Source organism: Buteo buteo, chromosome 5, assembly GCF_964188355.1.
Source record: "Buteo buteo chromosome 5, bButBut1.hap1.1, whole genome shotgun sequence".
Lineage (NCBI taxonomy): Eukaryota > Metazoa > Chordata > Aves > Accipitriformes > Accipitridae > Buteo > Buteo buteo.
Window position 1 is genome coordinate 52,875,286 of NC_134175.1, and position 60,948 is coordinate 52,936,233.

Consider the following 60,948-nt stretch of genomic DNA (forward strand, 5'->3'; position numbering starts at 1 on the left):
ACTGAAGTCAAGGTTAAAACCTCGTAAATATGTATTCAGAGATCTGGTGAAGCTGAAGGGCAACTGCTTTTGAAGTTTCTTTTTCAGTAACGACTGTATTATTGTACTACCTAAATGTAAAGATTTTCTAAAAACTCATTTTATTTTTAAGGTAGTAGGGTTTTTTAATGCCACGTAAACAGATTGTTCTTGTTTGCTCTTCTTTCGATATTCTTCCAAGCACCTGTGTTTGGAGGCTAGCACTTGGTGGACCTGTGGTATCTCCACAGATAATAGCATTTGACTAAAGGGGTAGGACATCAGTTAGCCTTGGGTGTAAAATACTCATCCAGCTAAAGTCAGTGCCGTGGGTAGCGTTGGCATCAGTGGGGCATTGGTCGGTCCCGGTGCTTTTCTACTCTGCTCTCAGAGGTTTCAGATTATTTTTATGCCTGTGTGGTCTGTTTTGCAGAGGTTCATCTATATTCATACAGCTGTCTGTAAAATTGAGCTTCGTTCTGGAGTTTTCTGGTGCCTTCGTTTGCAGTGGAAGCTCCAGCCCCATGGCTGAGGAGGGCTGTTAGTCGTCTTGAGTAACGAGCAGAGCTGCCTCATGCTACCCCCTGCACAAAATCGGGGCTAGGATCCTGCCAAACTTATCTCTGCCTTTGCTATGGGTATAATTCCAGGGATGATTTTGGCACTCTTCCCATACATTTTCACCTGGCAGGGGGGAAAACACTTCTCTGTTCCAGCAACCATTTCTAATTTTAGTTTGCTAGAGGATAAGCATGATAAATAATTCTGTTTTCACACAAGAGTTTTTCTACACAACTGTTGAATTTTTTTTCCCCACAGTAAACACTCTGAGCAGGACATTTTTTAAAATTATTTTCGCTGAAATTCTTCATAGGAAAATCTAATGATGACTTGTCACAGCCTGATCTGTCTAGTGTCTTACATTCAACAAAGTCTAGAAGCAGCTATGCTTTTCTTGATTTATGTTGTTAAATTAATCAGCATTTAGATCCAATTTACCAAAGGAGGGTGTGACTTCACTAGGGTGTTGCAAGAAAATAAATGATAATTTTATCCGTTGAAGGTAAGGAGAGCTGCAGTATCTTCACATCTTTGCAGCAGGAATTTGAGCATGTGAAAAAGAGCAAATGCTAAAAAAGGGGTGAGGTGGGTGGATGACCCGGGACCTTGGCACTAAACTTTTTCAAACAAAAGTAACATTTTAATGGTTTTTGAGATAAACAGGGCAATACCTGGAGCCCAAATTCCTCAGTTTGGCTTTGCTTGAGGAGTGCCCCAGAAGTGGTTTAAATCAATGTGGTGGAATGTCCCATTTTGTTAATAGCCTCAACTGTGAGAGGAATGAACCTGTTGCATCTAGATTTTGGATACACAGATTTTCATGGGAAAGAACTACTACATGTAAGATAAAAACAATTTCACCTTATGGCTTCTCCAGACCATTCTTAAACAGCATTTTGAGGTTCTGGCCATGCAGCTGGAGCAGCAAAAGTCTGTTCTGCTTAAACCTTACACCCGCTCAAATGCAGATCCTTCCTGTGAATTTTCTCAGAAAATTTGACACTGGCTTACACAACTATGAGGATGAGATCGAGCACAGCAGTGTGGCTCTTTTTTTTTTTTTTTCTTCTTTTTTTGAGATGTCATTAAATAAATTATGTTCTTAGAAACTCAGCAAAACCCTTGTCTTTCTTATTGTTGGATTTCTATTGTCTTATGCCAATGCCACTTACTGCCTTTCTTGTGGACAAAGCGGGGGGTACCAGGGTGTTCCCCCATGCTCAGCTGTGGAGTCACCAGAGCTGGGAGCATCGCTCTGGAAGGACAAGCAAAGTGTGAAGCTCTACTGGGGCAAACCACCTAGGTAGAAATTTTTTTTCTCTTTTTTTTCTTTTTCTTGCTTAGATGTCGGCTAATTTTGTGAGAAAGTTTGGTGATCGCTTTGATCTATCCCAGCAACCTCTAGATCTACTTCTAGCAGGTGCCCAAGAGTCGCATGTGTCTAACCAAAAGCTGCAGTTAAAAACATGTGCTTGCTTTTCCATTTTTTTTTTCTCCCTGATTTCTGACTGCTGCTTCCCACCCAGCCCCCCGTCCCAAACCTGGTCCTGCTCATCGCTTTCCCCTTCCCTCCAGGCTTTCCCCGCTGCTGTGTGCACGCTCCCGTTTTGTTTTAGCAGAGACATCTGTTTGCTGCCTGCCGCTGTATAAACCAGATTTGTGCAAAATCTTAACCTCGTGCTTCGGGTGTAAATGCTTTTAGTTGACCCTGTCCTGGTGCCCTCTGGATCGGGGGCTCCCAGCAGGATTTTGCAGTATGTGGGGATGTAATTCCTCGTCACAGGCTTGAGCGCACCAGCGTCCCAGACCTGTTCTGTTCCAGCATCCCATCTCACCCAAGTGTTGGCTCAGTGCTGCTTTGAATCTTTAGGCAGTTTATTTTAAAAAGTGTTGCATAGATTTTTATTTTTATTTTATTTTTTTTAATTTTTAATTGTATATGAAGAGTGTTTAGCCTCACTTTAGAGCCAGGACAACACTGCTAAAGACTTTAGTCTCCCCAGCACCTGCAATCTGGGCATCAGCAGGCAAGTGCAGATCTGAAGCCCGACACCCATTGCCCGCAACAGGCTATAGTTAATCTGAAGCTTACCTTCATTTTCATCCTTGCAAACTTTTCTTGGAAGAAGCAAAGGAAACCAGGGCTCAACAGTAACGGTGCTTCCCATCACCAGAAATTAGCCATTACGGTGTATTGAGCCTCTTTCACGAAGGACGGGGCAGGTTAATGTGCAACCTGCTCGTCAGCCACCGCTGCCCATGGGATGGAGACGCTCAGCGCGTGCCTGGGCTCTTTGCTGTTGTGTTATGCTCCGTTGGCTGTTTTGTTCCAAATCCCACGGGCGAGCGGTAAACCTGTCGTATCTGCAGGATTTCAAGTTAATTTTGCAGCTCTAATGAGGCTAATATGATGCTCCTGTGCTCAACAGAAGATTGTTATCTGGATATTTTGTGTCGCCTTCTGATGGAAAATTAATTTCAATATTCAGCAGCTGACAGAGGTCTTGCTGTTTCTCCCTGGGATAAGGCCTGTATTCTTCCTGGCAGGATAAGCCCCTTTTTGGGTGTATTTAGATAATTTACATAAATATCTTTTCATTTGCCATGATGCTTTCTTCATGCTGTCCTTGAATAGTGCAGAAGTCAATGTGACTACTCATCATTCTGAGGTTTTTACTCTCTGGATATCTTTTGAGACCCATTTATGTGATAAGTGCTTATGCTTCTCATTTTGTGGCTGGGAAGAAAGGTTAGATTTTTCAAAACTAGCAAGGAATTGATCTTTTCTGCAGGCAAACCCTAGGCCAAATACATTTTGAAACTCACCTCCCAAAATGTGGGAAACAGTTTGCCAGATTGTCCATGTCTCTTGATCTAAGCTAAATTAAAATGTATTTTAATAAATTCTTAAAATTTGCAAGGCAAGAGGATAGAAATGACAAAAAAAATCACATCTGTTTTGCTCATTTTTATCAAATTAGATTCATTAAATCTGCATCACAACTTATATAGCTGTGAGAGGGGTTTTTTTTATGTATTTTATGCAGATGTCGTGTATTTAAAGCAAGATTATGAACGCAAATTTTGAAGTCAGATTAAACCTTGTTAGCAAACCATCTGCCTTGCATGCCTAAGTTGTGAGTCCCTCGGAGAAGCCTGGTTGCTCGTGGTTTATGTCTCTGCCGATGGCAAACCCTGTTGCGTTAGTGAGGGTTGCTCTCTGTACGTTCCTCTGACCCAGGACACAGCACCTCGGTCGGCGTGGGCAGGCCTTGGGTCTCCGTACCTTCATCTGCACCCCCTGTGCCTCTTGTGGTCCTGGTATATACATGAAAATAAATCGATATGAATTTAAACTTGTACCAAGTCGCCTCTGACGCTGGTTGCTGCTGTTCTTGTGCAACGCGAGGCCCTGATGTTTAACTAAAAGCGGAGAGAGTTGTCAAAGGCAGATACTGCAATAAGAGGGAACAGCGGACTGTAATATTAAAAGTGCAGATTGTGAGCTTGCTGTGGTTAGGTTTTATTTTTTTTTTTCCTTATTGTCTATCAGGTTGCCAAGACCTTGGGCGATGGGAGGCTGCCGGTGGCATTATGCATCCCTTTTAAAACAAACCTCTGGCAGTGACAATGAAATCTTTCTTGGGAATTGACTACTTTTTCTCTGGGAACATGAAGATTACTGAATTCAGAGTCTTTTTTTATTAAGCTATGGTCTTTTCAATATGCTGTGTTTGCTATTGATTTTATTTGCTGTTCTTTCTCAAAGAGGACTTTCAAATTTTAAGCCTGTCAAAACATGAATTCATCATGGAAAAAGCAGTCTGGGAGCATCAGATGACTAAACCCCACTGGTAATGCAAGGGGTGAATAATTGAAAAGATCAAAAAAAATGCTAGGTTGTTGATGGCTCTGTTTGTGCTTTTCACTGCAAGACTTGATGGCCTCTTTTAATGAAGTCTGTACATCCGAAATGCTACTAAAGGAAGTATCTTTAGCAGTAACAGAGCCAGGGGGATTTTTTTTTTTTTTTTTTTTTTTTTTTTAAAAAAAAAACTCTCAGGTATCCTCATGTGGCCTCTGATCCACTAGCTGGAATCTTGCTCCTGTGTGTGTCTTTAAAATGCTTCATCGGTTGGTTCAGGAGATGCATCTCAGGCCAGGAACGCTTTGCTTTCCCACGGCTGCCCCGTTCAGGGGTACAAGAAGCACCCAAATGTCCCTGCTGGCAGACGGTGTCGCAGCCCTGAAAGCTGATAATGGCCAAGAGGTAGGTCCTTGTTCAAGAACGACCCTTTCCCACCCAAACGCAGGTGACTTTCACATCCTCAGTTGTCTTTTGCAGAAGGAACATAGATTGGGCAGTAGCTGGAGACACACTGGCCGATGTGGGGATGTATCTAAGTTTTAACAGGGTCATCTTCTGGCTTTCCCATCAGGGTGCTGCAGTGGCTGTGGAATCCTTATTGAGCTTCAGTGTTTTCTTCAAATAATTAAGGAAAGAATGTCAGGGGTTGGAGAGCTGGACATGAGAAATGCAAGGTGGTGGCAGTCTGCTTCCAAAATCAAGCTGGACCCAGGCAGACTGTACCTGGGACCCAAACATCTTGCAATCAAGAGGTGAAGAACTTGGTTTTCCTCTTGCTGATCCCTGTCACTGTCATGTCTGGGGGTTGAAATGGGAGTGGGAAGGGGATGTGGTGCAGAGCAGAGACTGTACAGTAACCAGGTGGAAGTAGTTATTGGGTGGAGGAACCTGAAATGAGACTTCACATGAGAATGATAAAGGTAATTTAATCTGACTACTTAATTAAAAAAAAAAAATCAAGGGCTTATCAATAATGTTTAGAGTAATTTGCTTGCCAAATCCAAATTCTAAGAGCAGCTCAGGAAAGACCTAACGATTCCAGTCCTGATGGAGCTCAGAAGCTGCGGGTCTATGGAGGCATTTTTGTCTGCGGCCTCGGTGGTGCGGGGAGGTTTGGTGCCCAGACTGGGGGGGGAGTGTCAGTGGTTGGTAGCTTGGCTTTTTAAAATAGACAGCAGCAACTGTGCAAAATGTCCAAGTGAAGCAAGGATGTTCCACAGTGACAGGGCATCACCAAAGAGTGCCCTGGAAAAAATAATTGCCCTGCAGCAATATTGAAACCTAATGGATTTTTCTGTGCAACTCCAAGGCAGGCAAGAGAGAAAAATCAGCTTATTTCTCCGGGCACAAAGTCATGTCATATTTCTCCCATGCGGATCTGTTGTAGCGACTGTATGGTTATATAAAATGCCCCCACAATAAAGCAAGTTTTTAATTTCTTTTATGCTAAAACAGGTATGTAAAAGACCAGAGAAAAATCCGGGATATTTGAATAGTGTAGGAAACACCACTGTATCCTACTGTTACATAAATTTGGGTTCTCTCCCTCTCTAAAATCAATTGTCCTGGGAAGCAGCATTACATGCTGACACATGGAAGCACTTTGTCACAAGCAATTATACCATGCTACAGTAAATTGCCATACAATCTATTACGTCATGGGGCACTCGATCTGGGCAACATTCTTCCTCAAATCAGCCTGCTTAATTACATATTAGCAGAAACAGAATTTGCAAGATTTTCGGAAGACTTTTCCAAATAAACAATATTTTAAAAAGGAAATAAAATACTAAATAGGAAAGCTTAAAATCTGTTGAAAAACCTGTTCTGTCCTGAAACAGGAGAAATGGATCTTTCAATAATACCTGTTCACTGGACAGCCACCTTCTAACACAAGCCACTGACCTGAATTAATCTGGTATTCCCATATATTAGAATATATTGCTGTGTGGCTTGTGCAGAATGCTGGCCAGCCCTAGCACCAACTGGAGGGCAAAGCTGAAATATTCCCTTATCTAGTAAGGGGGAATTTGAAAAATAGGATTAAAATAAGATGCTTCAAAATGGCATTTTGGTGTTTTGTGGTAGGCAGAGTCCTGTGCTGAGCTGGGCTGTCGCAGTGGCCACCCTCGATGGCAAGTGTGGCCAAAAGCCCCCTCCTCTCCTTCGGGCACCCATCTCTCCTCGGCACAGCATAGCTCACAGCTGGGACCAGCACAGCAGGGAGATGACTTATTTTATCACAGCTTCCCTTGTGTTTGCCATGACCAGCAAGCTGGAGACCTTCCATTGCAGCGCAGGAGGACCACGAACAGAGGCAGGCTCTGTTTAAATCCATATTACCCATGTAACTTTGCTTCACGCATCGTAATCGCTTGCACCCAGACGTGGTTTAAAAATCTCATAAATACCATTTGTTTATTTTAAATGAGGAGATGTTGCTGGCTGCTATTTTAGATAGGAGGAAGAGCGTGAAAACCAAAGCTGGGGTTGAGGGGACATATGTAATAGATTTTGTCTTTTCATAATAGGTTTTGGAAAATGTAGTTGCTGGGGTAAGGATTGGTGGGTGGGATGTAGTGGGAGTGCTGGCAGGTATTGGGAATGGGATAAGGAGTGCTGTTGTCCGGGAGCTTACTCCCACGCGTCGCATCCCTGTGCGTGGTTCTCCTGCCCGCGTTGCCAACCGCTCTTCTCCGTGTTGTGCCTTTCTCCCGTGGGTCTCGGCTCTATTGACTCCCTGGGCTGTGTTTCATGAATTGAATAATACCATTAAATTGGTATTACAGTCCTGTGCAATAACATTTAATGATGCTGTCCAAAACCAAATAACTCTGTATTAAGGGCTTATTAATAGAACTACTTGGAAATCCTTTAGCTGAATCCACTGATCTGTGTGCATAAATGTGAAGTTTTTAGTACCCGTTTTGTACTTTGCTGGCATGCCTCCCACAGATTTTATGTAGGCTGTAATGACTATGCAAAGGTTATAGTTTTTAAGCAAGATATTTGTGTTCCTTTTATTACAACTGGACACTTTCAGTTGTAAAAAGTAAGCTGAGATAACAGTTGCCTTTGCAGAATGGAGAGTTTTGCTAGTAGTTTTGCCGCTCTCAAGGGAAAGCATTTTATGGCACTTTAACTCGATCACGTGCAATGTTTAACCCATTTTTTCTCAACTATAAGTCTTCTCCGTACGCCAGCATCTCCAAAACCAGTTGCGTTTTGCACACTTCAGTGGTGGGAGCAGCTGTTGGCCAGCGGTGGATGCAGGAGCGGAGCTGCACTCCCAGCAGTTCATTGCGGCTGTCCCCAGCCAACGAGAAAGTTATCCTTTAGCATATGTGCAGGGAACCCGCTGACTCTTTGCTCCGAGTAGCCGGGCATCGCAACGACAACTGTTCTCTGCGCTTGTTTGCAAATGCTTTGGCTGAGAGAAGTGGAGAATGATGGGGAGGCTTCAGCATTTTCCCCTCTGCTGTTTATAAATTACTTTTCCCAGATGAACCACTTTATCCGTTAAGTGCTGCCCTTGTAGCTAGTTTTGTCATCGCTTCTTGTAAACTGTTCTTTCCCTCTTGCCCTTTGCTTTCTCATTACATTTTTTGCATGTCAATAACTTTTTTGGGTGTAATCCATAAACTGAGGTTCCTTTTGTTCATTACAGCCCGTTCTGACCATATTGACGAGGACTTTAGAAAGCTTCTGGAAAGGCTTGCTCATTTTTGCAGCCTTTTTTGGTTTTTTTTTGATTTGGAGATCTTATTTTAATTCAGCTTCACCTTATGCATAACATCATAGTGACTTAATTTCTTTGTTCCTTCTGGGAAGCAGAGCCATGCGATTGAACTTAAGGTCCTCTAGCAGCTCCCATCTAGCACTTGGCAGAAAAGTGGGTTTGTGGCTCCTCTGCGGAGTGTGGGGGGAGCAGGCACTATATTTAATGAAGGGCACATCTTCCCCTTCGGTGCTCTCCCTCCCTCGCAGTCCCTTTGCCATAAGGACCTGCTAGCATGTCAGCACAGGCGCGGGCTCCCCGTAGTTTAGTCGTGGTGGTGGGAACCACCCAATATCCATCATCCCTAAGCTAAACTTCACAGCAGCAGAGCAAGCACCAGCAGAGATGTGGAGGGGACGTGGGGCTCCTGTTGCAAAATGCGGGAGCTGTTCCCAGCGTGGCTGCGGGCTGGGCAGGGGATGAGGTGATGGAGTTTGGGTGATGTCTTGGCATTGGTGTCCTCAGTCTTGGCTCAGAATGCAGACTGCTCCCAGATGCAAAACAAGGAGGAACCCAGCTTAGATGTTGGTTTTGAGCATTCTTATTTTGGGAAATAATTAATTTCTGGGCTATTGTTTCAAATCTACATATATACTTGGTTTTGGGAAACATGACAGCTTTACCTTGTTGTTATGGAGAGGTCCCTGAGGCAGTAACCATGTTTAATTTAGCAGTTAAATTAGATTGGTTCCAGCAGCTGCATTTATGATCTTTGGCAATGTGACCTCTGGAGATGATCTCCTCTCCCACTCATCTCCTCTGCATCACTGTGGCTTCTGCAGCATGCAGCTTCTCAAATGCTGCAAGAAGGCACGTCAAAAACTTGCTGACCCTTGTCGCTTCCTTGGGAGGGATGTCGGAATAGCATTCACCTTTTATTCCAACCTGTGCTTGCTTGCCTGTCACTAATTGCAAAGCCATGAACATGTATAACTTCAACTGATGTGGCTGAGGAGTAAGAGGGATGTGAAAAACTAATGTGGGAAGCCAACGACGTATGCTGCCGTCCAAGCCAGCTCCGCACTGTCATGAGCTTTGCTGCTCTGCTCAGTAGTGTCTGGAGATGGCATCTGAACCGTGGGATAACACATCATGGGCATTCACAAAACCTGAAACTCTATCTTTGTATGCAGCATAGGAACAGTCCGATCCTGGACCAGGAAAGTGTCTGAGATGCCAGCAGGCAGGGTTCCCGAGGAGTTTCTGGTGCTGAGGGCCCTTTGTCTCTCCTGGGAGGTATACAATGAGATTTTACATGCAGATTTTTTTCTCTTCTCCCACAGAATGACTTTATTCTTTTTCCCCTATTTCCCCGATTACAGCGTATGCACCACTGAGTGTTTGGCACCTCGCAGGTATTTTTCCACTGACTCTTTAGGGGAGTTATCTTGTGGATCCTGCTGGAATAGGTTAAGACAGCAGAAACCATCAGGTAGATACAATCCTTCCCAAAGGTACGACCGCAGCACTTATGCAAAGAAGTGGTTTTTTTCCTCCCCATTTTCCCAGGATACAAACCCCCAGATAAACCCACTTGTCTTGTCACGACTGACTGCGAGTACGTTGCCCCAACAAGAGGGTTGCTCAAGCTCTCCCTCGTGCCTGAGGACGGCTCAAGAAGCTTCCCCCGGAGGAAGCTGCTGCTCAGGTGGGGATGCTGCACAGCCACTGCCTGGTCCCTGTTTCTGGCGGTTCGTTCTGCAGCGTATAGCAGAATTGTACAAAAACATTTAAAAAGTGCAAATAGATAGTCTTGACAAAAGGTAAACATTGCCTGAGCAGTTACTGCTTGTATAACAGAAATGGGATATTTTTAAGCTAGAGGAAAAAATGATTTTTTTAAAAAAATTATGTTAATAAAAGTGGATTGGTTCCTAACTTAATTAGAGATGGGAACAGGGGAGCCTGAGCGACATCTGTTACTTTTGCCTTCCATAATGCTTTATTTTTTCCATGGACGTCACTCAAGGAGAAGCATATTTCTTATGGATTTATTTCCAGAGAAAGAGTGTTTCAATTGCTTAGCAATTAATAATAGAAATAGCTATTATGTGAAATGAAGCAAACATTGAAATATTTTGTACCGTACTGTTTTTTGTTCAGTCCACCTACTAAGCAATTTTATTTCCAACTGAGTGTTACAGGGTGTGAAATATAAACCCTTAAGTTTGATTTAATATTAATAGCTGTGTGCTGCTTCTCCTGCATGTGTATAAAATTTTCTAAACCAGGTTGATTGAACAGCATACGCTCACATTTTTCCAGGCGTGCTTCCCTGTTGTCTGGAGACAACAGCCTAATCCACAGCAGTGACTCCTCGGAATACCCTGAGATGCTTTTTTCCCTTCTGAGCAAAGACATGTTGCATGGCAAGATGGGTTTAAATCAGAGGGGGTAAACCTGGCCAGACCAGGGAGGAGACAAAAGCTTGGCTATTTTGGCTTTTGCAAGCTTATGAGCTGCTGGTCCTAATGTTAAATTTTCTTTTCCCTACGTATACTGGAAGAGCACAGCCTGAAGAGGAGGCTGATGTGCCCCATCCCAGAGGGGTTGCTGGGGGGGGGGCATTGCCCTGGGACCTGCCGGGGGGGAGCCAGGGAGGCATCCAAATAAGCCAAAGGGAATGAGAAGGCAAATCTCCAAGTGAGAGCTGGCTGAAAGGAGCCGGAGGGTGAGGTTACCTCCTCCTGCTCTGGAGCTCTGCGCATCATCAGGCAGCCAATGCTGGCCCCTAACGTGCCCTGCAAAGGAAAACAAGACAAAAACCCGAAACTATTGCTTATATAAACCCGTGATAATGCACAGGGGATGCATATGAGGTCAGTAATTACTGTTCTGTGCCTAAATTAACTGCTTAAAGAATATTCATGTAAAACAAACATAGCGTATTCCAGAAGCTACTTGGACGCTATCTTTACACTCCACCTTGTTGCCCAGTTTTATTCCAGAAACTGTCCTCCTCTCACTCCTCCGTCCTGTGTTTTACTTCATTTTCAGTACGAGCTCTCGCAGATGACCCTGATTTACCATAAATCAGCCGCAGCCGACAGCCGGGACCCAGGACGTACTCCAGAAACCGGAGCGTCATTGATCCGCGTTATCACCCGGAGGCACCGAACCTCCGTCTCCTCATGTCTGGTCGCGGTCTGCCAATCCTCTAATCGCTTCTGCAGCCTTAAAGCATCCCATTTATTACGTTGGGTCAGAGAGAAAAGCTGTTTATAACTCCCTGGCACTGTGCCTGGGATACTGGGTGGGACTGGGTGCTCGTAAGGATCAGGGCGAGAATTTTTTTTGGTGTTTTGCCCTCTCTGCTTCTGGTTCCTTGTCACAGGGAGCCCTGGTCCTGGGACACCTCTGCATCCTGTGCTTGGAGCTGGCTCCTGCTGCCCTATCGTGTTTTTCTCCGCCTAATCCCGGCGCAGCTTTTGTAGCTGGTGGGGGAAACCCGAAAGCCGCCGTCGGAGGTGGGAGATGTTTTTGATTTTGTTGCGTAGCTTTGTGCGGCCGGGCAGAGAAGGGCAGCTGAGGGGCAGCGGTTCTCTCGCCGTGGCCAGGTCGATTCGGCTGCCGCGGCAGGCAGGGCTCGCCGGCGAGGGGACCTGATGCCGGGTCGATAGCGACGTGCCAGAAATCCAGCGCTGACTCTATATTTCGCCATTTAACACCAGCCTCCCGCTCGTGCCCCTTCTATCCTGGCAGGAGGCACATGCCGCAGGACCCCCTCGGTCATCTTGTCCCTGCTAGCTCCAGGTAGCAGGCAGAAAATGTGTCTGAAGGCTGATATTTGCCTAAACCCAAGCCTTACCCTTAGGCTAGGCTCAGCGCCCAGCTGGTGCAGTGCCGTGATGGAGGGCAGGGCGGCAGCCGGGTCTCTCGGGAATGCGGTTTTCCCTGCTGCCACCGTCACTTTGGGGTTAGCCTACCCCCATGGGACTGGATTTTAAAAAAGCTAGATGGTACTGCGACATCTCAGGGTTGTTTTTCTGAAACGCTGGTGAATTACGATATCACCTGCAAGTTTATAAATTGCATTTAACTGCAGAGCCCAGGGAGCGCAGCACACGTTAAACTTGAATATGCTGTGGAAAGGACAAAAAACATTAGTGGTTGTAATATATAGCAAGTTGCCATTCCCAGTGACAGATATTTAGACTTCTGCCTTTAAATATACACAGGGAATATAAAACAATAAAACATCATAGGAAAGCTGTTACGTTTCAGATCAAAGTATAAATATTTAAACTTGAGGTGGCTTGAGTTTCATTGCTCACTGTCAAAGAAAGGTTGAGGAAACCCAGCCAGGTTGGCAGAGGTTCACCCCAGTGTAGCTGTGTTAGCTTTCAAACACAAACACGTCCTCCCTGAGTGGCAGGAGCCATGGTGAAAGGGGCTCTGGTTTTGGGTTAGCAGCACCAATGTCCCCTCTGCTGCAAGCTGCCTGGAATTTCAGCTGCCTGAATCCATTTCCAGGCTGTTCTCTAGCAAAAGGCGAAAATACCCTGCTGAGGTTTCATTGGAAATCTAAATTTTGGCATCTGTAAGATTTTCTTTTTATTTTTTTTGCAAGCTACGTCTAGTGAAATAATTCATCTGGGATTAGTGTGGGAGTAAATACTGTGAAGTTATTTTTCTATAAAAGCCAGACAAACCTGCTTGCTCAGCTGTGCCCTTGGTTCAGCTCGCCTGAGGATCCAGCACCCATCTTGCTGTGTGCCACTTCCTTTTACATTCCATCATATTTTTGCAATCGAGTGGAATATTAAGTTCCTTGTTTATGTTGAATACAATTTTGCTGTGCAATTAGTTTGAGTTATCTTCCTGAGTTTCTGAGAACAAAAAAATTGTACTGTGTATAAGCATATAAAAATAAGAGTACTATTTCAGCTTTTTAAGCCACTTTCTGCCAGAATTAAAATAGAGTTTAGGACCTAAGAAATAAGTAATAAATATCCTCGTTGAAGGGACTTGCGTGTTTGGGAGTGATGAAATTGCTGGGCTCCCCAGTGGGGCTGGCGTTTGTTAAAATGGCATTTGAGAAGAGAGCAGCTGGCATCAGTTAGAGGTAAATGGTTTGAAATGATATTTTTCCATTTCTCACTTCACACTATTTGGTTTGATCATGATATAAACAGATAGCTTAATAAAGCACTGAAGTAGAGCTTCTCAAATTAATGCCCAGCTGGCAAAATATGTGATCTGAAGCAAAATTTGTCACATTTTGAATGCATATATTAAAATCAAGGCTTGCTAGTATGTTTGCATGGTGATTAATATTTACAATGCGGTATTTACAACTCATTGCAAAATGAATATCTACTTACTGTTTCAACATACTTTTATGAAATACTTCCAGTTACAAAACCGGAATTTATAGCAGTGTGTAACTTCTGTACAGCTGGAACTCTACTGCGTACCCATAAATTCAAACAGTGTCTCCCCAAATCCCTGTTTCCTTCCAGCGCCTTTCAGCAAAGCCCAGCCTACACCATATGTGTTGAAGAGAAATCATTGTGTTTTAGTAAACCATCGCTTGGGGACGTAGTTTACTTTAATAAACCCATTACTTAAAACTAAGCCTTTGTCATCTGCCTGGCAGGTGACGTGTGCCAGCCAGCCTCGTCTCCTCCCAGCGCGCAGGGGACCGGCTCTGCGGATGCCGACCAGCCCCACAGCGGGGAACATTTCTGGTGCTTTATTTTGGCAGCGAGAGGAGCTCCGTGGTTAAAGTCAACCTCCACCTATTCAGGGGGATGGCTGAAAAACATGCATTTTGGGTAAAACCTAGTTTCACTAAAAGTTTTGAGGTCCCATGTTAGTTTTTGGACTTTTTCTCCACTTTACGGTGTGCAAGGTCGCCTGGCATTTTGGCTAGCGGGACTGTGGTGACTGTGTTTGTCCTGCCCACACCATGAGATTTTTTTTTTTTTTTAATGATTTGCATCAAAAGGAGCAGGTCACAGCAAGGGGCCACTTGAAACATAATTTTCATTGTAGCAGGCAGTTCAAGACCAGTAATTCACCCGATCCTAGCTAACAGTGGCATGAAAGAGAAAGGCTTGGGTTTGACAAGGGGACGAACCGTTCCTGAATAGCTGCTCCACTCCTCTCATCAACGTCTGTTCTCCTGTCGCTGTCACTTTGTATTTCTGGTTTCTGCAGTAAAATCACTGGGAAAGCGGAGCTTGGCGTGAGCCCAGACTTCCATTAGGTGAAAACCCCTGGGGAGCCCCGGGGCAGAGCGGCTCTCGCCTCCCAGCCGGCCACCCCAGGGGCTGCATTAGCCTGCCAACACCCAGGGCAGAATAACATCTTCCGAAGAGGGTAAATGCTGGCTTTTAAATGGATCTGTTGCAGTCGCCAGGTCTGGGCTCTTAAGTGCCTCCGAGGAGCTGAGCCAAGAGGTTTAGGGATGCACAGACTTTGCAGAAGTTAGCCCCGGCCAACCACACTTGCGCTCTGACCTGGGCTAGCAATGCTGTGGACACGTTTCTTTCTCTCTTGGTGTCAGGTAAAAATGCTGTTTAAATGCCTACAGCTCTGAATTGCAGCAGGATAGTTCTCAGGTACCCAAATGTCTTCTCAAAGAAAGGGTTATGCTTGAAGGTAACAGGGATGCTCCTGGAAATACCTCCTGACTTGGCTGATTCCTGGTGCTTCAGCTCTCCTGGGTCGATGGTTTGACAAATTTTAATGTTCAAGCTGGGAGAGCAAAGGAGTTCTTTAAAAAAAAAAAAAAAAAAAAAAAAAAAAAAAAAAAAAAGGAAAAAGAGGCCTGTTACAATGGCAATGGTACTGCTGGGCACTAACCACGAGCATCAGTGTCAGCTGCCTCTTCCACCACGCTGCACCGTAGAAAGAGTTATACGCCAGGGATCTATCAGGTGGGCTTGTCTGGATCTCGGTAGAAGAAGGGTCAGACTGTCCTTGTGTGGACGGTGGGACGGATCCAGCGCTGACTTTGTGCCGCTGACCTGGCAGGCACCGTGGCTGGAGCTGGCTGTTCTCTCTGCCTTGTGAACCGCTCCAAAATGGCACGGCTGTTTTGCTAGCTCTCACTATGTCACCCTAGCCGGTAGCATAAATTAAATAATACGTTATTTTCCCAGGAAGCTCAGCTTAACCCAGGTGGGGGAAAACACACGGGGAGTGATTTGTCCTATCCCCCCACTGTCCCAGAGCTGTTGGCCATTGCAGGCATCCCGGGTTTTCCAGCAACATCTTCAGGGCAACACAAAACCACTCACCAGGGAAGGCGCTGACTTCTTGGGTGATAATTTCCAGTAATTAATACCTCGGGAGAACTCAAGTCCCTAACAGCGTAATAGCCCAGAAAGCCTGCGGGAGAAGTGCCTTTCCACATAACGCATTTTTGATTTCGGTTGGTCATTTTTGTGACAAAAACCAGAAATATCACCTTGTAGCAGAGCAGGGCTCAGAACAACACCCTTCGCTCCCTCTTCCCTTTCAGTTTACACCTAGAAAAACCAATGAATGCTACAATAAAAAGCCGTGCCTCATTTTTTAGCTAACTGATCATTATAGCGCTCTTTGGTTTAAGAGATATAATTTTTATAGGTCAAATTCTGAAACTTGTAGTCATTTATAACTAAGGCTTGCAGGTAAACAGGAGGTTTTTTCTTAATTTGTTTATCAATCTAAAGAGCAGCTTTGCTTATGGGCCCTATCTGTGACTGTGAGTTGCTCTAAAGCCTGTCCTAGATTTTTCAAATGAGGGAGGAGTGAATAAGGGTAGCAGGCAGGTGGGTAACGGGTAATATCTGCTGTGTTTAGAGCCATTAACAACATGTGTTCAAAAAGCAGCAAGAGCCTAATATCCCCACAAACTAAAATGGCAGCTAATAGGAAAAAAAAATTTGGCTTGGTTTTGTTTTTTTGGAAGAAGCTCAGTAAAACAGAAGGTTCGAAAAGTGAAGTGCTCTAATACCAGGAATCCAATCCAAAATGCTTTCTGGAGAAGCTAATAAATTTAAACTATCTTGACAGCTATAGCGATCTTTTCACACTTTAATAAGATGAAGAGTCAGTCTTCTCCATTCATTGTGAAGATTAAATGAAACCTGTTTTCTTTTACGCTTACTGTAGCTAAGCATTTCCTTTCCTTTGTCTGCTTGTTCACTTTCTTTTCCAGCTCACGTTAAGTTTATTTTTCACGGGGAAATAATAGTTTTGAAAAATCTCTCTGCTCTTTCAAAAGTGCAAACCGTGGGCTGGGTGTACGCTGGTTGTCTCGTCCCAGGAGGCAGGAAAACCAGCTCCCAGGGGCGACAGCAGGCAGAGCCCTGCGTCACCCGGAGAGCTGCTTGCTGCACGGTGCAGGATCGTTCTTGCAGTTCACTCGTTCTCAAGAGAGCATTTAGCATGCTTTCACAGAGCAGCATCGGTATTTCACCCTCTCTTTTTCTGGTTCTTTTGCCTTCCCCCCCCCCCAACACTCATCTCCCATCTTTGTTCTTTTTGCTAGCATTGATTTTAAGGACTGTAAGAGGATGGAAGTATTGTGTGTATTTGACTTTGGGCACAGCGTTAGGCACCCAGAGCGCTGGCTTTGTGGGAAACCGCCCTGGTGAACTCTCAGTCCGTGGACCTGGAGGCATCGGGGTGTTACAGTGAATATTGCACCTGGGGAAGAAAAGGGAGCTATAGCTGCCCGTTGCCTTCCTTCCCTCTGCCAGAAGGGCTTTTTCTGGGGGGGGGCCCATGAAGTGAAGTCGGAGATCAAAGCCAGAGGTACGGGAGTTGTGACCGACCGTGCACGACGGTGGTTTTCTTCTTCCCACCGCTCCTTGGCAGGGTTAAGCTGCTCCGTGCTGCGTTCGCCACCGCGACCATCATCACTTACAGCGACGCAAGGAGAAGACCGTCTTCTGGAAGGACGTGTAAGCTCCCTTGTCAACCCAGGGGGTGCCTGGATTTGGGGGAGCTTGTGCCAGGCGGGGGGGTCCAGCCGTGGCAGGACTGGGGGGCTGCACGCTGGCGAGGGGTGTCACTTTGGAATCCCCCCAGGGCAGCCGGCTGACCCTGCGCAGCTCAGCCACCGCGGGAGGGGGCCCTCACCATAACCCAACACTCAGCAAATAGAGAAATTCGGGGCAGAACACGCAGGCTCTGCTGTATTGTACTGCTGAGCCTCCATCTCGGCATAACGTCTGTCGAAATGCTTGCTCATAATTACACATTGAAGTACCTCGATTCTGAGAAGCTAATTAAAGCAGAGCGGTGTCGTACAGTCTCAGATGAGTACAAAAAGCAGCATCTTGCTTGGCCCCAGGGGAATTTTCCATTACGGCAGTGGAGACCTCACTTAGGCAGAGCCAGCTCACGGTTGGCAGGACTGTCTGTGGTAGCTGGACCGGCAGACTCTGGACATGCTCTGCAAGATCCTGGCATCCCCTCTAACCGCAGTGACAGCTAACAGGAAAAAATGGGTTGGTTTTTTGCTTGGGTGGGACAGGCGTGAGCAAAAGGAAGCGTCATGGGCAGGTACAGGCAGCAAGGGCAGGTTGGCAGCAGCCTGTTGGGTTGATCCCAATATTCCTCGTGTCCCTAAAACCAGCGTATCTTCACCCCAGCCCAGCACAAAGAGCCAATGGTAACGATTTCTGAGATTGAAAAGGAGGATAAACCACTCCTGATTTACTGAATCTGTGAATTCTCTTGTGTGTAGTGAGCAACCTATTTCATCTACAGAGACAGCATGGAAATCATATCTGGCCCAAACTTCTCTATATTAATAGTTTCTCACATAAAATGTCAAAATGAAACACACAGTAATTCATATTTATGGGTAGCATAAAATGTGTTTTATTTAATCTTATAAGCATGAGAAAGAAAATTAAATTAATTCCTGAATTCCAGAGATGAAAAAGTTTTGCTTTATGTATAGTAACTTGCCAGCTATTACTGTAGAAAGTTTCTTAAATTTCATCTCCACTTTATAGAAGGTTCAGCAAAATTTCCAGTAGAGCTGAGGAACTTGATATCCTATGATCAGACCATATATTCCTACAAGCAGGTTACAGGAGACTCCATCTCCAACACAAAATGCTAGAAGAATCCAACTTTGAAAAGCAGATGAAACTAGCTCCTGCTTCTCACTGCTATGTGTTATTTTGGCCAACTGGAAATTGAGTAGTAACGTGCATTTGTTAAAACTGAGAAAGCAGAGGCAGTTTTGAAATTATAAAGACTAAGGGGCTGTGGTATCTACCCTGCACCTCTCATTTATGATGAATTTCAGGTTTTTTGCGTGTATATGGTAATGCCCCAGCTGGGAGTGAACCACCTCACAGGTACGTCCTGTGTGCAAAGTTATTTTCTCTATTTATTGGAAAGCCAAGCAGAGACTTCTGCTGCACTTTGGTTTGCACACCTTTCTGCTAGGAGATTTAAATTTCCCATGTGAATCGAGTAAGCGGCACCCCTTCTCTGAACTGGAGGCTGCTGGAAGATAAATACTCTGAATAGCGGTATTCTTCCTTAAGGCTCAGGATTTCTATGCGTGTTAACGTAAAAAAATAATAAAAAGGTAAATGCTAAAGCCTGTGGAAATGCCAGTTGCTGCGGACTGTAATTCCCTGAGCTGCTGATGGGGAGGAAGGAGGAATGCGCCCCGGCAAGATGTTAATCCAGAGCAAATGGCAGCCCCCGCTGTGCTTGCTGGTACCGGTGTCGGTGCGGGTGGGGGGAGCGAGTTTGGGGCTGGTGGGGTGGCAGAGCCATCGCTCGCCTTTCACAGACACCCACCCGGGGGCTGATGGTGGGCGGCTGGGAGCGATGCGCTGAGCTGCATCCCAGCATCCCTGCTGCAGGATGCTCGGGGGAAAACTGGAAAGTTGAGGCTGGAGGCTGCTCGCCCACCAGCAGGCAGGAGAGAGACGTCCTTCGTCCTCTCAGGAGTTTTGGTGGTAAACCAGCCTGAAATTTTAGAAAGCTGCGGGGTTGGTTTGCAAGCGAGCGGGCTCCCCTCGTTTGCGCACAGCGGTACAAGTAACGTAACGGGAACATCCCGGCGGGAGATGCCAGAGATGAAATGGCTCCTGTTTTAGGCATCGCGTTTACCGGCTTCAGGAAAACAGTACAGATCTAGGTCAAGAAGTTTTCCTCTCCCGTGGGAATCTTCACGCCGAAGCACAGCGCTGCAGCTCGTGGTGGGCGAGGGCTGCAGCAGTGACAGGACCGCGGTACCAAAGGTGGCACCGGCTCCATGCCCTGACCTGTCCCCACCGCTCCCCAGGCGAGGAGCTCGGTGACTACCCCGGAGAAGGGCTGCGTCTTGCTCCCGGTCCTCCCTTGCTTCTCGTTGTTATTGGATGTTAATCTCGTTTTGTTTTCTAATTATGTTGTTTAGCACAGCTCCTTTATTTGACCTAATAGTTAGTTCATCTGAAGAAAATGTACTGATGTGTGAACTTTTTTAAAGCTTGGGGTTTTGTTTATGAAGTAGGTAGGTCATCTCTTGCTATCTTTGAGGATACTGCTTAATCTAAACTAGAAAAATGTCTTGGATACATGACAAAGAAGAATTTACCTGTTTGTTTTTTTTTTTTACATTAGATGTAGCTCAGATGCTCAGGGGTCTAGTTCTATACATGCAAACTCGGCGACCATAAGTTCATTTCTTTCGGTTTCCTGGACTAACGTTGAAGAAGGCTTTTCATGCACAGCATCGCAAGCGCAGGGCCCCCGCGGCCGTGCGGACCCCCTCAGCCTCTTGGGGCCGTTCCTCGGCTGCCCATGTCTGAAAGGAACGCTCGTCACAGCGACATGGAACAAGCGACCTAAAAACCCTAACTTACCTAGTCGTCTCTCTGTATAACTTTTCGACAAAATTATGCCAAATGTCTTCTATAAAAATATAATTAAAACCAGGGAAAAGGATATCCCAAGAAACTGGCCGGTCTTGGGCAGGAGAGCGCTCCTTGCCTCCTCCTCGGTTCTTGCACTGCTGCGAGCAGTGCCCAGCGCGTTAGCAGAAGGAGATATAAACTACGCCACGACAAGCGAGCAAGATGCGACATCTTTACCTGCCCTTCATCTCTCATCTTCTCCCCTTCAGGCAGAGCCTTTAATGGCCTATAGCTGTCTGGGATGGGGATGCTCATGGCGAGTGGTCCACGGATGCTCTCGGCAGCTCCCTCACGCACGGCTGCTTACTGGGTTCATTTTGGTTTTGTGTTAATTTGCAAATGACATATGACTCTTCCTGCTGTGTATGCCTTCCAGAATTGATATTAATCAATTCAAGGCACAAACAAAACAATTAAAAATCAATAGCTATGCAGCTATTAGGGAGCAGAATTTCATTAAGGTTAATAATTGCAGGAATTAGGGAACTAATCAGCCATAGTGATCTCCAGGAGAAGCCATCCTGGGCTCTGTGCTTCTTCCAGCCTGCCCACAGACTGCAGTGACTGTGCCAAACATTTAGATTATGTTAATTGATATTATTTTGTAACTAATGGTCATGATAAGGATTGAAAAATCAGACTTGTAGCTAATATCTTGTGTACTTGGCACTAATCTTTCTGTAGGATAAATATGAGCAGTGTGTGGTATAGGGCTGTGCTGGAAAGGCAGAGCTGCTTGCCCTGGGTCTGCTTCTCTGTGCCTAAAGAGATAATTTTTTTCCGTAAAATGAGCTTTCAGGCACTTATATCTTTGTAAATTCATTTCAGTAGCTTTTGTCATTGGGTTGAAAACCCTGAGCTGGTTGCCCTAAGGCACCACTTTGGGATACCTACACGATGAGCACTGCCATCCTCCCACAGACCCAACCTATTCCGGCGTCTCAGTCGTTTCCTTTTCCCTGCAGGATAAATAGGACCTTGGAGGCTGCTAAAAGTCTTAGCAAAGTGTCCTAATCGCCCAGAAATTAAGAGGAGATTTCTGGGTGTGCTGCCACTAATCAGTTTGTTTGCTGCAGGCACGAATTATTTTATTCCTTAATTCAATCTGGCAGCCGTAAACCCGCTTTGTGCCCTATTCCGTGCTGCCGTTGTGCCTTTCATGGTGCGACCGGGATGCGATACTGGAGTAGCGCTGCACGATGCGCTCCTCGCTGCGCTGAGCTCCTTCTAGAAATTGTTCATTGAAGCCCAGCAGGTCACTTCGCAGGAGCCCCAAAGCAGCAGGCAATGGGGCTGGGAGCTGCCTGCCAGAGCCATAGACTTATAAGCCAAAAAAAATTACAAGTAATGAGATCAAGTGAGGAGAAGGAAATTAAGGTCTGAATATGAAGGACAGATTTTTGGTCAAAACCCCACTCTCAGACTAACGAGAAGGCCAATGGGATGACTTAACAATAGAAAGTCTGTTATGGTTCTGTGTTAATTTATATACAAATATTCTATTTAGTTCTTTTTATGGGTCCTGACAAGCTTTCAGGAAGCCTCTGGGATTCAGGCATGCTCCCTGCTGTTGTAGTAAATTCCAGGGAGTGTGCTGGGGTACTGCTGCTGGCAGAGAAAACACCATTTGTTTACAACCTCCAATGTGAATGATGTAAGCAGAAATATTGATAAAAGGCAGAGATCAAGGGGAGAAAAAAGGAAAAATAACATGTTAAGAAAGGCTACCTCCTATAGTACTTAGTGAACTTGGCTACTGGCACCCTACATGTCCATGATGGGGATCACTGGGTGACTCTACAAATGGACTTGTGTGATTTTTTTCAGTCTTCATATGCTAAGATGGTACCTGCCTAATAAGTATATATACTTCTGTACCAGGCGATCAGATGTCAGCCCTAGCAAAAGGCTTCCAATCTCACAAAGACTCTAAGGAGCTGATGGCCACCAGGCAGGCATCGCCCCGATCCTTGACCCGTGCGCAGGCTTCACGCGGGAGTGCCAGACATGGCAAAAGCATCTGATCCCTTGGAAATATTTGCAGTTGGGATGCGAGAGAGCAAAGAGCGATGGCAGGTACGTCTCCTCCCCTGCTTGCCCTCGGGGTACGGGGAGCAGCCCCAGTTCCCCACGTAGGGTGGGGAATGGCGTGTGGAGGGCACATGGGCTTGGATGAATCCTGCATCTGTCCTTTTCAGAATGCGCAGTGAAAGGTTATTAATTATATGCAATGACATAGTTGTCAATCAAAGATAGACTGTGTTGGGTTTTTTTTCCTTTAATTAAAGTTAGCTAGACAGCTCATTTTAAATCATCATGTAGGATGGCTGAAATTTAATACGCCCTTTAGAAAAATAGCAATAATAATAATAGACTTTGTTTTTACGTTTAAACTGATAGAGGCTCGAAGCAAACCAAACCTCATCCATCTTCCCTGTATTAGCAGAACAACGCGAACATTTTTCACGCCGATGAGCTCACGCCGCTCCCCCTGAGCTCCCTCCTCTCCAGGGCTGAGGAATTGAAGCAAGGGCTCTCTGCTCGCGGGGGGGGGGGGGGGGGCTCTCCTTTCCATCTGGTCAAACGTGGGACAAGGGGAGGGCCAGGTTTGACACGGCTCTATGGGACCTACTCTAACCCAAAAGGAGGAGGACACCAGGGACCCCCAGCCCTGCCCGTGCCTCCTGGAAGGGCCCTTATGCGCAGTGTTCATCCACACCGCCTCCTCCGTCGTGAAGTCTTCCCTCTCCTTTGCAGTAAGAATAAAATGTTGAGATCCTTCTTTAATTTTATGAATTAATTTTTATACATCACCTATTTTTTTCCATTGATTTGTGACTAGGAACGTAAAAGCAATTAACAAGAGTTAACATTTCTAGGTAGCTGGTGTTCTTTAAAAGACAAAACATGGGTCATACAACTTATTTAAAGGAAATAATTATCTTTAATAAATGCCAGTAGAGTGTTCGTACATGCCAATGCGCACTTGCACTTGGGAAATGATCTGCTCTGAATCTTCCCTCCAGGAGTATGGAATACCCTGGCACTGGGGCCAGAACAGGTTTCCATTGCCTTCAGATAAAATGATCAATCTGTTCTTCTTTGGCATGAGTAACTCTGATTATGAGCAACTGAAGCAATACATTAGAGCCTGTAAAATCACAGCCCGGGATTTTAGTATTGGGAAAAAAAAAAAATGAAAGCAAACAAAACCCCCTCCCCTTACAGCAACAGCCGAGCAAAATGGTTCATGTGTCCCAGACGATCTCTGTATGTTCTTCTTTCCCTGGAAACCTTCATCTGATTTAGTGGCCAGTGCTGGGGAAAGTACAGCTTTCAAACAGAAACCTCATTAGTTTCTCCCAGTTTGGGTCTATGCAATTCTTCCCACTTCTGCCCTTGAATGTTTTGGCTTTCCACCTTCTGAATCAATGAAAGCATGAAAATACATGCAGAGCTATAAGCAAGGGAATAATCCAGCAAGGCCATTGGGTTGCTGAAATGCTCACAGGTATCTATATGCTTGCATTGTGTCTCTGGATATGGCCCTGTGATTTCAAATTAATAACGTGGTCTGCTTTCAGTTGAACTAATCTTTATAGATCAGTTGATAGGCTTAAATATTGGCTTATATTAGGCAGACGGAAGGAAATGAAAGTCTTTTGCATAGTTACAATTGCCAAGGAAACCACTCTGCTGGTATCCATGGTTGGCATTTCATTTTTTCCTTTGTGTGGCTGTTGGAGAACTGTCTGATTATAGAATAGAAATGCTTCCAGTCTTAATGTATTGCTAGTCAATGTCTTCATAATTTTCTATCAGTTTATCTAAGAGCTTCTGCCAGCCTTCTGAAGTTCGTTGGAGTCGCTGGTTTTCATTTCCAAAAATGCGCACAGCTAAATTTAAAAATATGACACTTGATGGAAATCCATGAATTGAAGAATTGTCTGCATTCAGAATGTTTTCCAGTTATCTCAGATCTTCCCTAAAATATCCTTTTAACAAAATGATTTATTTCAATCTTTATTTTAAAGTAGGTCACTCTGAAGAATTTCTAGTGCTTGAAACACTTTACCAAATCAAACATATTCTAGCAAATACTAATTGGACTCTATTGAAAAATAAGTGTTATTTCTGGAAAAGCAGTTTTCTGAAACTGAGCAACATGTTTAAACAAGTTGTGGCACAAAACTATAAACAGCAGCTTTCTAACTGTCCAGATAAACTTCAGGTTGCTTGACTGTTTTATTGGATATCTGTTTTTTCTACCCATCCTTAATTTTCCAAACTATATTTTTGGATTAAATTTTCCAGACCTAAAGTCTTAGGGAAACCAATAGAATAATAATGAACCACTTTTTAAAGCAAAGAAACTGGGACCAAGAGTTTGGCTGATGGTCTTTACCACCAGCGTGGGTTTTCTGGCCATGATGGGCACCCTTTTGGGTGAAGACCAGCCCGAATGTGACCGTTCTGGCCATTTCAAAGTGTTTCATAGAGGTGCTTTAGCAGCAGGTAGGGCAGACGTTGGCCGTTGACCTGGCAGAGCAACCTGCTGCTAGAAATATCTGGCCTGTGGTTTTTTGCTTTCCACCTGAGCATAGCCCTTCTCATCTATACTTACAAGTCTGGATATAAAAACTTCCCAGATTGTCATATGTCCGTGCTTTAATTTACCTTGTTTTCTGCTAGTGCGTGGAGAAGTTCTCCCTAGGTTTTAGGACTTCTGTGGAGTTACACTCTTCTCTGTCAGATGAGGAGTAGGACCCAGGCTTCAGCTCAGAGCTAATTGAAGCCTCAGAGTCATTTTTGCCATTTCCAGCAGCCTTTGGTCTGTGACCCTGATTTGGCAAACTTTTCCCACGTGGGGCTTGCACGGGAGCCGGGGTGCACGAGGAGGTCCTTGTCCTGCCTGAGATTGCGACTGGGAGACGATGATGGGGACCCCAAAGGATCAGATCGGGAAAAGTCTCGCTCCTCTGTCGTGCCATGTCTGCTGCAATGCAGGAAAGAGAAAAGAGACTAGGAAAGAGGAGTCAAGAAGTACGATGTCTGATATACTGTTCACTGCAGGCACCTTTTCCAAAGTTTGCGCTGCACCTTCCCTTGCTCTGACCTCTCGCTCCGTCCTCCTCCTGCTCAACCGTCCCCCTCTTGCCGAGGGTGAGCCCTGCCACCGCTCAGGTCAGACCCTGAAATCTCTCCTTCGGAGGGGAAAAGAAAGCTGCAACCGATGGGTTTTTCTTCTGCGCTAGGAGGAAATCTTGGTCTTGTCCAGCACGAGACGGTTTTTAAGAGTAAGTCTAAATTAGGTTCCATCATTTCTTTGGTGAATTGCAGGATGCTCGTGACATTTTTACGTGAAGGCTGAATAGGTGTCCACCATTTCCAAAAGAGACCTTGGAAGCAGCGATGCGGCTGGGAGGGAGGAGGAGGAGGCGGAGGAAGGCATGGCTGGCCACTGCACTGTCCCACCGCCTGCAGAGGTGAACCACAGTGGGTCCGGGGCTTCAGGAGAAACGGGGCAACTCCACCTTTTATGGGAAATTGTGGCTGGTGAGCAGATATGGTGAGGAGATTGGGTGACCTAAAGTTAAACTAAAGCTAACTTGAGCTTAAAGTTAACCCTTGGCACAGGCAATCCCTCTCTGCCCCAAATAACCGGGTTTGGTTTTTCTAACTCAAAAGTCTCCTAGGGATTTCAGGTGTGTTTCACTTAAAAGGCTGCAAAATTAGCCCTAATGTAAGAGGCAGGTTCATTCCCAGCGCTCATTTAGGGAGCAGCTAGTGCCTTCTCAGATGAAGCTGGGCCTGAGCTCAGGGAGCATGCCGGCAGATACAACTTTGATTTCAACGCTTTTCAAAAATAACTCCTTTTTCATTCCTGTGTCTGTATATGTGCTAATGAGTTGTGGTTTGAATCAGCTTCTGATTCGTGATTTTTAATTCAGCTTATAATAGGCTATCTGTGGGGCTTTGTATTTGGGAATATAATTCAGCATAATTATTACAGGGAAGTTTTCAGAAAGCTGTGCTAGCAGCCACGATAGCATCTCCATTCTTCTTTCACTGCTAATCAGTTTATATGAGCCTTTCTTACGCATAGCTTTCTGACCATACTAAATTTTTCTGAAACAAACACTTCATCTACGGTTATCAGATAGCAACATGCCTGAGAAACTACATTATATTCAGTAAAAAGCCTCAGAAAGCACAGATTGGCTACCTCTCTCCCTCAGAGAACTGGACAATAGCAGATTTTTTTTATTGTTCATTTTTCTTCTGTCATAAGATCTTCCATCTTTTATTTTTCTCTTCTATATCCTGGACATTTTCTAATCCTTTTCTGAAGACCATACAACAGTAGGTTATTTTTCAGTTTAAAATGAGTTATGACTGAAGCCTCCAGCCTGCCCCAAACCTCCTTGTTTTCCTTTTTTTTCTATTTTAACTCAATTCACATGGTAGCCCCAGAAATCTCATTTGCATGTTCAGAAACTGTGCTTGCCTGGCACTGACTCCTATCGGCATTCAGGCTCCGTTTCCCAAGAACAGTACCTCTCTTATTCCGAAACAAAAAAAAAAGTGAACGTGAAAATTATTTTAAAAGAGACTGAAAAGAGTCCCCCCCCCTCCAAGTAGGAGTGCATTTTTCCCTGGCGTGAGGATAAGATGTGTGGATGACAGCAAATGGAAAATATATTCCCAGTGATCATCCTTGGCACTGGATGGAGAAGTATGGGTACTGAGTTGTATTCATCATTCCCCCAGTTCTTACAGAGCGTTCGTCTAGTGAGCAAGTTATTTCCAAAATGGAAATATTGGCATTTGTACTCAAACGCAGCAGGGAGCTTACTGAAATAATGGAATATTTTCTATTGCGAATTATTGTTGCTGTCCTGCACCAAGCTTTGAAAGCACCGCATCTTTACAGTCCCGTTAGGAAGCAGCGGTGGGATCCAGAGACGATTATATCACCTTACAAAGATGTGCTGATGTGAACGTTTGGTGTCATAGGTGCAACGCGCTCGCTTCTAGATCTTGACTTTCTCATAAGCAATTAAAAATCAACATGATGCAACCTGCTTGGACAAACAGTTCAGCTCTTAAGTTTTGTTATGGATGTGGTCCGTGGCAATTCCAGCCTCTCCGGGCATGAAGGGGCAGAAATCCAACTGCAGCAGCACAGAAGGAGCCCCATTCCTTCAGGGAGACAAGGACCATCCTACGGATACAACCGTAGGAAATGGTGAGATCCTTTGCAGCTGAAGGAGAAGGTCGTGTAGCTGTCCAAAATATCCAATTTATTTACTCCTACCAAAACTACTAAAGACCAGCTAAATAATGATATGTCATGGGTGGGGACGGAATATATCTTCTTGCTCTCCTGGGTTTGGTCGCAGTAGTAGCAGCTGCATTAGTAATTGCCACATTCACGGAGAATGAAAGCATTGCCTGAGAAGGTATGATGGTATTTTCAAAAGCATCAGGGAGGTTAATGACAAATTTCCCTAGCGCTCCAGCATCTAAGTGCCTTAAGCTCCTTCTCTAGTGTCTGCCCAAATGCAAACGGTCTTCAAATATAGGCAGCAACGTCTGTGGCAGCAAGGAGCTGAAAATTGTCCATACTACCCAGATGCAATGTATCCTTTACAGACCAAACTTAAGATCTCTGTCTCACAAACAAACAATTTCCATCTGTTCCTTCGAATTAATGATTTCTAATTAGCCAAAATACATTTTTTTCCCTTTCATGCAAATTCAGCATTAATTCTAAAAGTGCAAAAAGAACTGTAGGAAGCTATATTTTCATGAGCCTTGTGAAAATCTCAGGCAGTTGCAAAAGAAGATGCCTCCCTGCTGTCAAATGGCTGGGGTACAATACACTAGAGATGCAATAAAGTGGCCAGTGAACTTGCTCGTTTTGTGATAGACCTCTGAGTTGCCTTACCTTGGCAAAATGAGGTCGTGAATCAAGGAATGAAGTGCATCGTGAAGAATAAAGCACGGCAGTAATTTAAGAAAGGAAATTATACTGATGGTCAATTGACTCCTGATACTCTCAGTCCAGTAGTTCTGCAAGCAGAAAGAGTCAAGGTGTGAATGGAGACAAATGATCGCTGAGAAGGAATCTGCTTCCACTCTGCTGCAGCTTTTAAGCTCCACCGCTCGGCCCCGGCTGGAGGGCTTCGTGGCCCTAAGAACCTGCTGCAACTACATTTCCCTGTTCTGATGAAAACCGCTGTTTTCGTATTCTTTAGCCTGTTTAAAACAACTGAAAGAAGTGCCCCGAGATAATGCCTTGTGCACACTTGCCTCCAGCAGAAAGCCTCCGAGTCCATTTGCTATTATTAATAACAGTAACCGTCACGATTTACACACGCGGTCGGCAGCCTTGGAAGGGCTCCTATAAACATCCCCCTTCTATAAATACGGGAGTTTCAAACCAGCCGCAGCTTTCTAGGTCTTGCTTCACCAGGACCTTTGGGTCGCAGATGCCGCTGGATCTTCGGGGGCGGCTGGGGAGCGGTACCCACGGCTCCGGGTACGGCCGGGCGCTGGGGATGTGGCGGGGGGATGCGGTGGGGATGCGAGATGCTATTTATCGCGTGGGATTCGGGGAGGGGATGTGAGACCGCTTCCCGCGAGCTCGTCGACCCCGGAGAGGGGATGCGGTGGTGCATGGACGGTGCTTCCAGCAGCGGCACTCGGTGCAACTGGTGCCTTGCGCTTTCTTCTTCCCTTTCCAGCTTTTCCTTTTCCTTTTCCTTTTTCTTTTTCTTTAATTCCCATTCAGTCCTCTGGGCTACTTTGCTGAGCTATCCCATCTCCTGATGTAAAATCTAAAAGACGTGGCAAAGTGATGCATCTAACAGCGCGCTTTTTTTTTAAATTAGCTACCGGTGGTTAGGAGATGCTTTCTGCTTTTGTTTTCTATTTTTTTAAGCAACTGAAGACATACAGTCCAGGGACTGCTGATCGTGGGTCAGGCAGTAAAATCTAATCCCTTCCAAATCACCCGTTATTACGGGTGACAAATAGTTTATAGGAGCATTAGCTGTTCCTCTGGACTGTAACTGAGCGAGCCTGTTTTGCTGCGGGCTGCAACCAGCTCCCCTGGAATTGTTACTTACGGCCCGTGTGTGATACCAAAATTGCTCATCATCACAGTCATCTGAGTACCACCAGGCTCCATTTTTCTTTCTCAGCATGCCCATGGAATTTTTTTACTTATCTGGGATAAATATTCATGCCAAATTGTTATTGAAATATAGAGAATACTATTTTGCACTTATTAGATATTTGAAGCACAGAAAATATAACAAATAATGTAGCCATTTTCAGTGGAAGATTCCCATGCATTGTCTTGTTAGCCCCCAAATTGCTCTTTGGATCAAGTGAAGGGAAGAAACACTGCAGGAATACCAGTGCAGTACGGTTTCTGAGCCCAAATAATCGAAATATAATTTACTGGCAACTGGTGTTTAACTTAAAATAGGCCCCTTTCCATTACATCATTACACAGAATTCAGTAGAACTTCTCAGAATTCTTAAGCATTTCTGGTTAGAAAAGGAAGACATGATAGGCAGTGGGATGTACGGAGAACCGTAGCGTGGCCACCTCTGTGGTGCAGGTGTCTGCCAAATCAGGATGTTTTTCTGCCCACATTGAAATGGAGCTTTGTCGATTTACAGTGGGTGAGGGCCAAAGCATTAGTGAGACACAAGAATAATTAATTAAAATTCAAACCCCATACCCTTCTCTTTGCCCACCAGGTTATGAAGATGCATTTTTGTGCACGTGGCTGCACGTGCACACACATGCTCAGTCTACAGTGGGTGGAAATGTTTTTTGTAACAAGTTCTGCAGGTCAAGAACACTATTTGAGGAAAAAAACCCATTTTTTTTACCATAGTCCCCTTCCCAAATACATCTTCTTACAGAGCGCCTTCCCCGTTTGGAAAGTTTACATCTTTAGCGTCAAAGATTTGGACACGTTGTGGGCTTTTATGGTTCTCTTACTTAATTTCACCTTATTTCGTGCAGTCGCTGGCGGCAGCGTGGAAGGACCAGCCACGTCCTGCTCCAGCACGACCGGCCAGCTGTGCCTTTGCTGAGTGCCGGGACACCCTGCGAGAGAAGATGCTGCTGGCGTGGAGGCAACTTGCCACTTGCCACCCGGACCGCGGTGCTGGCCAGACTGGAGGAGAGGATTTGTAGGTGGGAAGCTGAGCCATTTATCTCAGCCCTACGTGCAACAGCCTATTTTAAATACAGATTTAATATCGCTGATATTGGTATGGCTGCGGAGGGAATACAGAATTTAATTTGCAGTGTCAGCTCTGGTGACAGGTTCATCTGTAACGTTATGAATTAGTTGCAGCAGCTCTACCTGTGAAAATGTTGCATGCCCTGATTGCCTGCCTCTTCTAAATATTTAAAGCAGCTCTTGTTCTCTAAATGAATGCGGGTTTTTTCTTATTATCTCACAAAGCTACAAAACTCAGTTTCATTTAATTATACCTTTAACTTCATGAATTGCATCTTGTCCTCCTGCCGCAGTAACAACCCCTTCAGAAGGGACCGGCACCTGGCTCCGAGCCGGAGCTTTGTTCGCTCCCCAGTTCTCTCACCACCTATTGTGGATTGCTGAATTAGAAGGAAATGCCAGATGAAAAAGAAACGCAGAGACTTATGATTTGCTGGTGGAAGCACAAAGGCCCAAAGAAAATTAATTCTCCCTATTAATCTGCCTTGGGATTTGGAGGGAGAATGGGAAAACTCGCCCTGGAAATATAAACAGCGGTTGAACCATTTTCGTAGCACAGTACCCATCTTTAAACAGCAATATATTACAACTTTGCTGTGCTATCATCCGGCACATTCCTTTTGTCATGTACAGGAGATGGTCAGGAGCTGATTTATGGTGTTTTGCTTTCCTTGCAATCCAGCCCCAGGGGAAGGGGCTTTGGAGATTGACTGAGGCAGATAACGCCTTGTTATTTCTTCCTTCCATAAACCCTCAAACTTGCCAAGTGCCAGCAGGAGCCGAGGTTGCTTCTCAGTAAGTTCTCAGAACTTCAGCTGAGCTAAAAGGATATTTCCCTTATTTCTTTTCCCTCATCCCCATTCCCTGGTTATACCCCACTATTTGCACCTTCCCTGATCTTCACCCTGAAAGAAAATGGTCCCTCATTGCCCCAAGCTGACCTTGGCTGGTCGTCAGAGGACTTTTTGCTCGTGCTGTGTGATGGATGAAGCGGCCCCGTGGGCTTCCAGGGGAGGAGTTTCCCAGGGGACTCAATGATCTTAAGGGTTTTTTCCAACCTAAATGATTCTATGACTCCCACCAGTCCTCACCCTGGGGAGGGCAGAAGAAGCAGCACCGGAGGGATGCTGGACCAACTGCGATGCTTAAGCTGCTTTTACCTTTCTGATCAATTTGTGTTTGCTTGCTCTTGGCAAAGGACGATTTCCAAATGACAGGGCACAGGACAGGTTTCCCGTTATTCTTTTCTGTACGAACCTGGGTTGTATCAGGGCACATCCCCAGTGGCTCTGGCCTCTGCCCTGCAGCAGTGTAGCTTTTTGGTTTTTAAATGTGTACATACCCCCTTTATTTTGTATTATTTATACCTGTCAAATAGCCGAAGTACCAATGAACATATTTTTCAACTGAGCAGGTCATTTCAGCTGATTTAAATTTCAGTATATTGGTCAGTGTGGATCTATCCTGCATAGGCAGAGGAAAGCTAAAAGTGCTTCTCTGGCAATCCCAGAAGCTTGGTTAGGATAAGCGATATAAAGCTAATAAAGGAGAGCCAAAATAAAGATTTTTATGCACTGCTAGCTATGGGTGCTCTGTATCACCTTACCAGCAAAGACATTGCAAAAATTTGCAGATACTTTAATTCATGAGATCTTAATTAGTATTAAAATTGCCAAAGGGAGAGCAGAAATAGCAGTAATTTTCAGTAGCCTCGCAGGGCCTCTGCACCTGGGAGCATCGCTCGGGACTGCCACGAGCACCAGCGAGATTGTTGTCCGGGTGACTGAACCACAAAATGTTTGGGGTTTTTTTAAGTTGCTCCTGCTAAAAATTGTGGTTCTTTTAATAACTGTACAAAATCCTGGAGGAAAGCGAGTAGGAATACCTGAGCAGAGAGGTGCATTTCTGCCGGGTGGCAGGCAGGACCCCATCCAAAGCCGGGGAGCAATGGGGTGCAGGCACAGCCGGCCCCAGTTCCTCCGGGAACGGGGTGCAGGAAATAAATCATTATTATAGACAGCATATATCCAGACTTTACCACATCTACCATAATTCGTGTATTTACTCCTGCTATTAAGACAAGTGGTTTCATCCAAGACTTTAACATATTGAATCCACAGGATACAACAGCCCACGCTGGTTTGGTGGGATCAGCGCTGGGGTGTTATCGCACCCCAAAGATCGAGGGGTGGCTTTCCAGGGCAGCGGGTCGGTCAGCACAGCTGGGGGGAAATGTGCATCTTTGGGGTGTTTGTAGGAAAAAGCAGGAGATGCTGGTGAGGCCCAGAGCCCCCGGTTCAGAGACGGGAGGTGGTGTCCTGTCTCTGATGCCCGCCATCCTGATTTCCACCTTCCATTTACCAGGACCTCTCCCGGGTGATATCTTTTCATGGATGCAAAGGAAATTAGAGGCTAAAAGCAGGAGCCTCTAAGAGAGGCCAGAGGCACCATCAGCTATAAAAGGGAAAGTTCCCCAGCCCTCCTGAGCTTGCACATCCACCACCATTTTTTTCTCCATTTAAGGACTGCCACTTTCAGCTCTCAGAGCACTAACGGAGAATCATTCAGACCCTCTCACATCTCCTCTTGCCCTGTGAGATGACTCATTGCGAGGACCCAGCGCTATACTATAGACGTCTTTCTCTCCGGGGGGAATATTTCCAGGATTGTTACTCCTTGGAAGAGTGCCCAGTATGTAAGTATGACTATCCATCACCTTTAGATCAGTCTATCATTTCTCTTTCAACGACAAATATCCTGCTTGTGTGAGCTGTTTTACTACTGGCTTTAATATTTTTCCATTTCCCCATTTTGGATTTCTGTTCCAAACCAAATCGTCATGACAGAGAGCTGGGGCTTTCACCACGTAAATGAAGGCAGCTGTACTCAGGTGGCTGAATAAGTGATGACTCTTAAATGAACTCTCCCTCCAGCATATTGTTATGTGTACTTTGTCCTATACTCCTATTAAGAGGTTAGAGCAATGCAGTATGTCTGTTTTACAGTCTCATTAAGTCATTGCTGTGCTGGATTAAAGTCTCTGTCTTATCAATCATTTCTAAAATTGTATCAGAAGGGAACAAAATACGACTTAGAAGGTAAGTGTAACACAACTCTATAATTATGGTCCAAATTTTGTGTTGCATTTTAGGATTTTTCATAAGCGATACATGATACTCTTACTTTCTAGTCAGCAGTTTGTTTTTTCTTTTAGATTTGGAAGGAGCAAAATACATTTTTTCTGAAATAAAGTAATCACACCACAGAGATCTTGTTAAACACCTCACATTTCTAAGATAGGAAATATAGTAGTATGTCATCCCTGTTTTGCAGCTGCAATACTAAATTGCAGCTGGAGAATCAGGGGCATATCAGGTGTGGATTAATCTCAGTGCTCAAATATTATCAGGGGAAGCATTTTGTTTACAGAACTCAAAACACCATGGTGATTGGGAATAGCCTAATGGCTCCATTCAAAGCTTACGCAGCAGGGATGTAAGCAGACACGTTTAAGGCAGCGAGGGGATGCCTAGAGGTGCACAACTGGCCAGATGTTTTGTCTTTGCCTTCCCCAGAAGGCAGCTGGAGACTGGCAGCAGCTGGAGGTGAGACAGAGGACAGGGTGGACACTGCTCTAGAGCAGAAGGGAAAACCCTGGCAGGCACTGGGGCTGTATGGCTTATTTCCCCGGGGCAGGTCTGTCCCAAGCCAGCCAGAGGGATGTGGTGGGCAGTTTCCACTTCCCTTTTCAGCACGGACTGCAGGACTGCTGCTGGGACCGTTTCCACTGTAGAAAAATGGTCTTGACCTATAGGGTAAGAACAGCTGCATACGAGCCTATCTTAAACAAAACCCCTGTATATTTACTGTAAAAATTGCAATACAGGCACTCTGGTAAAACAAAGGAGTAAAGGGAAGAGAAATGGCAAGCAGAAATAAGTGCAGGAAGGCTTTTTAAAAGAAGTGTTTTAGTAAAAGAAAGAATACTATCTATGGTCTTGTTACTAGATTACTAGATAGGAACAACACAGCTGTTAGTCATGGGGAGTGAAGGCAGAAATGTTAAACAAATTCATTCCGAAAATATGTAAAGAACAAGCTAAGGGCTCTTGATGTTGCTTGAATGAGCTCTAACCTGCTTGGAGAGCCCCAGACGTATAAAATGAAATTTCACATCCAACACTGTGCCAATGTTTTGAGAGTCTGTGAGGAGCACGCCTGCTAATCACGTGCACATCAATCATCCATCCATCCATCCATCCATCCATCCATGAACCCAGCCACCCATCTATCCCAGCCATGACAGGGCAGTGGCAAAACTTTGAAATCATGGATTACAAAAGGCCAATACCACTGCTGCTGACCTACACGGCTTTATATGAGATAGACGTTATCAGTCACTTTCCCCTTCAAGCAATGTGCATTTTGATATTGTTTAACATGGAAAATGTATATAAGGATGATGAAGGTAAGTGACATTTATAGCCTCTTGGACTCTGCCCTAGGAACCAGGATTTTGAAGGGGTTTCTGTGTCACTGCAACGGAATCAGCTGAAGGTAGATGTGAATTGTGACACTGGGACCAAAAGAACAATTAGTATCCATACGCTTTTTTAAACAGAAGAATATAGATTTATGGGCCAGAGAGGTCGTGCTGCTTTGGCGAGTCTGTGACTGGAACATTGTGTCCAGTTCTAACATCCCAAATAAAAAAAAAAAAAAAAAAAAAACAACACCACACACTGATTAGTTGGCAAAGATTCAGATAAGTGCTATGAGCACAATTCCGCTACCAAAAGCATGTCTTTTGGTTAATTGAAAGAAAGTCCAGGGCTTAGATTTTGTGAGTCTCATACATGAAATGGAAATTGGTAATGTAGAGCCTTCCACTGTAGGAAAAAAAAAAAAAAAGAAAGAAGAAAGTAATCTATGTTTGACATGAGGTATATTCAGACAAAATTGTGTGTAATTTCTGAACCTCAAGGATAACTAGTCATTGGAACTGTTGTGCTGAATATCCACAGACTGGAAACAAATTAAACTTCATATTTGATATTTTTCTAGACATAGTGTAATTGAAAAATTGATTAATTAAGGGAAGACACAATGGTGAAACTGGTCTCTCCATGGTACCTGAATACACATATTATTATGTTTAATATTTCTATTCCAGTACACACATACAGAGGCGTTATCACCTCCGAGGAGCTTACTGCTCCTCGGCAAGCTCTTTCCAAGATTCACAGGCTTGTTAAAGTATGAATCAGAGACCTACTTACCTCCACGTGCCCCAGTTTTGGATTGGTATCTTCAGAAGACAAAGAACTATATTTTGTTTGAAATAGGTAATATTTGTCACTGCTTCCTTCTGCTCCCCAAGCAACCCTTGCCCGGCTGATTGACTTCTCGGAGATGCTGGTTGTGGAGGTGGCTCTTCAGGGGAGTGACAGCTCTGGGGGATGCTCCAACACAAACGAACTCTGCCGATGAAGTGAGTCAACCGCCGAGTGCTTTGCTTTGAGGCTTCGTGCTTCAGTGAGGTAGCGGGAAACAAGTAGGAACATCCAGTCGTCTCCATACCCACTAGTGCTTATGATTTTAAAATACGAAAAGAGCTTGTACAGCTGGAGGATGGCATGGGGCTGCGGGCTTTGGGTATCTGCAATGGGTAGTGAGCGAAGAGGAGGCACCATCGCAGGGGTGGAGGAAGGACGGGAATGCTCCTCCGCGCTGGGAGTCATCGTCAGTGCTGCGTCCTGTCGTTAATCTCCTCCCCCGAACCCACCCTTGCTTCTAAGTAAATTACTGCAAGGTAAAGGTTCCCTTTGAACCTCTCTACCAAGTAGAAAATAACCTGTGAAAAATGTCTGGTCCAAAGAAACCAGAATCGGACTGGTTGGAATTAGATGAGAAGCAATCCTGCTTTTCCATCCAATAGCCGGCACGTAATGCAAGGAAAGGCGCGACCCCTTATTTTCCCGGGCTGCTGCGGATGGATCGTGAAAAACTGGCAGTTTGCAGTCAAGATGTCTGAGGTTAGATCTTAGGAAAAGTACTTTGTGCTGAGAAAATCTGGGACGAGTTATGCAGGGAAATGGTGGAATCTTCCTTTCTGGAAGCTTTCAAGCATTAAGGCAGTATCTGCCCAGGGCAGTTTAGACATACTGTGTCCTGGCCCTGCCATGAGAAATACTGCTTGCTGGAAGTTAAAACCTCCCTTTGCTGTGCTTTGCCACTAAGAAAAAGTGTGTTTCAAATCTTCTGGAAACAACAAAACTCCCGCTTTATTACTCAATTGATCGTCCTTTCTCTGATTGAGCGCTGCAGCCCAGGTACGCCGAGGTGAGACGTCCTCCCTGAAGTCGAGGGAATGGTCCCAGCAGCGAAGACAAGGACGAGCGGCTCTGGCCCCGAGGGACGGCGTGGCAATGACGGACGACGGCTGGAACTTTCACAGTGTTGTGCATTCTGGGCATGTGGGGGTTGTCAGAATTCATTTGGCGTTTTGCACAAAAATTTCAAGAATAAATGAAGAATCATGCTCCTGGACGGGAATTCGGCGCGGTCCACCACCAGCTGATTGCCTCTCGCACCCCAACTCCCTTGCTAAAGCAGGGGCTATTGATCCTGCTTAGATTGGTTAAGAGCAGGACAAATTATTTTAGGACTTTCATCTCAAAGCACTAGGTTGAATCAATGGCAGTTCACATTTTCCAAGAGGCTGCTGTCTTGCTGAAACCTCTCTTTTCGATTAGAAGAATGAATCTTTGCAACTCTGCTGAGAAACAAAACAAGCTATTAGCTCCTTGCCCCAGTGGACAGCAAGGCTAGAACCGAGTTACAAGCCCTGGATATATGGTACGTAGTACTGAGCCACGGCAGTAATGGGATGTCACATCGCTGCACAGTATGGGCCTTTAATGAAAATTAAAAATAGTACAGTGCTTTAAATGCTCCCGGATCTTAGTTCGCAAACGACAGAATGTCAATACTTGGCAGCAATCTTTTATTAAAAGTGATTTTACAGTCTAACTTCACACTTTCCATGGGTGCGGTTGAACTCCCACAGGGACGGTCTGTGCCACGGGCAGCGCTTGCCAGGATTGGGAGATAATAGGGAAATTAAAATTGGGAAATTGGGAGATAATATAGGAAATTGCAGTTTTTGCCCTTGATCCACCTTTCTTTGATGTAGGAAAGTCACTGGACTGAGTGTGGGGTTGCAATTTATCCATTCAGGGTGGATAAATAGGGTCTATTTAAATTGTGGCATTTAGTTCGGGAGCTGAAGTCTTGCCCATTTCCCAGATATATTGAGTCTCCCAAGTCCTCTGCGAGGTCCCGTACTTCTTATCACTCTTCCAGGGCGATGAGCTGCTGTTCCACGCTTCACCAAGCACCCAGCCCCATGCATTTAATCAAATTAACTGAGCAGCCCCGCTGTACAGCCCCGCTGCAGTACAATGGATCTCCCTGGAAGCCTTTAGGTTTCATTATAGCACAAGTTACTAATATTTTCCCTGAAGCCTGCTTTTAATTAATGTATGTATTTTCATTTTCTGTCCAAGGTACAACAAATGTTAGGTATCATTAGCTAATACCTGCTGTGCTCCATTTTCCAATAACACTGTGTTTTTTTCTAAGGTAATTCATTTCTCACTTAAAGAATATCCTGTGGATATGCTTTGTTCAAGGTGTTATTTATGTATAAAAACGATCATGGTGTACCATTTGAAAAGGAGGAAAAGTGACAGCAAGTATATGGAGTGTGCAAAGAACAGAATCACTTGAGTTAATGCACGGTTTCCTCTCTTCTAATATGGCACAGGAATGCCAAGGAGGTTTGCCCCCAGTGAAAACCAAAGAGCTGGAATTAGGGAGTATTTGCTGATGGGACTAATATTGGTACAAGTGGATGGGGAGAGAGTTCATTAGACTGTGGGGTATTTCTCTGCAAAAGAACGAGCATCAGCCCACTCTTTCTGCCCCTCATAACGATGTGAGACGAAGGGGTGGTTTGTGTATGATGGCAACGTAGGCTCACCTGGGAGGAAGAGCTCCAAATAATCTCAGCGATCTCCTCCATCTCAAACACATGCTCTTCAGCAGCTCTAAGTTTGTATTTGGCAAAGGGAAGGGGAGATGTAGCTTTCATTAACCATGTAGGGATTTTAATGAAAGTTTGAATGAATTTGTGAAACAGGATATAGATTTTGAAAGCTTTGAGTGGCAGTTCCATTACACAGACAAATGCCCTAATGGGTAACAGGATTTGAAACATCTCCCTTGCTGTCAAACAGCCCGAGGTGTTCTGCAGGGGAGTGAATTAAAGAAAACTGCTTTTTTTTCTTCACTTCCTGAAACTACTGAGTATAATTCAGCTTGTTTTCTTTGCTTGATAACCTTTGAGTAGATCTTATGTGTAATTAATATTTACAGTATGATTGGCACTTTTCATTCCCGTAGCTCCAGCAATGCACAGTGATTAGCTTAAGCAGGGTATTTCATCAGACAGTGATGGAGAGGTTGTATTAGCGAACCAGGTCCAGCTTCTTGTGAATGCAGCAATATCTTATAAGGAATATATTCTCAAGTTCAGAGTAAAAGTCATAAGTAAAAGGATTTTTGTATCTTCCCTATAGAGATTATTCCACAGCCTAGTATCTCTCATTTTCAAGACTTTCCTACAAACCAGAAAAATTGCTCTATTCCCTTCTGGCCTCTTCCAGCACAGCTCATCTTTTCTGGATAGAGCACATCTCCAAAATATTTTCTGCCCCATCTTGTAGATGTGTATCTCACATTCTGCACTCTTGTTTCCATTTCTTTGTCCAAGACTGCGTATTTTTTTAATGTATATTTGTTTCTTCATAAGTTTTTCTAGGTACCAGGTGATTTTTGTTGCTCTTCCTCTCATTTGCCAGTTTGTTGGTGGTATCTGAGTGGGGTTTACACATTAGCTTTCGTTATCCAGGAACAAACCAGAGAGGGGACTACCAATTCATTTTTTATTTCATGGTATGTTCACAAATAAAGCACAAAACAAAGAAGAGATTTTATGTGCAAGTACATTTACATTTTTCACACTGTAAAATCATCCCTAACTTTCTTTTAGGCCCAATGTCTGTGAGTGAAGCCTTGTGCTCACCACTTCAGCTCCTGGAGCTGGGGAAGAACTTGGACCTCGCTTTCCCAGCGAGTAGAGAAAGCAAAGACATCCCTTCTGCTCTTACGTCCCCATCATATTACCCCTTAATGTAAGTAGGCTGCTCCTTTCTTTTAAGCCCATGTGGGATGTCAGCTCAAACGTGCATCTGTTTTCTTCTGTCTGCATTTGCTGTGACGGGCGGGAAATTAAAGTAGCTGAAATGAAAGAAATAAAACGGAATTTGCGCTGAGGAGATGACAGTAACGAAAGGAGAGCACGGTGCTGCCTGCCATCACCGAGGCTGGACCCAGGGCAGCGGGCAGCAGTGGTGGGCAGCAACGCCCCTGCCCTCGCAAGGTCCCACCACCACCTTCTCCTTCATCTCTGCTCCATCTCCTTCAACCCGGTGCCGTGCCGCTCCGTCTCCTTCGACGTGGTGGATGGCTTTGCTGCGGCTGCTGCAAACAGCTGCCGTGGGTTTGATGGGCCATTACGTTCCTACAGTCTGCCTCCCTGGAGACGCTTCCAAAATAGAAGCAATTGGGGGGGAAAAAAAAAATCCTAACCTGATTATGATAGAATAAAGGACATAAAAGTGATATATTGCCTTGTGTATTTTTCATCTCATGTGTTCATGACACTGTTTTTCCATGTGCTAAAAATACGTTCTATAACTGCGGAATAGGTCCCAAGCTGCTGGTGGCCAAATTGATGGATACACTTAGTCCTGAAGAGCTCAGGCTTCCTTTGATTTCTTTCTTCAGCGAATGTGTCTGGTCCTCAGCGATAAAAAAGGTCTAATTTTTGGCATTAAAAAATAAAAGTGTCCCATAAAAGAAAGCATCCCCCTACAAATGTATGACAGAGAGGATAAACTGTATGGTCGCCAATATCACTTGGTCTGGATTTAAATTCAGTGAAGGAGGGAAGGGAGAAGATGGTGCTGCTGTTAGTATTTTGCATTGGAGCACACATGCTGGTTTGGGACAAGAGAAAACCAAAGCCTTAATGCAAACAGATGCTCTTAACAGCTTCAGACGTAGTTTCTTGCAATGGCCATCCAACTCCTGCGTTTCTGAAATGCTGTTTGCCGGCTCGGGGTGTCCGTACGGGGCAGCGGCGCGGCTCTGGCCGTGCTGCGGGGAGGCTGGGGCTGTGGACCCCCGGGGCTGGACCACCAGCACCCCGGCCGCAGCTCGCCTGGCCGCGGGGCAGCGAGGGGCTGAAGCGACACCCCCCCCCCTTTTTTTTTTTTTTTGAAACCTGCTAATTTTGCGGGCTTTGGCAGGCTTTCTCAGATTAACCACACACTTTTTCAAATAAAAAGCAAGTTTTCCTTTGTATTACGTTTCAGTTTGTCGCCCCTCCATGCCATTCATGGTGCTTTCCCCCCGTATTTCGTACACTTCCCACTGCTTTCTGGCTTTTCTGTCTCCGTTTTTCTCTCTTTCAATTGAGAAGCCTGTATCGCCATTCCAGTAACGGTGCAGCGGAGACGGGGAGCAGCACAACTGGCTGAATTGTCTGGGAGAAAAGCTGGCTGCCAGCCACGCAGGCAAGTACGATGGGCAACAGCTATCACTTGCTAACGGTGAGCTAACAGAAAATTAGATTTTTGGACAGCAAGTTCAAACCTTAATTATGGAGAGGACACTGCTGTTTTATAATACAAAAGAATTGAAAGACTTGATGTCCCTCAGGGCTCCTTCAGCTATACTGGTTAGACAGCCCCAGTCACAGTTTGCTGAAATCAATGGCAACAGCATAATCCATTCATGCACACAAACAGAGCTGTCGAGAAAGGAGGAGCACTTTTAATGACTCATTCTTTAATGATAATTAATATGGGCTCAAACGCAGCTAGGGCTGCATGTTAAAATGGGTTGCCAAGCTGAATATAAGCATGAAGATTTTTTAGGAAGCACATTTCCATTAAGGGTTCCCAACTCCGCTCCGAGGTGAGCACCCTGTGCTGGGTGTGCTGCGTGATCCAGGATCGTTCGATGGCTACTTTAAGTGATAAATATGAAGGCAAATCATAAAGCTGTGCTATGTGTGCTATGCCTGTTGCTTACGGTGAAGTTTTGGTTTTTTAACTGCAAATGAACAGCAGGATCTCATTTTCCTTATTAAAGCTAAACTGCTTTAAAATCGATGTGAATTTTGCCTGAATTTGAAATTGGAATAAAGTCCCGCACCTGCATATATCTGAACTGCTAAAGTGCACCTTTCCTGTGTACTTCAGACAGTGTTTGATTATTATTACCCAAAAGATGTGGAAAGCATACAATTAAAATTGTACGGCCATCTGGATAAATGTAGCCTGAGTACATTCACAGGGTTATCTAAAAGCAATTGCAGTTGCTGGAGTTTTTTTAATAAGTGTGTCCCATTTAAAATATCGAACAAACCACTTCAGTGGCTGTTTGCGAAGTGACTAAGACGCCTCTTGATTTTTGTTCTGGAGGATTAGCACGCAGTTTGAGCTGGAAGGGTAAAATCTATTATCTCACATTCCCAAGCCCGTGTTCCTGGCTAACTGGGAGAAAAGGCAAGACCGGCTGAGAGGCAGCAGAGAACTCAGGTGCCATCTGGCAGGCTGGGGACGACCTTTGGTCGGTATTTATCCCCAGAAGAGCTCTGGCTCTGATGTTTCGCATGCTGGAAGCCGACTGAGGCTGAGCACGAGGGGCTGAGGTCTGCCTGCGGGGCGGTGGCCTGAAGCTCTGCTGCATGGGCACCGCTATTTTAATTCAAGGCAAGAACTACTATGCTATGACTTTGTAGACAGTAATTAGGTATGCAGACAGCCTAAGGTGAGACTCCTTCAACCTTGACTTAAGAAAAGTGAGATTTGAGGTTTTTTATTTTATTACTCAAGAAGAATTGCAAATAGTACCACATCAGGGACTTGCTCTGGTTGGGCTGTATGGACTTGTTGGGCATCACTCTCTCCAGAATAGGGATTGAGAGGCTGCAGTGAGAGGTTCTGGTGTGAATCCTGCTGGGAAATGTCCTGCTGCAAAGTCCTACCCCACCAGGAGTCACTGAGCATCGCAAGGGGCAGGGCTTCCTCACAAATTGGAAATTGCCCCTGTCGGAGCTCATGTCTGACAGCAAGGCCTGAGAGCTGCTCAGGTGTACCACGTCACTCGCATGGTTTTCTGCTCCTCTGGGAATTTCATGGATGGAAACATTATGGAGAAATGGGAATGCACAGCAACAAAAGGCCCCTCAAGTTTTGGTGGTAAAATTGAACATTACCACTTACGATGAATAAACACGGGACAAGTACAAAGAAGCAGGTCAGCTGTTCATAGTATCTTCAGGCCAACTGCAAGGTGCTGGAGCCCTCCTTTGGGTACCCCCGCTGGTTTTATCCCAAATACTCCCGTTTCCTGACACCTCAGCACTGCAGCAGGGTAGATTTTGTTTGCAGCGTGTGCTAGGAGCTGACGGGGCTTTAGCTGTTGGCACCGCAGACTCTCCTTGCTGCTCCCCCAGCAGCTTTCCAGGTGCTTTTCTAAAGATGTTCCTGAAATGATGTGTGCAGTGATCTGGAAAAGCCACATTCACCGTGAGGTTCCCGTCCCTCGAACACGCGGGTCGTGGCTTCTCACGCATGTCTAGGAGGGACAAAGGTATGCTCTGGGAGGGAAGACCCGGCTTTATAAAGCGGGGAGGTGGCCGCAGGGGCCGGGCAGGAGATACCTGCCCAAATACCGCTCCCAGCGCGAGTGGAAGCGAGCTCCTCCGTCCACCCTGTACAGCACGGGCTGAGGTGGACGCCGGAGCCCTTGTTGGTGCCTGAGAGGTGCTTCTTCCCCGTGCTGTCATCCCCCTGCCCACTGACGGATTCGAAGTATGTCAGGTCTCCTTCTATTCTCTGTGCCAAGTCCCCAAAGTCCCCAGGGTACAGAGAGGGAGAGAAGCCGAAGTAAAGCTGGTGGACTGGACGTGTCTGAGCATCTCTGCATCACCCAGTAGGAAAAACCCTTTTCCCTGCTGTTCCCCACCTAAAAAGAGGTATCTTTGTAGGGATTAAAGAGTCACGAGCACTTTATTAGGGTAGGGGCTCTCACTTCGCAAGGGGTCCTTAGGCAAGAGGCACCAGGCCACGTGTGGGCTGAGGTTGAAAATTCTGCGATTTTATGACAGAACCAGGAGTTTGCCGTGCCTCAGATTTACGGTGTTGGAAAAAGCTGTGACTTCTGGCAAAGGTTAATCAAAATGTATTATACTACTTCAAGTGTTCGCTATAATTAATAAAGAATGCCTAATGAATCTAGCTCTCGAAAAGCGTTCGAGCATGCAGTGTGTTCCTTGCAAGTCAGATTACAGGAATGATTGTGTTATCTGCAAGACCATGGAGTGATGCAAATTAAAAAGTTGGAAATGCTTTGTAATGACTGAAACGTCTATATTGGGAGTTTTCCCTCTTACTGTATTATCTTAAAATTCTGCTTGTTCTAATGTTTCTACAGCACTAAGGGGTAAAGAAAGGGGAAGAGTTTTGGTTAAATTTCTCACCAATGTCTCAGCGGATAGATGGCTTAGTAAAATTTATTTTGATGTAATGACAAAGTCCATAGCCTATTTGTTTCCCAGAGAACAGGCAGATCTGTTCTTTGTCTTTCCCTTAAATGTAGCTGTAAATGAGTGATCACACGGCTGAGATTTCTGCTTGGCCGAGGGAATCGGACTACATTGAGATGCTCTGTTTTCTCTCATTTTCTACCAAAAGTTTATCTGCAGTCAAGTGGCTGTTCTCAGGCTCCAGCTTTATTTCTTACCCTTCTAGCTCAGGTGCATTTTGTAAATGCCAAGTTTCACCTTGTCTATCAAAATGGAAACTTCTGATAACATCTCCTAAAGATGTCCGTAATGATTCGATGGCTTGGCCATCTTCACACCAGCTCAGGATAAACTGAGGGAAAACCAAGCAGTCCCCACGGCTTCTCCAGAAAACTTTCTGATTCTTACCAGCATTAAAAATACCGACAATTAACGCTCTTCCTGCAGGACTTTGGCTGTCATGAGATTTATTTTCTCACAGGTGGGTTGCCCGAGCCTTTTTGCCCCCATCCCGCTGCTGTGGTCCCCGGCAAGCATTTATGCCGGTTCCGCTCCTCCTACAGCAAATGTAGATACATCGATTTATCACTAGCAACCAGTGCAAGCCCCTGGGGATACGATAAACAGCTATGCAAACCTCTCATAGAAAGATGCTCTGTTATCCCCATAGAGGAGACGGATGCAGTAGAAAAAAAAATAAATTCCCGTGAAAGTGTTAATTTTCCCCTCCCTTAAATGTGACCGTAAGAAGTCACCTGTTGGTGAGGCTTCCTGGTGGGTTAATAAAAAGTACATATAGTGGTTTTCCAGGGTCAAACCCGGACAGAAGGGGATACAAGCGGGGTGTAGCGGGTTATTTCCCTGGCCAAAGCTGGAACCCAAGGGGCAGGAGCGGGGTCCCTGCATGTCCCCCGGGCACATCCCACCCTGCTCCGGCGCACCCAGGGAAGCGGGTACCGCGTTCACCCAGCCTTGTGCAACCCGGGGGGGGCTCGAAAAGCGGTCTAAATGGGAAGTTTTAGCCCAGCTGCCAGGCAAAAACCTGCAAGGATGGGCCACGGGGTGTTCGCTTCATCCCCAGCTCCGCGGGATGGAGCCTCCTTCTCCGGTGAAGCCCGGCCGCCCCCCAACCCCTCCCCGTGCCGGCGGGACCCCGCGACTCGAAGACGGGAGGCATTTCTTTTTTTTTTTTTTTTTTTTTTACCGCGAAGGAAATAAGAAAGCCCAGACCTGTTGCCATCAGAGCACGTTTTACTTCGGACACCCCGCGGGTCGGGACGGGCGGCCCACGCCGGGAGCCCCCCCCGCACGTCTCACCCGCCGCCGGGGTCTCTCGGGGTTCGTTTGCTGTTGCTTTTTTTTTTTTTAGGGAGAGAAGAAAAACACAAAAAACAAGAAACAAGGTCTGTGTAAAGGAGGAGCGGCCGTGGTGCGGTCAGAGGCCGGAGCGGCCGTCGGGTCCCCCGCCGCCGGGGCGGTCAGTAGGGTCCCACCACCACCGCCTCCACCTCCTTGGACGGCCGGCGGTCCTTGACCAGAAAGTTGATCATCCCCTCGGACTTGATGAGGAGGTTGCAGCCGAGGAAGAAGATGCCGAAGACGACGGTGAGGGCGAGGACGCACATGACGGCGATCTGCACCACCCGCATGATGTACAGGCTCCGCTCGTCCTCCGCCGTCCCTCCTCCGCCGCCGCCGCCGCCGCCGCCGCCGTCGGTCACCACCGAGGCGGCGGTGCAGCAACGCAGCGCCCGCTCCAGCTCCAACGCCGCTTTCCCGGTCCCCGCCAACAGCCCCGCCGCCGCCGTTCCTCCTCCTCCACCTCCTCCTCCTCCTCCTCCTCCTCCTCCCGCCGCCGCCGAGCCGTTCATCCCGCCGACCGGCCTCCCCGACGCCGCCTCCGCCTCATGCAGGCGGTACGGATCGTACCGAACCCAGCCGTCCCCAGGTTTTTTTTGAACCCGCTGCTCCGCGCCGGCGGAATTCCTCCCCGGCTCACCCTCCGTCTGTCCTCCCCCGCTCCGCCCGCCGCTTTACCCCGCCGCTCCGCTCCGCTCCGCTCCGCCCCGCCGCGCCCGGGCGGGGAGCGGGGCCGGGGCGGGGGGGGAGAAGGAGGAGGAGGGATGGAGGGAGGGGAGGGAGTTTGGGAGAGCTGGGGGGGCTGGGATTTGGGAGGGGGATGCGGGGAGGGGGGGGTGTCGAGGGAGAAAGTGGGGTGGGGGAGTTTCGGGGGGGGGGAATGGGGGTTGGAGCGCTAGGTTGGGCGAGGAGGGTGTTGTGAGTGGGTTTTGGGGAGCGGGGGGGGTGTAAGGGAGCAGTTGGGAGGGCACCGTGTCAGGGGGTTTCGGGCGGGGGCTTTTGGCAAACGGGTCTTGGGGATGGGGCTTTTGCGAAGGGAGCAAGGTCGGAGGGGCGGATTGCTAGGGAGTGGGGTCTTGGAGTGTTTCTAGGGGAATCAGACTGTCAGAGATCACATTTTGGGGGAGCAGGATCCTCCAAGTGAGTTTTTTAAAGGAGCACGTTTGCAGGGAGTGGGGTCTGGGGAGTGGGTTTTGGGAAACCTCTTTTGGAGGAGGAGGTTTCTGCAGCCGGGGGGTGCAGTGCCGCTCCCTGGGGCTGTAGAAGGAGCCAGCCCAGCCCTTGGGGGATCTGTGGGCTCAGCTGGTTGAACCTCACCCTCCCCAAACACCCCCTCCCGGTCTGTTTTAATCGAAGGTGCAAGCCACTCCACAACCCAAGGAATTTTTTTCGGAGCCGTGCCTCCCCCCGTGCTGCTGGAGGCCATGGTGCCCAGGAGAGGTGACAACAGGAGCGGTTGGCACCCCAGCGTGGCGCTGGGGCTGCGCTCAGTGGGGGTACGCAGGCTGGGGACCTCTGCACCCCACTGCCCAGCCATGGGGACGCACCTGAGCACCCCGAGGACCGAAGCTGCTTCCCCAGAGGCACCCAAGTGCCCGGGGATGGTGGTGGTGGGCTGTCGTGCCCCCCTCAGCAGTTGTTCAGGGGAGGGCCCAGCCCTGACGCTGCTGGTGGGACCACTTTCCCAATTTACAGTTTGGGGGATAAATGGAGGGTGGCAGCAGCTCCCGACCGTGGTTTGGGTGTGCGTCTGTCCGTGCCGGGGCGGTGATGGGCAGGATGGTCACGCCGGTGCCTCCGGCCGAGCGATGACTTGGGATATTTCCAACTGGAGGATGTGGATGCAGGCACAGCTCGGAGCTGTGAGCGAGCGGCAGGCAGCTGCTGCCGTTGTTAACCCTGCCCTCTCTTTGCTTGAATGGAGATTTAATTATCACAAAGAGCCAGAGGAATCTGCGTGCCGGGGGCTGCGAGCAAACACTACCCACAGCAGGGTGGTGGGCGATGGGCGCACAGCACCTTACACTATCCAGGGCTGGTCCTCACGGGAATAAACTAGTTGGGGAGGCTGAGGCCAGGCAGGGAGAAACGATGTTTTCTGAACCCCCTGCAGCTAATTTGTCTTAGTCTGGCAGCTATTTCGTTAAGTGACACCATCATCCAGAGCCCAGATGTAACCCCTTACCCATGTCCTGGTCTTGAGGCACCCCGTTCCTCGGGCGCAGGGCTTTGGGGGTGATGGTCCCCACGCGGGGTCCCCTCCCTGCAGAGCCCAGCGTGGCTGGTGTAGCCTTCTGCCGAGAGCAGCCCACCTACGAGGCCGTGCTGGATGAGCTTTGCTGCCTTATCAGATGGGACACGACGGGAACATTTTGTTTTTACTGTTGGAGGAAGAAGATAGTATTAATTCTAATTAGCCACGGGAGTGCTGGCAGTTACTTTAGCCAGAGGAAAATGCTGGAAGAGATGTTCAAACTCCGCATGACTCCTCTTTGCGGCGCGTGGTTTCTCTGCCTGCTCGACTTGCTGTGCAAAGCAGCTGCCGGTAGCGGCGAGCGTGTGGGTCGGGGTCTGCCCCTCGCGCTCCTGTCCATTTACCAGCTCTTGGCACCTCTCGGCAAGAGTTAGGAAAATGGATCCCATCCCTGTGTTATGTCAGGAAAGTGGATCCCATCCCTAAGTTATGTCAGGGAAGTCCTGCATATGCTTTCAGCTATGAAAAGCTAGTGGCCAAGAGTAAGGAGAGCTGGATCCGTGTTCCCAGTTGTGCTCTCTGGATCACTAGCAAGTTTTCTGTGAATTAACCATTTGCAAACCCGAAATTTAAAGCGCTTTGGAAATGTTTTCTAACGAGTCTCATAGTGCCCTGAGGCAGCAGCAGCATTAGACCCATCTTAGAGACGGGGAAATGGCAGCATAATGGTACTGGTTGTGTCAAAACCAGTAAAAAAGAAACTGTGGAGAGCAGGATCTCTGCTCACGTACGTGGTGACTTTTAACATTGAGATTTCATCTTTATTAGTTTTCTGTGATAAGGAAACAATATAAAGAGTAAGCCTTGGCCTGAGCAGGCAAAACTGCATGTTTTTCATACCTCCCCACTGCAATGTAACAGCAGGATGGAGGCAAGATGTGCAATTTAACCTCTTAAACTCCCTGCCATTGTTTTTGTTGGTTTCATCCTTATGATTTGCAAACTGGAATCGGATTAGCCTTGAAGAGTAAGGTGTATTTCATCTTGCCCAGTGAAAAAAGTTGCTAAAAGCTTTGGGGGTACAGAGTTCAGCCTGTGCAGTCTCAGGTGGATGCGGAGGACTTCCATGTAAAGGCTCAGGGAAGGGATGGCCCTTCGCCCCTCCTCCAGGTTTGTAGATAATTGGAGGCAGGAAGAAATAGTAGGTGCTTTAAAGAGTATTTTGCGGAGCAACAAGATGGAAAACAATGTTCTCATTTACAATGTTTTGATGTGAAAAAAAAAAAACCATCTAGGAAAAGAAGGGGGAGAAAACCACACCTCCTTTTGGCAGTGCTCTGTACAAACGGACAGATTTGGTCCAGGATCACCTGTAAGAAGCGACACGGTTGTGACCTGTGGTGCTTGGGGCTGGAGGAGGTGGTGGAGTCCAGCACCCCGGGTGGGATTTGTGGGATCTGTGTGGCAGCCGGAGAGAAACCAGCCCCCCCAGGCGATGTTTCTGCTCTTCTCCTCCCTGCTCCGGCAAGGTGCCGTCGCCCATGGAGGGCACTACCGACGCGGTGCCCCTCACGCCCTGAGCCGGGGCATCTCCGTCCACCCAAAGCATCGCTGCTCACCCGCAGGACTGTTACACCTTCTCGGGGCACAGCAGATTTTTGGGGACCAGGGCTGTGGTGGGGGGGTCGAGGGGCACCCCAGGCTCAACTGTGGGGCAGCCCCCAGCCCTGTGGGCGACTGATAGGACGAGGGGTAACGGCTTCGAACTGGAAGAGGGCAGGTTTAGATTGGGTGTGAGGAAGAAGCTCTTCGCTGTGAGGAACAACTGGGACAGGTTTCCCAGAGCGGTTGCAGATGCCCCATCCCTGGAAGCGTTCAGGCTGGATGGGGCTTTGAGCAACCTGGTCCAGCGGAAGGTGTCCCTGCCCATGGCGGTGGGGCTGGAAGCAGATAATCCTTAAAGTCCCCTTCCAACCCAACCCACCCGAGGCTTCTCTGATGCCGTGATTAGGGTCGGGGATGGAAGCGTCTCGGGATGGGGATAGGGACGCGTGTTTTGGATCCGTCGGGTGGGCAGCAGCTTTCCCTCAGGAGTGAGGGATCCAGCCCGGCCGAGGAGTCCTGCGGGGCTCCAGCTGAACCCCAGCACCCACGGCCACCGGCAGGACCCCCGGCGAGGCCGGCTCCCTGCTCTGCCCGCACCCGCCTCAGGACCCCCGCGGGAGCAGGGGCGGGGGGTGCCCCGAAAACGCAGCCCAGGCCTCGTCGCTGCCCCTGCGAGCCCCGAACTGGGCGTCAGACTGACTAAGGGCTCCGTCCTTCCTCATCGTCACCCCCCCCGGCCCCAAGGCAGACCCTCCCCGGCGGAGCGGTGAGCGGCCGTTCAGCTTCAGCGCCGGCCGGGCTGAGGGAAAAGGCGGCGCCGCCGCCATTACAGGTCGCGCAGTGACACCTAGTGTGAGCGGGAGGGCGGCGCGGCGGGGGCCGGTGTGGGCACGGACAGACCGACACGGGCAGAACGACACGACACGGACAGACTGACACGGGCAGACGGACACGGGCAGCCGGACGGGACCGGTCCGCGCAGCCCCTTTCTCCCGCCTTTTCTCCTGTAGAAGGGCAGGAGCCCGACTTGTAGCCTGAGGGGAGCGCCTACCTCGGGCTTGGCTGGTGGCCGCCAAAACTCCCCTCACCGTTTCCTTTCAGCTTCCCGGCACTGACCGAACAAGGCGTGATACTGGACTTAAAGCTAACACAGGAGAAAAAAAAAAAAAAAAAAACCACCAGAGAAGGCAAATGCAGGTGGCCTCTTCAACACCATAATGTTTGAGGGGGGTGCGAGGTGAAGTGGGTACTCGCCGTCAAGTTTAACTCGCTCAGCTGGAGGGTTTCAGAAAGTCCTCGTAGCCACGCAGGTTGTGAGGAGAGGTGTCCCCGGCCACGCGTGGGGTTTTACTTCTCGCCTTTTCCCTTGGCATCAACAACTCTCCCGAGGTGCTGGCAGAGCGGCGGAGGGTGAGGGCTCGGCCATGCCCCGTAGGGCAACATGAGGTGAAGTGAGCCGGCATTTATGCTCTGAGCTTAACAGATGAGTTTCAGGAGAGACGGTGGCTGTCTTGTCTTCTTCTGTTCTTGTTTCATGCACTTCATCTTCAGATGCATCCTTACTCAGGATCTTGGTTGTGATGAATGTTGCGTGACCGTGACATTTTATTCTCTGGCTGCCGAGACATTTTATTCTCTTGCTGCAGCCCAGCTGGTGGGGTGTCCCACTGAGTGGGGTGCAGCCGATACCAACACTGCATTTTGTCATCACTCGACACTCATGAAAGTTTCCCCGAGCTTGTGACACAGCCAGCACCAAGCTCTCCCGAGACAAGCGCCTGCAAAGAGCCCCTACGTACCGGTCCTCAAGGTGCCAATGCAGCGCAGGGTGCCTTCTCGTCTCTGGGTAATTAATGTAGGTGTGCATCCTGCTTTTTGCAGGTAACACCGAGGAACCACCACATGCAATCTCAAAGGGCTGCCCGGGCCCCTCCACAACCATGGGTATTCACATCATTCCTTATGAGCAAGCTTTTCCGTGCCTGACAGTGCGTATCAGTGCTAACCTCCCAGGGTGAGCGGCATGGGAACCCCCCCAAGGAGGCTCACAGCGTGGCTCTTCTTCAGGAGTTTCCAGGAGGGGAAAAATACTTAATTTGTTCTGATGCTTCTTTGGAGAGTCAGCGCAGGGAAGTGATGGGGAAGGCAGGGGCACTCCTGTGTGGGGCTGTCGTTAGCCGAGGCACTGGCTCTGCAGGGAGGGATGCTGGAGGAGAGGTGACTGCTCCTCTGCAGAAGGGAGCTCCGGCTCAGCTGGGGGCAGGGGTGCTTCTGCATCCCCAGCTTGGGGACCACTGAGGACCACCAAGGAGCCCAGCCTGTTTTCCAGGTCATAGTAGGCTTAGGGTACACCGGCACAGCTGAGATTCTCGGTTAGATGGGTTAAATGTCACTGTGGCTTCCCCTGCACCAAAAAAACAATTTGGAGGTTGGTCACTATCCAGGCCAGCAGGTTGTGTTTATCTTGGTCTAACTCTGTACAGCTGGGACTTGACTTGACAGAACCACGTGCGTATGGATACTGGAGGTAGTATATGCCTTGTTTATTAGCATAAAGTTTTAGGGTAGGGGAAGAGAAGATTTGGGGCCATGTGGGGGAGAAGGCGGGAGGGACTTGGGGACAGTCCTGTATCCTGCCCAAAGACCATGGTTCGATGGGGCTGAAAAATCACAGGACAGTTTGGATGTTAAATGTTGTATGTGTAATCCAGTTGAAACCTCCCTGAAGTAAATGGGAGACTCCAGTTTCTGCCCTGTATTTTGGAGAAGGTTCTCAGTCCTTTCCTCTTGCTGCAAGAGTTCTCATGCAAATGTGTGATCCAAAGCTTGTTGTAAAAAAAGATGATAAATTTTGTGCTGTAGACAGTCCTGCTTTTATCTGGGCCATTTTCCTCTGTAGGTGCTGATCAGAGCTGCAGTCACCTGGGTTAATCATTTGTTTGTAAGCTGTTGAACACTATGGGGGGCGTTAGTTCTCCCTCCCCGGATATAACGTTGTTTCACAGTGCTTGCTGTGGGATGCTTTGGTCCCCACTCACCGCAATACCTAAGGACACCTAATGCACTTGTAATAATCATCTGCTGTAGGAAACTTAGCTTCGCGAGCCCTCCTCACTCCCTTTCTGCCCGCCCTGTGCCTCACTGGGTTTCATAACTCCAATTATCACTATTTCAAAAAATCTATTTTAAAAATAGACTAAAAATAAAATTTAATGCTTTTGTGATTGGGATAAGCAGGGTGCAATTTGGTACTTAAGAGAAACTTGCCTTGGCTCCCACAGGGAGCATCAGTAGCAGGGAGGAAAGGTGGGAAAATGGCCAGGTACCTGCCTGCAGCCTGCTTGCAACCAGCATGCTTCGCCTCGGGAATTACAGTGCCTAATAAATACTTGGGGATCTCCCCAGGGAAATTTTAGAAAACTACAGGTTTGGGGTTTTTGCTCTGCCCCCCCCCCCCCCCCCCCCAATTTTCACTTTGCTTATTATCTTAATTTGTTCTATTTTGATCAAGGCAATGAAAACAAGATTCAATCTTTTAAACTACTTTATCCGAGGAAGTGAGAAATTGTGTATTTATAAAACATGCCAGTCAACGGATGTATGAAACACACTCTGTTCCATTCCGGGTGTATTCCACTGGTAATTAGCTATAAATACACTCTCATTTGGTGACTGATTTTAAGTATATTTATTCTACTTAGATGTGGAAAAATTTTCATGTTGATCAGCTCCCCTGAGGCCTTCATCAGGCGAGCTTAATAAAGAGAACAGACAGGTGCCTTTTATGAGCTTTTTTTTTAATTTTAAGAAAGGCTTGTAACAGTACCTCTTTCATCCCGGTCTCCAGCTGGGAACCCATGCCGTCAGCAGAACTAATATCTCACAACAGGATCCTCCGGGCTTCGGAGTATAAATATTCACAATTTCGTTCTCCTCCATTTTGTTATAAAAAGTGCAATAACCGATAATGGAAGCGTGGAAAATAATCCCATAAATTTGCAGGGTTTGATTCAGTTTGCAGTGAGGATGATACAAACGGGTACGACTGTTGAAAGAAAATGGAGGTACACTGAAGACAGACTGATGTAGAATAGGATAGAGAGTAGAGTTTTTTCAGTTGGAAGTGACCTGCAACGATCATCTCATCCAACTCCCTGATCAGTTCAGGGCTGACCAAAAGTTAAAGCATGTTGTTAAGGACATTGTCCAAATGCCCCTTAAACACTGACAGGCTTGTGGCATCGACCACCTCTCCAGAAAGCCTGTTCCAGTGTTTGACCACCCTCTTGGTACAGAAATGCTTCCTCCTGTCCAGACTGAACATCCCTGGCGCAGCTTTGAACCGTTCCCACGCGTACCGGCTGGGCTCTAGGATACAGGATGGTGGGTCTCTTTTACAGAGTCTAAAATCCAGAGTGTGCAGATGTGCAAGTGCAGCTGCTATGGGCTCCTGCGGGGGTTTGCTGGGGTGCAGCATCCCCGAGGGATGCATGCTTTTTAGGAGCGCTCCCTGAAATGGCCGAAGCCTGGCGTCGGAGTGCAGGGATGCTGGCAGCATTGCCGCCAGGTCCGGCTTTGGGCTGGCCTCCAGCAACGGCAGCGGAGAAGTGGCTTCTGCCTTCCCGCTGCTCTCCCATCCTCGAGGCTCACATTTGCCAGCTCCTCCTTCCCTGCCGCTGGACCAGACAGCTGATGAAGACATCCCAGCCGTGGCGAAGCAGTGGTTTGTCTCCTCGAGGTGCTCACTGTCATTTTCCTGTAAGGATTATTAGCTCCTTTACGTCTGTGGGCGCTGCTTGACAGGGCTGTCACAGCACCTGGCCAGGTGCGCTGCAAAGCATAATTTGTTCCTAAAAGATTGCAATTATGTAAATTAATATATTGACTTATTTTTCACTGAATAAAGTCAACAGGCTCCGTACTCACTCTCAACTATCTTGGCATGTAATTTGGCTGCCCACAGGGATGGAGGTAATTAGTGAGAAAGAGGGAGACAGCTGTAAAAATTGGATATGGACATGACACAAAGAAATACATCTTCACGTTACAAAAGTACTCTTCCGTATGAACCCTGGGGGAAGTGCGTATTAATGCCTTCCCCAGTGTGCTGCCGGCTTTCTGTGCCCTCTGTGGACTTAAAAATCAGTTTCAGGGAGCCACCACTTGCGGTGGGAGCCTGCCATGCTGTTGGGTTTGTGTAAAACATCTGACACGATGTGCCGTGCCGTGTCGCTGCGGCGTGAACCTTGCGTAGTGTCAAAGGCGGCTGTGAGAGTGGCTCTGCGTGGAGAGCGAGCTGCTGAAAGCCCTTGGGTGTCTGCTGCTCCCCTTGCAAAAACACCTACCGAGGCTAGGGAAGGCTTGCTTTGGCATTCCTGGTGGAGCAAATTTCAAGGGCCCGTGTCTTGTACCGTCAGGAGGAGAGGGTGGTGGCATGGGCAGGGTATGCTGCTGAGATACCTTCACCTTGCACAGGCGCAGCTCTTTCTCACGTCCCATATAGGCTCGTTGTCATCACAGATTGCTTTGGAAAAAAAGCATTAGGCACCTGAATAAATATTTAAACAAACCCAGGCCACAAAAACCAATACAGATTGGAGCTGGACTGGTGGAGACATCTCCTCTACAAGGCAAAGTACTCCAGTGCTGGGGCTTGGCTAAAGGAGACCTTGAATGGAGGCAGTCCAGACTTGTGGCAGAAGCCCCTGAGATGCCTTTTCTTTTTCCAAAGGCTGGGCACGAGCATGAGGAAGGCTAAAACTCAAGAGACTGAGTGCAATCATGTGCTTCCAAATCCCCAGTAGACAGTACGGGGCTGTGGAGCTGACATTGTCCCGGGCAGCTGAGCACAAGGGGATGGAGACCCACCATCTGACTGATGGATCCATGGGACTTCAGCGGGTCTTAGAGCAGACCCTACCCAGCACTTCCCTGTTCATTAATAGTTGCTTTAAGATGCTGTGCACTTCAGCAGTGGCTTTCTCGTCTGGGATGCTGGCTCTTGGTCAGCAAAGGCATTTAAAACATTTCCTTAAAACACAGCTTTTGAAGACTCCTCAACAGGCACAGCAGTGCTGCTCCTTCAGGTGCGAGGCCTGTAAGGAAGAGTTTACAAATGATATTTTAATTAAACTGTTATTAGCATTTAAATGGGAAGACTTCAACCACATTTTTAATAAAATTATTTCTGAAAGGGAGCTTAAAGTAAGGACTCCAAAATTATTTTAAATTAAACCAGTTTCCTCAAACTCAAACAGGAAAACCTTTGGCTAATTAGGGAGTTGAATAAAATGAAATCCAGGAACGCTAATATAAGAATTAAGAAGGAGAAAATTGTATTTCTTTGGGTCAAATGAGTTAATTATTTTTAGCTATATCATTGCTGGGTGTGGGCATCACTATGGCCCGGCAGAGCCAGTTGGTTCCTGTGCTGGGGACTGCACAGGTTGGAGCAAATCGGTGCAGAAAACGGCCAGTGCCGCTCAGGGGGGAAATACAGTTTCTTCAGCGAAATCTTTGCTGAAAATATGGAGCTGAGCTACTCAGGGCAGGACAACCACCTGCTGCTGCTGCTGTATTCTGGGAAACTTTGTGCTTTCAATGACATGAGGCTGCACCAAGAGCGGTGCACGCTAATTAATTTTTTCTTTTAATCCAGATGGAAACAGCAGAGCAAGACTCAGGTTTCTGGCCAAGAGCCTCAATCGAATACGCAGAAATATTTTTCAAGAAGACTTGGCTGGCAGCAGCACCAGCATTAATTGCCTTTGCGAACGCTGCGGGGCCCAAGCAGGGCAGCGGCGGCAGCAGGGATGGCTGGTAGCCGCGCGGACCCCCCTCCGCAGCATCCTCCTGCCCACCCTGGGCTGCTGGCTGGCACCAGCCTCCATCCCTGGGGATGTGCCGTCAGGTGCTTATGGCACGTCGTTTAGTTCAGCACTTTTGCCACAGCTGGAACCTCGCAGACACAGGCGCTGTATTTTTCTGGAGATAATATCCCGCGTTGCAGCAGCGGATCTTGCCTGTGGTATTAAGAATGACAAGCAGATCTATCGCACAGCTGTTAGCAGATGGCACTTTCCAACGCCCCTGGTGTCGGATAACTTCAGAGGTTGCTTTCCTTAAAACCATACTTGTCTCAGTGTTGCTTTTTACCAAAAAACTATATTAGCATGATTTAAGTTAATTTTAATACCAGGTTTCAATTACACCTTTATTATAAGGATTCATTATTTTCCTGTACTTGTTTGCACTCCGACGTGTTTAATTTCCGTGCAAACCTCAAGTGTGCGATACCTAAATGCAGGAGGGATCCCTGGGAATGAAAACTGGTCCCTGAATGTGATCTTCCCTCTGACAGTGTAATGAATACAATGCAAATCAGGCTTTCCGTTTTAAGGATATGATGCTAAGTTTTTTTAGGTGATTGTGGTAGACTAAGAATGAAACAAATTTTGGAGAAGGAGTTAATTCTATTTAAGGGAAGATATCTGCCAATGTTAATCAACAATCTTTTTAAAGTTAGCTTTATCAGTTTGGTACTTACAAATTTCTGTACAATGCATCAGACTGTACGGTCTGACAGAATCTGATGATATGCAACCAATATTTTATTTAATATTTTAAGCCTCCCCAAATGCCTTAGATCATGGGATAATGTAGCAAAACTCTGGTCTACCTTCATAGGGTAGCATCTGATAGCATTTTTTATAAAGGGCAAATAAAAAAAAAGCCCATTATTCTGCCTACAGCCATCACACTGCTTTTCCTATAGAACGGTCCTCATTCACTTTGTAAATGTATAAGCAATGAGATAATTTTTTAATGTTAATAGGATGAAGTGATCCCTTGCTTTGGGAGGTGTGAATGAAGTAAATGGTGCCAGCTGCCAGGGATCAGCCCTTCCCACCTGCTGGTCATCAGGACAGGGTGCCCTGGCATTGCATCTCCCCGCCCGGGGCTGGAGAAGGGGGAAAGTGAGGGACAAGCGGGTGGAATGATGTTGGTCCCTGGCTTATATATATATAACAGAGCTCTGAGTTAGGACTATGTTTGTTGTTTTTCCCAGAGATATTGGGGAAGAGGTCTTGCTCCTGGAAGTACAATGTGAAATTAAAGGTATGATGTATATTTTTTTTTAATTAATTTATTTTTTGAATGAGGGCAGCAGGGTGGGAGAGGGTCTTTGTGCTTTCAGGTGTCTTCTCTTGCTTCAGAGCAGTTTTGCAGTGCGTGGTCCTGGATGACTCTGCAGGAGGGAACCGGGGTGGGAGCTGGCTGGGTGAGGAGCCCTGTGCCGTGCCTGAGGAACTGCTGGTATTGCCCAGCTACAGGGAAATCTCCTGATTAAGGATATAATTTGCAGCTCTGTGAGCACAGAGGGGTTTGCTCAAGCAGGCAGGACTGCTAGGGAGCATTGGATGGTAGAAAAGATGTAGCAGAAGAGTAACTGCTGAGAGATAGTCGCTGTTTAAGGTGAATCGGTAGCAAAAAGTCTAAATCTTGCTGGTTGCTCGGGTCTGTGTTGGTGGCCCTTGGGCAAATGGGGTGGCAACTGCCAATGCCTCTGGGCCCTAAAACTGCCTCCCCAGGGGAGCTGCATGCTAGGCTCATGCCAGTGTTGAGGGCTAACCCACTGTGTGCGGGAGCTGCCCTCTGCGTCGGCATCAGGAGTAACTTAAGGTGCTTTTTTAAAAAGTAAAAAAAAAGGGGGATGGACGTGAGGGGGGCAACGGAAAGTAAAAAATTAAGTATTGGGCTTTTTGCTCTGGGGTGCATTTTCACTGGTGAGTGTAACTCAGTATCTGCAGGAGGGGAAGGAATTTTTCCAATACCTGTGACCCTGTCTTGCACTTTCTGGGTTTAAATGCCATTTCTAGGTAACATGGAAAAAGCATTTTATGGTGACTGAAGTGTGGAAACTAGGGCTTGCAGAAACCTCTTAACTTCACTGTATCACTGATGCAAACCTGGATCTGTGACTTTGCCTTTCTTTCCCACGCTGCTCTCCACACACATGTACATCTTGTGCTTTTTAAAGAAGTGTTATAATGTGCAAGTAATATTTTATATGTGCTTGAGGTCCTGAGATGAAAAGTACTTGGCTTTAACTTCATTTGAACTGCTGTCATATAAACACCAAGTCAGCGCTCTAGAAAAAAAGGAAGCTTTCTGTGCAGCTCAGCAAGAAAAAAGGTATTTTTGTATGTTTTTTGATCTGTGAACACTATATCCATGTGAAATGACTGAAATATTAAAGCATGAAATTAAAAATCATAACAGTTTAACTTAAAACATTGTATATAGGATTTGTGTGAGATATAGGTTTATTTGCTTTAAAACTCAGAGGTTTTTTTGAAGAACCACACCTCTAATTGTTTTATCTGCTTAGTGCTTCTCTTTTGCTGGAGCTCAGATTCTTCCAGGCGGTGTGGGTGAAGGAGCATCCCCAGGTTTGCTTTGTTTCATAGCAGCATTCATCAGCTACACGTGATGGCAACTCCACTGGCTGTATCTGCTCCTGATACCTTCACTAGGGCTGGGACTGGATTCTGGGGAAACAGTTAATTTTTTTAAAGTGTCTGAGATAATTTTAAGATAATTCCAAATACATCTTTTTTGATTTACAAGGCGATAACTTTATTGGTGACTGTGTAGCTCTCTAGCTTAGCTGTACTCTGTGCCTGCTCATGGTGAGGCTGAAACTCCACTTGGTGTCATGTCAGCAGTAGCTTTGCGATACAAGGGGACAATTGATGTAAAGATTATTTTTCATAAACCCAAGTTCAATTTTGAGTTCCTTAGGCCCTCCTGCTCAGAAGGGAAGACACTCTGCCAAGCCCTCATAGTTCTAAGGCTTCATTTGTCTGATCCAAGTATTTCCACATGAATTTATTGCTCACTAATCGAGACAGCTCTAGGGACTCTGCGACTGCAATATATTTTTGACTGCCTTCATTTTTTGAAACGCACAACTCGCTGCTACAATTTGCAGTGATAACTTCTATTGCCATAGGGTTTTTTTTTAAAAGGAATTTAAGCAATTTGCTGAAGCCAGCCCAAGGTGGTACCTCCCTTGGTCCAGCAGGCAGGGCATGGGGCAGGCAGACTGGCTACGGTGCACCTTGCCGTGGGCTGGGGAATTTTCCGTGTGTGCACTTCCAGGCATGGCTGGGTCCCAGCCCCGTAGATCAGAGCTACTCTGAAAGCTGATTTGAAAAACCTAGTGAAAGATGTGCCTGCCGATGGGGAAATTGCTATTTTTTAACTTAGGCAGGTGTTGATGCAGCAAATACTACTATGTCCTATTGCGGCTGGTGCAGCCAAGTTGGATGTAGCTCAACTTAACACAAGCAGTACTGGGGAGCAGGGAGTCGTGGCTTCCCTCCCCACCGCTGCTCAATCTTGACTGCACCATAATTGGTTTTTCTGAAGAACTGTCTCCTTTGGGCTGTTACCCTTCCCCGTGGGGATGGCACTGGCGTTAGTCTGTGGATACTGTAGTGCCTTACTGGTGATACTGGTGCTAGTGACTGTGTTCGTGCTGGCTTTGAATGTGCTACCTCTTTTCTTCTGCAGACTGCTTAAAATCGAGGCTAGTCTCTGTGCATCTGTACTACTATGCTCTCAGCCTCATAAAAGAGCCCGGCTCAGTGCCAGGGCTGAGTCTGTGGGCACGTCACCTCCCTGTACCATCAAACTGCTCTGCCCTTGTTTTAGCTCGGAGCAAAAGAAAACTCATTTACCAAACACTCATCACTGCAGAGTGCAAAGGCACACAGCACTAACTTGCTAGCAATATGCTTTTGAAGTTCAGGTAAATAATTTCAGAACAAGCATCTTAAAAATGTACTTTCACAGCTCAGAAGAGCCTGGCAGGTATCTGTGTTTTGGGGAGATGGATATTAGCTGGTGAGAAGAGACTTGTGCGTGCACTCCTGTATTTGTACATATATTTGGCTGCACAGATATTTACGGGCTCCTTATATTTTGATTTTTGACTTGAAACTAATTTTTACTCTTGGGCAGTGTTTTTTCCCCCAAAGTGGTAAATCGGTAAGAGAAATGTCTGTTGCCTCTCCCTCACAGAGGGGAATAAAAGCCCAAATCCTGCTTCCATCAGCAACTGCTGCTGCCGTCTCTTACCACCATCCCCTCTTGCTTGACGTCTGCTGTGATGTCTCCACCTGCACGCAGAGATAAACCAGATTCATTTCCACAGTGTCACTGCCATTCGGTTGGGCTTTAGAGAGGCAACATGAGCTGTAATGAGAGTCTACTGTATCCGCAGCGAAGTGTGCAGTTTTGGAGCTCTTCAGAAACGGGGTCATCTGTGCGGGAGAGGAGCCTGCTGGAAGCATCTCCTGTGCCCCTTCCAGCTGTGGCATGGACAGAGATCTTTTTTTTTTTTTTTTTGGAAGGTAACAGCTTTGCCAGCTCGGGTGACTCCCTGCTTGTTTTCCTAGCCTGTTCTTACTGCACCAGCTGCTGGTCAGACTGGAGCACCGATGCTCCGAGCATGGCTCATCCTGCCCAGTGCTGCTGCAACAAGTATTTGCCAGTTCAGCAGCCTGAGGTTTTTCTCCCAGGTTTTTCTGTGTATGTTCTGCTCTGACACCTGGCTGTGTACATCAGACACACCGATCGATTCCCCCCCCCCCACACACACACTCCAAGGTGGACTTACTGGAGTCTGAAAACA

At 46.8% G+C, this 60,948-nt stretch overlaps 1 protein-coding gene and 1 long non-coding RNA gene across 3 annotated transcripts; one reads left to right on the top strand and one right to left on the bottom strand.

Moving 5' to 3' along the window:
- The first annotated feature begins 29,544 nt into the window (after positions 1-29,544).
- On the top strand, positions 29,545-40,094 carry LOC142031507 (uncharacterized). Of its 2 annotated transcripts, XR_012650550.1 has the most exons (4): positions 29,545-30,317; positions 32,890-33,061; positions 35,747-35,857; positions 39,482-40,094. It is a non-coding gene; the product is annotated as an uncharacterized LOC142031507 (long non-coding RNA). The 2 variants fall into 2 exon arrangements; XR_012650551.1 differs by lacking the exon at positions 35,747-35,857.
- Positions 40,095-45,303: 5,209 nt separating this feature from the next.
- RPRM (reprimo, TP53 dependent G2 arrest mediator homolog) lies at positions 45,304-46,176 on the bottom strand. The gene has a single exon (XM_075029383.1). It carries the CDS (start codon positions 45,958-45,960, stop codon positions 45,568-45,570), a length of 393 nt encoding a protein of 130 aa, XP_074885484.1. The 5' UTR covers positions 45,961-46,176; the 3' UTR covers positions 45,304-45,567.
- Positions 46,177-60,948: the final 14,772 nt, after the last annotated feature.

What these genes read in the sequence shown, in the direction of transcription:
- RPRM (XM_075029383.1), bottom strand. Translation starts at nt 45,960, where the DNA reads ATGAACGGCTCGGCGGCGGCGGGAGGAGGAGGAGGAGGAGGAGGAGGA.